Here is a 67,681-nt window from a genome sequence, read left to right as displayed (position 1 = left end):
ATGCAGAAAGGGCTCTCAAGAAAATTTTGTGGGTGGTTTTTTTACCATAGCAGTTTGAAAAAAGGTGAAAATTTTGGTTAGCCCTAAATATCTTACGAAACAAAAACGCTAAAGACTTGAATTAATTTTTATATAATAAATTGTAACGTGATATCAAAGAAATATAGTTTTTGAAAAAAATCCATTTAACGGTTTTTTTTATAAACCAAAAAAACTGACAAAAAAAAATGTGTCACCTCCAAAATTCTTACGACTGAAATATGATTTGATCTCTAAAACAATTTTGTACAACAAAGAATAATGTTTTTGACATCTGATACAATTTTGAAAAAAATCGAATTGACAGTTTTTTTTATAAAAAATAAAAATCTAAAAAAATCATTACTCAAAGTTGGTAAAAATTGAATATCGATTAAAATATCTTTTCAAAAACTTGAAATTTAGGCTTCAAACTTATTTTACCTTATAAGAAATATTGTTTCCAACATTCCGAAAAATGTTGAAAAAAATCATATTGACAGTTTTTTTACAAAAAATAAAAGCCTAAAAAAAAAGTTAATAAAAATTGTTAAAAATTGATTTTCGACTCAAATATCTTATTGAAACTTTGAGATATTTGCTTTAATTTACTTTCATTTTTCAAAAAATATTGTTGTCAACATTGAGTTAAATTTTGAAAAAAAAATCGAATTGACAGTTTTTGTACAAAAAAATAAAACCGAAAAAAATTTAACAAAAGTTGGTAAAAAATGATTTTTGACTCAAATATCTTTTCAAAAAATTGAAATATTTTCTTCAAACTAAATTTATCTTATAAGAAATATTATTTTCAACATTCGGTACAATTTTGAAAAAATCGAATTGACAGATTTTTTCACAAAAAAATAAAACTCTAAAAAAAACAATATTAAATCTTATTAAAAATTCACTTTCGAATAAAATATCTTTTCAAAAATAAAAAATATTGGCTTCAAACTTATTTTATTTCACAGAAAATGTTGATTTCGATATTCAGTAATTTTTATATAAAAATCCAACTGTCCGTTTTTTCATAAAAAATAAAATCTACAAAAAAAAGTACACAACTTTGGTAAAAATTGATACCAGCACATAGAAAAACTTTAAAGGAAGACAAATCGACAAATGGGGTTGGAAGATGAAACGAAGATGAAATGAATAAATTTATGAAAAACAGATGACGCTCTTACACTTACGAAATCAAACAACCAGAAATTAACATTTAGACGAGAACTAATTTCCAAAAAAAAACAGAATAATATAAAAACGGAATAAATGCTTACCTCAGTTTAGAAAATCCTTTGTGTAGTTAAAAAATATGAAACAGTAATAATCATTTGTAAGAAATTATTTCATCCATAAAAAGACTTACCTAGAATAAAAAAGAAAAGGTTTGTGTTAATAAAAATACAACAATAAATTTTTAAAACAAATTCAAGTCGAAAGTAGGTACAATAACTCACCAGTTTATTTTAATGCTTATTTCAAATTTTCATATAATGAGTACCAACAACTAGCCGACGTTAAAACGAGAGTTCTATCGGAACCCTGTACCTACGCATTGACCGAACCGACCCGACGCGGATTTGATATGAACATAATCAAATTATTAAAAATAAATACATTTTAAGTAAATTTTTTCGAAACAAACAACCGGCAATTACCAAAAACACAGAATTCAAATTTTTAAATTCAAATTTTCAAATTTCAAATTTTTAAATTAAACCGCCAATTTACACACAACCAACATTACCCACCCACCGACCAACGACGACGGAGCCACACAGTGTACACAAACAAATTATGCTTTTCTAATTCACATTTTACCGGCGAAAAAAAACCGCAAAACTTCGAATTTCGACTGCATTTTTCTGCATAAACTTAAACTTTATCACTCAATCAATATTTTTTCGATTTTTAATTTACGGCACAATGAAAATAAATATTTTAATTAATAATTCTTTCCGGACGAACACGAGCACAAGAATATTACAAACTACTACCTCCCATCGGCCATCGCTAAATAACTTGTTGAATCATGTTCGGCATTGCATCAGGAGAAGTGCACTGTATGGTGTGTGGATGCAATGAAAATTTAAGTATATAAGCTTTTTCATGTATGTATGTGCATATAGTTTTATGTGAGGTATTGGTACAAATACATGAAATGACATGAAAGTAACGGTCCGGAGATTTCTTTCTGGAATCGTTTGGTGCAAATATTATGTAGGTACATATTGATTTGGAATTGTTTAAATTTTGGTTTCTATAAAAGATAATAAAAAAGAATAAGGAACAAAAATTATATTAGATTAGGTATTTAGCAAAAGAAGTTAGTTTCATTTTTCTTAAGATTTTCAAAGCGAAATAAAATTACTTACCAATTTCTAATAAATTATCCAATATTCGTTACTTTACACACAATGAAAATCACTAAAAATATTAAATTATATTGATATTTTATTATAAATTACAATTAACACTGATTTTGAGTTATTTTCACCCGAAAACAAATTAAATTATTTAAAATAACTTTTCTTTTTGAACCGAGACGACGCGACCGACCGATTGCAAGCGCGAACAAATACTTTATGAAGAACAGGGATCAAACATAGAGAGATAAGAACAACTAAATCATAGAAATTCACCTGCATTGTAATCGTGGTAGTGCATTTCTCTTCTCTGTTGTGAATGTGGGCTGTGGGTGGGTAGTGGGTTATGTGAAAATTGAGAATAAATAAAGTTGGAATGGTTGGGCCCTGAATCTATCTCTTTCCTTTAATTTAGTCATTTAAGAAGGGTAGGAAGGAGAAAGAAGATATATGTACAAATTTACTTATATAGATTCAGATTCTTGAACTAAAGCTATCCTAACTTATATGTAGTTATAAGTTTAATGAGATGGATATACAAATTAAGCCCGTTCTTTAACTTATCGGAACTAATTATTTTTGAAAGTTTTAGTGCAACTTTCTGTCAAACAGACTGTTAGATATGTTAAAATAAACACTTTTGATGATCAAATGTTATTTAGACAATGTTAGGGTTTGTGCAAAATAAAAATTACTGAACTCTGTTCTTGAGTTCCTGAGAAAATTTAAAGAAAAATAACATTTCCAGCTTCTTGGAGAAATACAAAAACATGATTTCTATTACCATCGTAATGTCATGTAAGACTAAAATCAAAAATTCATATAGTTCCTATGTGTTAGACATCATGTACATTTTTTGAAATATTTTATTGAGTGCTCAAAAAACATTTCATACAGGGTAATTCATTTTGCGGTTTCAAAAGTAAACGTAAAAGACACACAAAATATAATTTTTGTCCATGATATTTCTTTTTATTATAAAGTTTGAACGTTGACATTGTGTGTGAAACACTTTATCATTTAAATGGCTGCGTTCAATCTCAGACAAATAAGGTCCAGGAAGGAATCCAAAGGTATCCAAGAATTTCTGGGGTATGTACATGTAGGTATCTAACAGAACAGCTGTTTTAACACATGGTTGAATTTGAAGAAACTTGAAAATTGATTTCAGCTTTTTGTATTGTGTAGTACCCGTGGCATGATGGTTAGTGCGTTGGACTGTCATGCAAGGGGTCTTGGGTTCAATGCCTGCCTGTGCCACCTTAATTAAAAAAAAATTAATTTGCGTAGGTACTGCCTCTTGCGAGGAATTGACAAATTCTTCAAGAGTAAATCTTGTCATGAAAAAGTGCTTTCTCAAATAAGCCGTTCGGATTCGGCCTAAAATTGTAGGTCCCTTCCATTCCTGACAACAGTACTCGCACACAGGAATGGTTGAGAGTTGTAAGTCACTAGGCCCTGGTTCACAACGGACTGTTAAGCCACCCAATTTATTTATTTAATTTTTGTATTTGTTTGTTAAATAAAAATATAAAAATGTTGGTTGAAGTTGTATTTGAGGATATATCGTGCAACAAAAGTTCTTGCGTTCATCCCACCATTAAGCGTAAACTTTATCTACTGTAAAGAAACCAACTCAAAACCTAAGCGCAAAGCAACTTCTGCTCATTCGGAAATGAGATCGAAATTCTTTCAAACTATATCTAGGTTTTGTCAATTCATAAAAGTCCCATTTCTGTTAGGTTAGTTTTCTGTTAAACATACGTAAGTCGTTAAACATTTCGCAAGTAAATTATTAATCGTATAGAACTCCAATTGAGCTAAGAGGAAATTTAACATAGATTTCAGATTAATGTTATCTCTTATTTATTAAATTGTTACGCACCTATCAATTCATCATCGTCCGAATCAGTCAAATTATCCATTAAATTTTCACTTCGAATCTTAAATGTCCTCTGCTTGTCACGTATTTATGATACTTCCATTGTGCTAATTGTGGAATTACAAAGAAATTGTCATATTAAACGTTATCCTTTAAGGTTCGGCCAAACCACTTTTTTCTTTCACATTTTGGATTTGTTTTGTTTTCTTTCCAATCGGCTTTTTTAATTTTGTAAATTTTTATCAATTAAATAAAATTTTAGTTCCTTGACATTTTTTGCGACTTTTTAAGATGCGTCCAGTGTCAATAAATGTTTGTAAACATTTCAGAAACATTTATAGAAAAAAGCATTTCAGAAATTTTTTCTTTTGGGTGGTAGCTCTCGAAACATTTCTGAAATGTTTGTAATATGGTTCTCTGTTTCTGTTTAATGTTTCAAACAATTTTCTTCTGTCTGAACGCTCCTTTAGAATTTTTGAACACCTTATTTTATCATATAAAACAGCTGAAGTTCTAAATAAATATTACTTGTAGTGAATTAAGTTGCGGACAACTTAAAGTTTCTGGGACTCGCTCGTAATAATTTAAAAAAAAAAAAGATGAAAGTATGTATTTTATGTTTTTCATCGTCAAGTAAATTGCGAAATTGGATTTTGTACTTAAAGGGGATTTCATTTGTATTTACACATCTGAATTATTTGTCTTCAAACTAAAAACCTTTTAACTATAGAATGTATCAATTTATCGATTGAAAATTCCCTCCATTTACTAAAGAGTATTTGGTTAATCAATTTTAAATCAAAACAAACAATAAAAACATATTAAGGTTCCAAAATGTTCTCGAAGATTTTATAGTTAAGAGTTAGAAATTTGAATTCATTTCTTTTTTAATGCATTGAGACTTGCGAATTGTTTCTTGCAATTGCAACTTAGTTTGGTTACGATACGACTTTACGACTTGAAAGTAGATATAAGAGAAAAATAATACCTAAATAACTTTTATTTTATTTTATAAAAATTAGTTCTTACCTCAAAGACTGTCTTCGCAAGAATATAGGACTAGGATTTATGTATGTTTTTAATTTAGTTTTAGAGTTTTGACAGATTCGCAAATACAAAAATGTTAACCTCGGTTATTCATGACAAACTTCTTTTGTTCCAAAACCCTAAACGAATACTTGATATATTGCAAATACCCAGAAGGCTTTAACGTTTGCGTGTTTTAAGAAGGACGAAGCTTAAAAACACAGAAGAAAAATATATCATATAGAGTGGATGGTTTTGATTTATGAAATCAAGTAAAATAACATATTTTGTATTAGAAAACCAAGTTCAAGAATGGTACCGTCAGAATGACGTAATTTCTGCAAATAATTTAATTATTATTTTTGCGTTTTAGTTATTAACTCCACGAAATGTTATTTTTACAATAAATGATCTGGGAACAACTTGTAGACCATACTATTATCTAAAGGTTTTTATTGAACTTAAAAAGTGCAACATGAATAAAATGTTGCAATTTATTGTTAAAATTATGGCCTTTCAGTGCCGTGATGAGGCTCCTTCTCCAATTGATTTTTTTGAATGCCGCACTTTCCGTAGTTCAGGATATATGTGTGTGCAGGAGAACTTTTCCTACTTGGCCAACACTGGACGAACAACAACAAATAAGTCAATTTTGCGACCTGCATTTTCAGCAAGCACATTTGCTCCTGAAAATAAAACCAAAATTTTTAAATTATTGTTAATTATACACACTTTCGTTGAAAAACTTGCATTATAGTATTGTTTGATTGTTAAGCTTTATTATGACAGCTGTCAAAATGCAGTAAATAAATAAAAGCATGTATAAGTCTCATTTACATGTTTATATGGTATTCGCTGTCTAAAAGTAAAACTTACATTAGCTAGGAAAGCATCTTTCGTTCTTTCTTACTTAAACAGATTTGCATGTTTTGACTTCTAACATTTACGTATGTAATGTTTGTTTATTATCCAATCTGGAAGAGGATCCATTTTAAAAATACATATTTATAGCCCAAAATAACAGCCAAAAAACGGACCCATTTTGATCAATTTACCAATTTTAGAAAAGTATAACCCAATTTGTGATAAAGAAACCAATTCCTGGAATTGTTTGTAGACACTAAATCGAAAACTCAAGTCAAAGCAAAACCTAAATATAACCCACAGAATTTGTCTTTAAATAAGTTTGTTAATATAATTTCATTCCAACAAATCAAATCGAAAACAATTTGCGCTCAAAGTACGACAATGTCTTAAAACTGAACGCACCCATTCACTCGTCAATAGCAAAACCGAACTCATGCATCCTACACTATACTACTTGAATAGAACGATGCAGGTGTGTGTACCTGAACATGTTCTTTCATGTAAAATGTCTTTGTTGTTACAGTTTCCGGATAACTATTGGTTGAAAAGAAGTGTTCTCGCGATCGGTTCGTAAAAAAAATAGTTTATTTTATGTTTTAAATAAAAAAATAATTGCAAATTTGTGAAAAAGTGAAAGTTTTAGACATAAACATTAAATATATCCAATAAAATAGTGAATTTATATGAAAAATAATGTGATTCGTGTGTTTTTAAATTTGCTCTACCCATTTTTTTTTTCATTTTCAATTTTATCGGGTCGAACGTTTCTGTTGTGTTGGGACGGAAATGCGGTAGTGATGGCATCGTCAGTAGTTTCGCGGTAACATTTGAAAAATTCAAATATTTAAAAAAACGGGTAAGTGACTCAAATTTAAATTTTAAAAATTTATTACCCGTTTTGTGGGCTGAAACAATAATTTTAAAATCTATAGGTAGTTTTGTTTTGCTAATCGAAGAAGTTCAAGTTTAGATCCCCTCATAAACTTGAAGAAGGAAGTTATACAAACTTATTTATATTATTTTAAACCATTTAACATTTCAAGGTCATCTTCTATAAGCAACCTTATGAATTTCACAGTAAAAAATTTTCTGAATCTTAGTTACTAGGGAACGACCCTAGCAAGATGTCTCCAATTTCGCAATACAAGTTGATTGAGGACACTTTCCACTTGTACGTGCCACCTGACTCGAGGTTTCCTTAACAGCGCTCTCCTGTAGGTGTTGACTTGAAGACTTTTGTGGGCTGGAGCATTGGTTTCCATGCGCTCTACGTGATCAAGCCATTTCAGTCGTTGGACTTTTACGCTTCTGGCTTAGTCTACGTCGCTGTACAGCTAGTACAGCTCGTCTTTGCATCTTGTCCTCCATTCATCTTCTATGCAGACGGGACCGTAGACCTAAAGTGCTTTCATCCCCTTTTGCATAGTCCATGCTTCTGCACCTTATGACAGAATTGGGATGAAGAGGGTCTTATATAGCGGCACTTAAGTCGCTCGAGAGAGGGCTTTACTAGATTAGATTACATCAGATTGATTGTTAAGGCACGAGTACGATAACTTTGGCGACAAGATATAATAACGGTTTTTGGTAGAGGGGCTTAATACAAGAATTTTGTACTATGGGAGGGGGGGTCTATCTCCCCCCGTTTAGGTGGTAGGGGCAATTAAAAAAATATGTACATTAAATGAAAAAAAATAATTAAAAAATAACGGTAATACTTAAAATTAAGTTTTATACCTTTTTTTAAAGCCATAGTAAAAAATGCTTGGTTTTAACTGTTCTATACAAATCCGTCATCAAACTTTGTCGCCAAAGTTATCGTACTCTCCCCATTGTTTATTATACAAAAATGGTTTACAAATTTCATTTCTGCCGTCTTCCAGATGTAACATTTCATTACAATTTTTAATATGAACCGAACGATTAAAAATGAAAGTTGCTAATAATATAGTATGTATGTATAAGTATTCTAAAATGGGTTATAATTCTTATTTAATTGAAAGTTAAGGTTGTGAGAAAAAGATACATTTGTATGTTTACTGTTATTCATTTAACACTAGATTTTAATAGCGTTAACTCAATTTTAATATGATTTAAAACACAAAATTTTGCCAATTATTTTATAAGCTAAAATTTCACATTTTTTTCAATTTTAAAGTGATTTGGAACACAAAAAAATCAATTTTTAAATAATTTGAAGCACAAAAATTGGATCATTAAACTGTAGTAACTGGATTTTTTAATAATTTAAATATCGAAACTATTGCGGAAGGTTAATGCGTGTTTGCAATAATTAATAAATTACCCCATCCTAGTCCTACGTTTAATATTTCGAAAAGTCTGCTTAGAAAAATGTAGCTCTCATCAAAATAGAGCCGACGGATTTCTTGTAGTATTGGGCAAATGGCAATGAAATGGTTTATGTCTTCATTTTCTCTTCTATTGCAAAGCCAACAGATTTGTGGTAAATCTGCTCGATGAGGCATAAAGTTTAAGTTAAGAACTTCAACACGTGTTCTAAATATGTAGCTTATAATTTCAGGCGAGTATTCATTACGAAAATACTTAATTCCTGAAGAAATTTGGTAATTAAGATTCTTATGAGTGCTCCTAGACAATGTTGAATTCGCTCTGGATAGATGTTGGTGATAAATCTTTTCGTCTATTTTCACAGTAACCTTATCAACATTTGACTCCAATAATGATAGATGAGCTGCATGAGAATGAGCTAGTTCATTCCAGTCATGATAGACTTGTGAAGACTTTTTCCATTTCTTCTCATGACCCTTATCAAGTAATCATAGTTGACTTTTAGATTTCTTATGTACAGAGGCATTATATCAGATTCCACATAGATAGCATAGTATAAAGCGTTGAGTTAGGTAGTCTGAATAATCGTTTGAAGAAATATATCTGCACCGATTCAAACGTTTCGAGATTTATATAGCCGAAAATCTAGGCATCATAGCACATACAAGTTTAATGAAAAACACGGTATTTTGAAACCAAGGTCGATATCTTGGTTTGCAGAGAACCTAGTCCACATCATACTCAAGGCTAGTTTAGCTTTATTACTTTTTTATTTGGAATATTTTGAAAAATTGAGATTGTGTGTAATCCAAACATTTTTCGTCAGGTTGTCTTCTCCTTTGACGTGCCTCAAAAATCCTCACCTTTTTCTTTCTTGTATTGATGACTTACCCCTATTTCTCGCAAAATGCATTCAGCCTGTTTATTTGTTATTGCAGAGTGTAAGGGCTTTCGGCTAGTAGTACTAAGTCATCAGCATATAACAGAACTTTAATTTGTATATCAGCAAACGATATCCCTCCTGGGAGTATATCGCAAATGTCGTCAACAAACAAAGCAAAATGTAATGGGCTTAAAATACAGCCCTGTGGAACACCTGCAGTTGTTTCAAACCATTCTGAGAAGTCAGTTCTATCCCATAGAGATGCACTAAATAAAGCAAGAAATTTAGAGTACATGGTCAAACATTTTCGGGAGAATTCTATCGTTGAAAGCGTGTACAGCAAAGCCTGTCTCTTAACTTTGTCAAATGCTGCTCTGAAATCTACGAAGCAAGCGTAAAGTGTTTTCTTTTTATCAATGGATTTTTTAGCAATGCTTGTCAAAGCAAATATTTGATCCATGGTTGAGAAGCCCGACCGAAAAACTGCTACTTAAAAGGTTTTTTCTTCGATCCATTTGTTAAGCCTTTCGTATAGAATCGAAGTAAGAATCTTCTTCAAAGTGCTTAAAATAGAAATTCCTTTATATATTTATAATTGCAAAAATAACTTCTTTGTTTAGGTTGTGTTGCTCATAAGAATCGCTGTATAAACTGGTGAGGTATAATAGAAGGCAATTTTTAAATTGAACTGTGCTTTTTTTTCAGAATTCTACTGGAATTCCATCTATGCCAGCAGCTTTATTGTTTTTCATCTTATGAAGTGAAGAATCGAGTTCAGACAAAGATATTGGACAATCCAGTTCATCAACTATAACGTTGGGTAAAGCATAAGAAAAAGTATGGTGATTAACCTCAGCCGACAAAATAGTCTTAAAATGTACTGCTAGTGTTTCAGCTCCAAGAGTGTTCACCATATTGAGATTACGACCACCATTCAATGTTTTTGAATTTTTGGATTCCGATAGCTTTTTGGCTAGATGTTACAAGTACTCTTTTCTTTTAGATGCACACAGAGCTTTGTATTCCTTATTGAAGGTAGATATTTTTGAAAAACAAGGCATCTGTAGATAATTTTCTTAGGCTCTTACAATCGTTATCGTACCATAAACTTCGTGGAATCAACTAATGGGTGTTATTGCTATGAGTAGATAGAGCTTTTTTTTCGTCTAATTGGTCAATTTTGGATGTTGATGGAGAAGACAAGGAACTGCAGTTGTAATTTAAACGAGATTTGTAAAGATCATCATTACTTTCTTTCCATTTGAGCTTGATAAATTTACTTGGAATTCTTGGGGGAGCTTCAACCGGAAACATAAATTCAACTTGTATTGGTAAATGAGCAGACAAATTTGCTACACTCACTTTGAAGTCTGCACATTATTTAAGCCAGTCTGACGAGACTGCACAAATATCAATACCTGACTGTTCTTTGCTAGATACTAATAAATGTGAATTCTCCCACGGTATCACTTTTGGTTGTTCCATTAAGCACGAATAGTCCAAGATTTTCAAAACACTCAATAAGGAGCCTCCCATTGCGGTTCAAATTATTATCTTTTGAGATTCTTTAGGGATTTACCATTTAATTGTTTTCTAAGCAAAGCAAAGAAACAGCGGTTAGCAAGAGTAATTCTTCGTTTGATCTTTTGTTGTTGTTTTCTGCGCTCAAAGCGGAGACTATACAGATGAATTCCATAACTACTTCAAAGGTACATCTGTCGATGGTGACATTTTGACCGAAACATCGGTGTTGTAGGTGTACTTTGTTTTGAATTTATTAACAGTTAAACCCATTAGCCAGCTCTGCCTGAATGCTCACAAAAGCCCCATTGACATCAAGCTGAATTCTTCTGATTATGTCAATGTCATCATGCTAAAAATTGGATAGGCTTTCTAAAGATAGTGCCTGTAGTGTAGACGTTGAAGCCCTGTACTATTCTTTGAAGGATGATGTTAAAGAAATCAAATGATAGCGCAGCTTGTCTTAAGCGTTTTTTTGACATCGAAAGGTTCGGTTAATTGTTTCCAACCTTTATTTTTTTTTTTATAATAAGCGCACACTCAAAGAGATATATTACCCTTATTATGTAGACAGAGTGTGACCACTAGGAAAGGGAGAGAGGGGTTGAAAGGAGATGTCGGTTCACATTGGTTTTGAATTCCTGAATATTGCAATAGCTGGGAAAGACAGAGTGTGGCAAGGCATTCCACATTCGCATAGTACGGCTAAAGAACAAATCTCTGTACTTGACAGTACGACCGAAGATGGGCTCGAGGGTATACTGATGAGCATTCCTCGATGCGCGAGTATTACGGTTAAACTGTTTAAGGGGAGGAATGCAGCTGGCTGGCTATTTCTCTAGAGTATAAACCATTAAAATAACGGTAAAACAGGGTGAGACAAGAAACATTTCGACGATGTTCAAGTGACGTAAATGATCTTATGATGGTAATATCACCAAATCTAAATGCTCTACGTTCAATACTATCCAAGAGGCTTAAGTTAGTTGCAGGAGCACGAGCACAGATATGGGAGTTATACTCAAGCTTTGGACGTATATAAGTCTTGTAAATAACAGCCAGATCAGAGGGGGAGAAAAATACTTCTTGCATCGCCTTAGAAAACCCAAACATCTTGCGGCGTTTTTGGCGACATCGCGTATGTGATCGTTCCACAAAAGGTGGTTGGTGATACACATATCAAGAATATCGAGGTGTTCAGTTTCCTCGATGCAAGTACCATTTATGTATAATGGCAGGGGGGGTATATTTCGCTTTAACGATACAAGACAGCATTGCGTTTTCGAAGCATTAAATTCCACGCGGTTTCTTATTCCCCATTGTACAATGGTGTTTAGGTCGGAATTTAATGAGCTTATCATATTTTGTCGTTGCAGTTCCACATCCGAAGAAGAGGGGTGTGAGTCTGAAAACGAATATGAAAAGCTAAGAGTACTATCGTCAGAGAAACAATGTATTGGATTAGATGCTGCAGACAGAAGATCATATATAAACATGAGAAAGAGTGTTGGAGATAGAACAGATCCCTAAGGCACACTAGCATTTATTTTGTGGTTTAAATCCATCGAATACAACTTGTATTGAACGATTCGAAAGGTAATTACTAATCCAATGAAGGAGGGATTCATGGAAACCGAATTCTTCTGAGATGAACCATGAGATCACCAGTGGAGCTATTGCTACCAAAGCCATACTGTCGGTCTTAAGAAGTTTCCGTTCTTCAAGATATTTCTTGAGCTGATAATTAATCAGCGTTTCCATGACCTTGGAAAGAAGGTACGAACACCTCTTCAGAACAATAGCGGGGATACCATCCGGACCAGCAGATTTATGTATGTTAAGATATTTTAGGACCCTCTCTACAGTACGAAGCGAACAAAGATTTGCCCCATAGAATCATTAACTCGAGTCATAACACTCATTGGCAGCGTTGAATTGGCGGCGAACTGCTTAGCAAAGAGATTTGCTTTCTCTAAAGAGCTAACAAATGGAGTGTCATCCACAACGAGCGTAGGAACCGAGGAAGAGGAAGAATTCCTCATATTTTTTACAAATGATCAAACATTTTTACTGCCTTTGGGACATTGCAGTATTTTTTGCCGTAATTTTTGGTCATGTTAAAATTTGGTCCGTCGAATATGGGCGTTGCAGGCCTTCCTGGCTTAATTTAACCATGAAAACTCCAATGTAAAAATGGCCTTAATCACAGAAAATGATTTTTCGGTAAAAATCCAGATGCTTTTGTTGGATATCATGATTTCAAGGACCCAAAAGCAAAGATACGGTGTTGTTGGTGATTGACTTTAGATCTTGTGTTAACAGAAATATTAAAGCCCGAAGACCTGTTCTAAAGATCGACAAACTGTTATAACAACAAATGAAACTAACCTGATCCCCACCATCAATAGCCTAGAGTTGTTCTCTCTTCTGTTAACGTGTATTGTGATAATGATCGCTCTACCGTAGGCTCTCCTTGCAGAGCAGTCCCTATAGCAATCAATCCTCTACTCAATCTCTATAACGTCTCAAGTTGATTTGGTTTTGGTTAAAATAAAACTTCTTTAAAATTCTATTTATCTAATGTGCTTCTACATACTGCCCTCCCAACCTCTACTACATATTTAGTTTAGTGGTCTGCCGTTAGGATTACGAAAATGTCGAAAATATTTTATGATACGTTTGCCTTTTGTTTCTATTTTTAACTCGTTCATTTTTGTCAAGGAAATTCAGAATTGATTGTTTTGATCATTGCAGGAGGTTGGAGTGTTAAGTACTCTTAATTTGTAAGGCTTTATCTGAAAACTAAGAAAGGGTAATCTTTGACATCGATACTGAATAACGTTCGATTTTTGAAAGCAGTGATTTGTCAAAATGTCTGACCATTTGGATTTTCAAAATTTTATTTTTTGAGCATTTTTCATTGAAACTGATTTTTGTTTTTGTTTTTTTTTTAGCTTATGTTGTATTAATTCACGTATTTTATTGTGGGTTTTCTTGAAAAATGTCAAGCCGAGCTTTCATCAGATTTTGTGTTAGGTAAAGGTTGTAATTTTAACACTTATAAGGAAAAAGGACATAAGCCAAGTTAACTGGCTACATTTATCTTTATGCCTTGAAAAAGAGAAACACATTTCAGTATTTATTTTATTTTTTTGTTCATTTTTATTTATTTTATTTGTTTTTCCGTTGAGATTATAGAGTATTTCGCAATAAAGATAAACTTTTGTTTTACTTATTTCTTAATTTTTATATATATATATTTGTATCTAAATGTTTTATTTTGTTTTGTTTTTTTTTTTTCTTAATATCTTTCGCCATTATAGTTTTTTTTGTTTTTAATTTTGTTTGTGTAACTTAATTAGTACTTTTTTCCATAAATCGGTTTAGGTGCATACATAAAAGGTATAAGGTTTAAAAAGTAGAAATATTAAGCTGCTAATTTTGATAGAAATGCCCTGATTTAGTTAACTTTTTTGTAAGCCAAGAAAATAAATTTTGGAAATGTTTGTTTTTATTTTTATAATTTACAACAAATAACCTACCTATAATAAAAAATGTACAATGTATTCATAAAAAAGCTTTTATATCTACTTTTTAAATATTTAACCTTTTATGTATGCTTCAATTTTGTTTTAATTTTTTTAATATAATTTTGTTTGTGTATCACCCTGTGTTGTAGTTTAAAATTTTATAACTTTAATTTTTTCACAATTTGTTTTTTTTTTCTTTTTTTTTTAATTTTATTTTTAAAACTTATAGACTAAAAGCCATTTATAATCTTAAATTCTTTTTTTTTTGTCTACTTTACAAGTATAATTTTTGTTTGTTTTTATTTTGTTATATTTATGTTTTATATTTAAGACTTTTTATGAAAACACGAAAATAGTTTTGTTTTTGTAATTTTATTTTGTTTGTTCTTTGGATTAGGAACAGTGAACAATTTTTTATTTTTTTTTGTTTGTGTTTGTTTTGTGTTATTAGTATAGTTTCTCAGGCCCGTCCGTCGCATCGCTTTTAGCGTTCAAGTCGTCTTCTTCTGGTTCTACTGATGCTTACTGCTGTTGAACTAGAAGTTGTTCGACTTGATCAGCTGTTCGTAGGAGAAAGGCCGCACTTTCTCGATATGCTGTTATCACTTGCCTGGCGGCTGTTATTTCATTGGCGCTTAGCTTATGCGTGACTAGAGGGGGTGGGGGACGTGCATTCGGACTAAGCGATGATGAAGTTGCTGCAGCAGTAGATGTTATCGATTGAGTGGGTTGTTGTACCGTTGATGGTTTCATTGATAAATCAGTTGGAGTAGCTAAAATAAGTTAAATAATAAAGAGGTTAGGATAGGTTTCTTGAGATGTTTTTTTAAAAAGTTTGAATGTCATACCATTAGCCGCAGGAAAATAGCTAGGGTAGGCTGGTGTTCTTGCATATGGGGATGTGGATGATGGTGAAGTAAAATCTGTGGGGCGATAAAGTGGTGATGAGGTCGGAACAGCTCCACCTCCAACACTTGTCACTGTTGTATTACCATTCGCCAAAGTGCTTCCTGCACCACCAACCATAGACTGTCCTCCCACCACTGATGTGGTACTCAGAGCCAAGGGTGAACTGCGGGCAGAAGAACTGGCACCTTGTGTTGATGTTGTTATCGGTGCCATTATGTCAGTTTCTGAAGTTATTGGATTCGGTGTCGAACGGAATCCACTTGTAAATGTTGTAGAAGTACTGGGTGCATCACTAGTTACAGCAGTGCTTGTGGAACTTGTAGTTGAGGTGAGTGGAATTGCCTGCGTTATTGGATCCAGTCCAATACGCATACGTTTGGCATTCATACTTTCATTTTCACAGGCAATTGCTAGAATTTGCTCAGCTTGAACAGATGTTAGATGAGCAGGAGTTGGACGGGTCTGAAAATAAGGAGATGTTTTTTTTTAGATCGATTCCAATCCATGGATTGTATATTATTTTTCTTGTTACTTACAGTATTGTCCCATCCCTCTCTGGCTTTCTTATTGCGACGGCAAGACTTCAAATAAGTTCTGATGCGTTTTCGGGAGCGTTCACTGAATTCCGGAAATTGTCTAGCACAAGAATCGATAATTGCTTGAATCTTCTCTTTTGGTTGTTTTGATATCGGAATGATTCTATCGAGATTTTCATCCACAAATAGACGAACAAACATCTGTTGGAAGGAAATATTTTTGTTACAATAAATTCTTTTTTTTTTGTGAGGAGGGGAAGGGGGTTAACTTACATTAAATGCCTTTAATCTTTCCGGATCATGAGCTTGTGTGTCTAATTTATCATCGGAATCATCCTCAGAGCCCTCGTCTTCGTCTTTTTGACCCGAAGAATTGGTCTCATCTTGAGTTTCCATTGGCGAAGATTCTTCCACTCGTGGAATTGGTGATATGGATGATTCCATTTTGTTAACATTTTGTGCCAACGCGTTTTGATATTGAGCCCAAAGACCACCAACAACTCCCAAATCAGGTCCTTCTGTTCCATTGCGTACAGCATTGGAATTTTGATAATTCCACGCCAGCAACATAAGCTTAAGTTTATCAGCATCTTTCATAAGACCTGCATATGGATCGTCAGGATTTACATCGGATGCTGTATCGGGTACTGGTGCTGTTTGTAACGGAGGCTCCTGAAAATGAAAATTTAAGTACAATTATTATATTTGTGTACAAATTTATAAAATTTTGTGGAAATAAACCAAAATTAAATTCAAATTTTGAATAAAACGCGGCTTTAGAAAAGTGAAGGTAAAATGTTAAGGAAAATTTAAAAAAAAGGATATCAATGCATTCTGCTTGGTTTCTAAGAATTTATATAAATGCATAATTTAATAAAATATGGAAATTAACCAAGATTTATTAAGGAAGTCATCGTTATGACTTTGGCAACTATTTTCCAAAAGAATGAGCATGTACGTATATGTGTCCGATGTGGGATATTTAAATTTACCTTCTTCCTATTCTAATCAAATTATTGAATCAAAATAAATCTGTCAATATGGTTCTCATTTTTTTTTAAATTATTGACAAACACGATATACATAGCTTGTCTAAATGTCTCTTAAGAAATGGTGCCTAACTCAAAAACATGAAGTCTTTGTTTTTCAATGTTTGATGACCGAAAAATTAAAGGTTATTCTAAAAGCCATTTTAATCTTTCAAAACATCTCAAGACCCCTTATTATAAACCTCAAAGCTTTCTAATCAAATGAAAAATATTTTTATACCAAAATATAGAAATATAGAAATGTGTTATGATAACCAAAAAATAACATAATTTGGTTGCTTTGAGGTTAATTGTCATCTACTTTTACATAATATATCAAAACTCTGAAAATCACACACAAATACTTTCTACGAGTAGGTATCTCAAGAAATTCAAATATGTCTTTCTGTCCAACTTAAATTTCATACACCTTAAGAAACTTTGCATCGAAATAATTAAGTATGAATAAAGCACACACTCTTCCAACAACCAAAAGTTATATGGTTGATGTTCGTTGCGAAGGATGGTAGTGATGGTGGGGGGGAGGGGGGCTTAAGAAGAACGAGGGTTCCTTTCTATACCTACATATATAAGTAAGTGATTTTTAGAAATATAGGATTCAGGTAAACGTGAGGTTACAAGGTATAGATAGATATACCTAAAAAAGCATTAGTAAGATATGTGTATCTATATCATAGGAGAAAAAGAGAAAGAGAGATTCTTCTTGATTCTAACCTCAAAATATCTTTGAATCGGCTAAGGAAGTTTTAGGATGTTCCTCCATGCAGACCCTCTAACCCCAAATTCTTCCTTTTATACACACATCTTTCCCATGGACCACCACCGCACCGAACCGAACTGAACCGCACCGCACATCACCGCACCGTCATGCCAATACCACCCATCACTACTTTGGATATCACATCCTTGTTTACTTCATTACACAAGGAGATACATGTACCGTTATGTGTAGCTTTATACATAAAAATAGTGTATACCTATAAGTATTCATATAAACCGAACCGAACCGTACCCCAAAATATACATGTATGTATGTAGGAATAAATCAATTGGCGGAGTAGGTAAGTGAATCGAATGAAGGTGAAGAGGTGGATAACAGGGTGTGAGAGGCATGAGTTCAACTTTCTTCCAAGACAAGTTTCTAAGATTCTCATACCCTTCGCACTCTCTCAACACACTACACACATCACATTTTCTCAGTTCCATTCCTATTCCTAGTGTCAGTCCCAGTCCCAGTCCCAGTCCCAGTCCCAGTCCCAGTCCCAGTGTCAGCCCCCAACTCTTCTAAATGCCAAACTAACAAAACTCTGGAACTGGAAGGTTGAAGGCAACTAAACTGCAGAGTAGAATAGAGAGAGGTGTAAGGGAGGACTTCATTTTCGGTACATAAATGAATTGGGTCTGAAGGGTGGACGACTCTGCTGACGACTATAAGGAACAAATAACAAGGCATATGTGTGATGTGTGTTGCTGTGTATATATTATAGGTATGAATGTTTATAATGGAATACATTGTACCGGGGTGTATACTATGCCTAGGAGCATTGGCGATGACACATTTCAAATGGTCGTCATCGTTGTTGCGGAGGGACGACAACGGCAACGACGACTACAACGATGTTCTTAGTTCTTAGTGCGGTCGAAGCAGGGGTGTCTATCTATATAGGGTATAGGTAAGAGAACAGGAAAGATAGTTTTATGGTATACCCAAAACCCCAAAAGCCAATATTTGACTATTCACTATAGCTTTTAGATTATACCTATACAACAAATGTCCTTTGGCTCATTTCAGAGCGGAAAAACAAAAACAAAACACAAAAAATATCCACCGCACACACAGCACAGAAATAAGTTTTTTGAAGAAGGCATCCAAGGCAAGGATAAAAGAACATTCATATACCCCCCCCCCACACTGTCTTTGTACACCTCATCACAAAAAAAAAAAACAAAAACCTTCCTCTTCTCGACACACCAGAGGAATAGAAAATAAGATGAATTCCATACAAATGGCATGATGGAAGAAAGCGTAATAAGGATAAGGGAAGGTGGAAGAAGTTGAGAACCTTGTCTGGTTGCTGCGTACATCGCTCCCCTCCTTGCGAATCCTTTCTACACCCTCAGATCATATAAAGTTCTAACTAATCATTTTCTTCTTCGTATAGAATAGCAAGGAGCGAATGGAATGGGATGATGGTGGAGGTTGTGTATAAGATGGCACAGAAAAAAGGTCTACGGTCGTTCTTTGAAAAATGTTCAAACCGTCTGCAAACAACTTTACCTCCCCCCCCCCCCCCATCAAATGGCTCAACCAAAGTGATAGTCTTCCTCTGGCACTGGTGTGTCGTCTTCTTGGCAGGAAAAACAAGAAGACAAAAAATAATGAAACGAGAACGGACGAACCCCAAAACTGGAAGACAAAAAAAAATTATAAATGGACTTTTACTGATGGCCGCCCGCCACCAACCATCACCACCCATCGAACAGTTTTTGCCTTTTAAGCATTCAAGCCCACACAAACACTTACACACACACACAAGTACATACATTCACCGCACCGAAAAGTCTTTGCTTTCTTTTTAAGTATCGTTGGTTATAGTTCGTGCAGGAAGTTGCGATAAAAGCCAAAGCAACAATTCAAGTAAAAAGTAAGATTTGACCATATATACATATATCCTAGGGTGCTTTGGGAGTGGAATTGGTAGTTGGTACACCATTCAACCGTTCCTCTGTTCCCAATCTGCCAATATGTCGTTCGTCAAACAAAGAAGAAGGTTCTCCTTCTCCTATACTTCTCTATCCCTCCCCCCCCCCCCCACCACAACCTGACTTGCCATCTTCTCTTAACTTGGTATGGTGTGATGAAGAAAATAGTTTTCTCGGGTTCGATTTTTGGACGTCGTCGTTTCCACATGGAATAGCTAAGAAACTTGCGGTCAAAGGGTGAAGTTTGATATAGGATAAAAGTGCCAAATGCATACGAGGATTTCCTTAGGTTTTCTTCTTTTCTTCGTTACTTTTTTTTGTATTTGTTTGTTTGTTTCTCGAAAAATATATATACATATGATATATACGTAGGTTCATACGTATCCTGAAATTCTAAGATAGACAGTTTAATCTACTTCAGCGTTTTAGTATTATGCTATACACATCAGAGAGTGTTGGCAAATTAATTAGTGAGAAATGCAGACCAACCATATAATAGAACATAGTGTTGGAAGTTTTCATTGAAAGAACTTCTTGATGCTGCTGGTTGATGGTTGGGCTCACAATCATCCATCGGCATCGTCACCATCACACAATCAACCCTCCTATATCGAATGGACAAATCGCCAGCCGTATAGTAGATATAGTCGCAGCAAATATAACTTTTGTTTGATTCTCTGCAGTTTTTGGGGTTAAAGTTCTCAGTTTTTGAGTTCTCAACTCCTAGTTGTTGCTATAGGTATACAAGTTCTAAAAGACCGACCAGTGACGATATTGGCTATGCTACGAAAGAACGAATATAGTAAACGTTAAAATCCCTTATATTTTCTTGTTGTTTCTTCTCTCGTTTTACAATTCAAAGGGATTTTCCAAAGTATTTTCTTCTTTTTTTTCGTTGAGTAAAAGTTATTTTCCACGATTCGCATTTACTTTCTTTCTTTTGATAGGATTTTGGTTGGTATTATATTCTTCTTGGGGTCTTGGGGTTTTTTAGAAAGACTTGGAGTTTTTGTGTAAGAAAAAAGAAAAGAGAATGAAATGACTTGGCTGTTAGTTCTTACTGTGATCCTACGTATACGAGTAGAGGGGAATTGGGTAAGAAGTTTGCCTTTCACGTGGTCAGGTTAAAAGTTTTTCTTGAAGTTCCTTTTTTCTTCTTATTGCTTTGTCTGACAACAACGATTCTTCGATCATTAATTTGTTTCTTCATTTGGTTAGATGTTTGATAGAGGATAATTGTAAACGTATATTCTACGAATACTCTTTTGGGATTACACAAAAAGATTGTGATTTATTAAAGGCTAACACATTTTTTGAGGGGTTAATAGAATATAATTAAGATGTTAAATGAGTGGATCTATTTCAAGGTAAAAAATCACTTAATTGTTTCCAACGAAATGACGACTTTTATGCGTATTTAAAAAATTGTAAGAAGATGGGAAAAGGGAAGAAGTTAATGCTTTGGAAATTGTATTTTCAATACAAAAAAGTTTGTAGGCAGTCACTCTGTTCCCAATAAAATAAAATCCAATAGAATTGGGGTACCACAAGGTTCTGATTGGTTTCCTTCATTATTTCTTGTTACAACAACGATTTATTTGAAAATTAATTTTGGTATTGTTCTCATAGAGATAACTCTGCAACACTATTTCCAATCATATCGAAAACCCCTATTTGGCGATTTAATATTGTTCCAACGTTTAGTTGAGGCACATTACTCTGGTGTTCCGCAAGGATTATATTAATATTTGATAAATTCTTTAATTAACATGTATGTAAATAGGTAAAGTTCTTCCCTCTCCAAATGCAAAATTTGGATTCGATGATTATTTCTACACTTTTAATAGAGTTTAGTAATAAGAGGTTTGATTTTGATATACCGACCTTATCTTTCATGTGACCCAAAGAAAAGACTAATGGCTGAATTACAAACGCGTTTCAGCTTCGGCTTCACCTGATGTTTACGAGTTCAGCCATAGGAATTCAATGCATGCTATCACAATGGAGCTTCGACCTCACGTTTCGTTTGACAATCTGAATATTTGGTTTTTCTAACATATTTGGTCTTTGTAGGGATGAAATAATAGAAATGTCATTAAAAGCAACCTCGAAGCAGGCCCACCTTAACGCTGAAGCTGAAGCGTGTTTGTGATTCAGTCATAAACGTGCTAAATCACAAGATCTTGGTGGATAATTGATAACAACTCTTTTTAGTTATTTCTTTAAATTCTAACAAATACTTTGAAGACATTTAAAAGGTGTTTGGCTCAACACAATTTTGTTCCAAATACAGTTTCTCAAGACTTCTGCTGCTTTTAATTCTACTATAGTACTTCATATTCTCATGAAATGTTGCAAATCCAAAAACTACGTCAATACCAAAAATAACCAATATTCCATTCATGTGTCCTTAGCTAACATTTTTGTTTTCCTGTTATGCAATATTTCTTTAACCAAAACCAATCTTCTCCGTAAAAAACAAAACCTTCTGTTAACAACTATTTTTGAAAGTTTGTATGGGTTTGACATAATTTAGCAAGTTCATATGACGCAGGAATATACCTAGCCACATGCATCTGAATTTTCTTCACGTGACATGACAATGGCAAACCCATGGAAAGAGGCTGATATAAAACCTGGCTAAGACAACAATCATCTAATTTGACTGATAAAAACCAATTTTTAGTGAAAGGATTGTTAAATAAATAAAAATAATAAAATATGTGACATATTTTCCTAAAAAAAAGAATTCTAACAGCCAAGAACAAAATCCTTGTCATTCTTAATTATCTCAGAGGGAAATTTCTCACGTATGGAAAAAAAAAATATTAATCAACAAATACATCAACTTTGGGGATAACAAAAACAAACTTCACCACATCACAGAATACTGCGTCATTTATTAGAATGTAATATCTCCTAAGCTCAGAGAGTTTATTATTAAAATGTCTATTTCTCATCAAAGGTGTCCTCCTCCTACTCTTTTTTCGTCATACATAGTTTTCTTTTTAGACATAGCACTGGTCTTTTTTGTAGTTATGTAGTGTATGCACTGTGCACCGTTAGTTGCACATACTTTTTCTCTTTTGTTTGTTCTCATTAAAAGGGTTGTTCAATGTCCAATGGGGTATGCATCAGCAGAAACATGCATATTGAACGCACATTGTGGCAGTGCCGGTGCCAGTGATGGGGTGGTGGTCGATTTCTCGTTACGGCTAAAAAATATGGAATGGTTTCAGTGGATATCCGTATCCGCGCCCCATCAATATGGAATATAACGGTATGGCATGGACTAGCATTTTATAAGGGACATCATCATCATTCTCGTTCGTCGTCGTCGTATTCGTCGTCATCGTCGTCGTCGTCGGCGTGTCGGTTATAGTCGAAGTCGGTATCATTGATGATGACGATGATAGGCTTCTTCGTTCTCCCTCTTATAGTATGAACATACGTACGACAAAAAGGGCGATGACGGTACAGAGACTAAAGTTTTTGTTGTCCTTTAGGCTTCTTTTGATAATGGGACTGAGTGCGTGGCAGTGGGGAGGATTGTGTGAAAGGGGGACTAGGGTGGTTTGCGTTTGGATGATGAAAAAAGGGTCGATGGTGCGTGCGTGTGGTATTTTCGAATTGGACTGTGAGTGGTTGTGTCCTTTATATATATATAAACCATTCCGATGAGTAAGAAGAACACAGCTAAATTGGGAACTCGTAGTCCTTTCTTTTATTTTCTACATAGGTTCGTATTTGATACAGGATTTGTGAAAAAGTAAGAGCAGGAGGGTGGTCTGCTAGCTCTGTGTGTGCTGTGCAAGTATACATCAAGTAGAAGTGGCATAGGGAGTTGTAGTCCTGTAGTCCTGTAGTCCTTTATCTATAAGGCTATAAGGAGGAAGGTTGTTAAAGTTAGGTATGTACAAAGTTAGCTATATGTCTGCTTTTTGTACATTTCTCTACTCGACGTTGGTATTCTCTTCTCTTTTCTTTCTTTTCTTCTTTTTTTAATGACGGGTGTCAGATGTGGCATGGGGAGGACATGTAGATCCTTTGAATCCACGATTCGATGTATAGAAAAAAAAACTTTCAATTGATATATAGGTCGTGGATGGATATATGCGCTTCGTGCAATCGCACCATCAGCATCAGCATCAGCAGTGCCGTTGCAGTTTCCCAAAAATAAGGCCTACCTCCTGCGAGAGAGTCTTGCATGCATTGCAAAAAAAAGCCCTCCGATTTTCAATGCTGGGACTTTTTTGTTTGTGTGTTGTACTATCTACTCCTTACTGCAGGCCGGCCGGCTAGCATGGCACTTGGAAACTGGAATGGGTCACTTCATAACCGAAAAACACAACAAGCGAATGAACAACTACTCTATACTGATGCAAGTGCAAGCGTTCGTTCGTTCGTTTCGTATATTTTTCTCCTCTTTTATTTTTTCTTTTGCTGTCCTTTTTCATCCTTTTTGCAAAGTTGCATCGAGGAGCCTCTTTGTATTTTTGCCATCCGCATCCAATACTGCGTTGCTGCGCTGCAACTGCTGCTGCTTCTGTTGTTATTGCACCCCCACACACGTTGCTGAACGTCTGGCACACTGGTACACTATACCTACATCAGAGTAAAGGATAATTTTATTTTCCTCTCGTGCAAATTGGGGGGCTGTTAGCTAGCTAGCAGGGGTTGAGTAACCTTCTTGCACACAAAAATCTCCCTCCACGCATCACCGACACACAAAAATAGTCAACCCCAATCGAAGGTGCAACCGAAAATCATCCATCTCTACCCCCCCGTCTCGTCCCGCCACACCGCACCGACCCCTTCGTACCCTCGTGGTCGACAACACACGAGAGTTTTTTTTTGGGGGGGCTGCACATTTGTTGGTCGGTAATCGTTGCGAAAAAAAGGGAAAAAAACAAACAAGGACAACAAGACTTTGCTTGGTATAGAAAAACGTTGCAAAAAAATAGAGTGCGAGTGAGCGCGAGAATGAATAAATGAAATTTCGGTCACGACAAATCCTGTTGGTTCGCTTATAGGATAGCAAAGTGCATTGCTAGTTGTTGTGCAGTGATGCGGGGGTGCTTGGTGTTGGTGAATGGTGAATGGTGAATGGTGAATGGTGATGTTGATGTTGTTGGTTGCTGCTGCTTCTGCTGCTGGTTGTTGGTTCCTTTTAGATGATGAAAGGATGAGAGGTGGGGGGTTTTTATAAGAGTGGCATGTCGCGTGTTGGGGCTGATGTCGATTTTTGGAATTTTTCCGCCATTTTTGTCTTTTTTTGTTATAGTATGTGTGTCTTTCCTGTGATGCTTGCAGTTTTATTATATTTTTTTTTCGTTGGTACTTATTTGCTTGCTGGCGGGTCTGGAGGACTATTTCTATGCATTGAAAAAGGGTACAAATGAGTTTGTCGGTTGACAAGGATTAACGCAGGGGATTAAGCACACAGTGTGGGTTATACGTGTGTACGAGTATAGTTTTTTTCGTCCCTTCTTCTGTTTCTGTTTCTTTTTGTTGTTGTTGTAGTTTTGTTTATTGCAGCAGTAGCAGCCACTATAAATGCCACTATTTTGTGCAGCCTAAGGGATGACACATAGAAAGACCCCCTCTTTACTCTGATTCACCCGCGCCCTAAGCGATTGATTGGTTGGAATTATCATATTGAATGCCAATTAAATATCGTACAAGTGGCAGTTGAGACAAGAAGAGATGACATGTTTTATACTGCAGTTTCATGACTTTGCAGTTACAGTAGCTATATCTATGTCTATGCAGAATCTATATAATATGACTGCAGATAGTGATGTGTAACACACCCAATTCCCAATTTCGCATTAGAGATGTGGATATGTGTGTATATTTCTGAGAGAAATAAAAAAATTCTACTTAACTTGTTAAGCTCGATTGGAAGGAGGAACACTTTTAATTTTTTTTTATTTGTTTTATAGTTTGTTTCATTTCTTTTTTCTATTAATTTTTGATATATATTTTGCAATGAATGGTATAGGAGGATAGGCATACGGAGAGATATGTATATGAATTTAATTTTTTGTTGTCTTTTTGTGAATAATTCCACTAGGGGATTTAAAACGTTCCCATAATACCTAGCTGATAGAAAAATCAACTATATAATAGGTACCTACATATATAAACAAATGTATATTTTGTGTGTTGTTTTGAATGATGTGTGTGTATTTATTTTTTGTCAAAATAAAATAAAATATTTTAGTTATAAGCTCTCTCTCAAAGTATTATACGCAAAGACAAAACAAAAAATAAAATTATATAATAAAATATATTTTCCGGTATATCTCTGAATTTTGAACAAATCAAATAAATTATTAAAAAACAACAAAAAAAAATAAATATAGTATGCATTCTCATAAAAATATGCAATAGATAATAAAATTTTAATAAAAAAAAATTCTACACAAATTATGTACATCATGAGAAATGGATATAACTATCATTGCGCGTCTATCTAGAAATTAATCAACATGATGATGTGTGACTTTTGCAAACAAAAATTGTTATAGTTTGATGTTTCTTTATAAATCAGTATTCATATTGTTGAGGGTCTTTCTCCTATAATAACATATGAATTTTATCAGAATAAGACCCCATCAGATACATGTAGAAGAACAAAAAAAATATCACTTTTTATAGTGAAACTTACTATTTTGTTTCGTTTGTTACTGATTGTTCCGGCTAACTTCTTCAGCTCTGCACATGCCTCTGCCAAGGCCCAACAAAACATCAAAGTCCACTGAAAACAATTAAGAAGGTTGAAACAATTATTGCGTGCAAAATGCTATTCCCCAAGCACCCGCTTTGACCTTTCCAAAAACCTAACGATCTCAAAATGTTTTTTTTTTATTATTTTTTTTTTGAAAAACCTCAAAACTTCCCTCTCTACTATAACCCTTAATGATGCTGTAAGAGCTTAAAAAAAAACTACCAGCCAATTTGAAAAGGTTCCATGGTAATTTTGGTGATGATGAATTCAGAATTTTTTAGACAAGATCCTTGTTTTTCTGCTAGCAACGCATGCACACAAATTGTAAGATAGATTTAATTTTTTCAGGTAGAAGTTTAAGAATTAAAAAAAAACCAAAACACACTTTTAAAACTCAAGAATCGTGTTGATTTTTTTTGTTGGGTGCCATTTTATACTTTGAATTTTTCTGTCTGTACCAACTGTCTTTTGAACTTTGGCAGTTGTGTTTATAACCAATAAAACTAAACTCTAAGACAACACGTATCCACCGATAACAATGACTCCAGAATTTTAAGGTGCTTAAGATCACTTTTCTAGTACCCTTGGCATAATGGTAAGTGGGCTGTCCTGCCAGAGGTCTTGGGTTCGATCTCTGCCTATGCCATTTAGACTTTTTCACGGGTTCTGCCTCTTGCGAGGAATTGACAAATTCTCCAAGAGTAATTCTTGTCATGCTTTCTCAAATAAACCGTTTGGATTCGGTTTAAAACTATAGGTCCCCTCCATCACTGACAATAATAGTCGTACATAGGAATGGTTGAGAGTTTTTAAGTCACTAGGACCTAGTTCTCAATGGACTGTTGCGCCACCCAATTTATTTTTGTATTTATTAAGAACACTTTTCTATTTCATTTTCCATTCACATTGAAAAAAACTTGTCAAGTCGAATGTGTTTTTGTCCTAATGCTTGTTTAGTTAAAATTAAAAACCTTAATACTTTGAAACTGGAAATAGTTTGTTTTCTCAAATTAAGTTCTTAACTTATCAGTGGTTTACAAAAATAGTCGAGAAGTGAAATATGTTTGGTTTTGATATAATATTCGTGTATGCTAGAAAATGTAGTTATTTTTGTGAGGAAACTGATGTATACTCGTAGTAATGGTCTCTAATGGTTTTGATTGAAAAGGACACAGAAGTCTTTTTGGAAATTGAAGAATCTGATATATGTGTGGTTTTTGAATTCAGTCATTCTTTTGTGTTTCTTAGCAGTGAGGATGAATTCCACGTTAAGATAAAATATGAACATTTTTCAATAGTACGTACCATCAAGAATAAAAAAAAAATGTTTTAAATCTTGATTCTTCAAGAATGGTCTTAAGAAATATTTTTAAAAACGTTCAAGACAAGTTCGATATTAAGTTAATTTGCATTTGATGCTAAGCTATTTGACAGCTGTCATTATTGACTCAATTGGGATTCTTTCAAAGAATTACAACATTTTGTCAAAAACAGGAAGATATTTTTCGTTCTTCATACAAAAGAGCGGTTTTCACCTCTGAAACTTTAAATGCTAAGGGTGCGATTTCGCGGTATGCGTTAATTTTGTTTACCACAACCAAAAAACAAACTATACAGAAAACAAAATCTTACATAATAACGTCCAAACTCACATCACACCGTTTTTTTCTTCTCCACCCTTTTGTGAATTGTATTGTTGTGGTGTTGTTGTTGTTTTTGTTATTTTTTGTGTGTGCACATATTGCATTGCCCGATATTTTCTCAGCAAACAAGAATATTTATAAAAAAAAAGAAAAAATGGACACATCCCCGGAAAACGTGTATACGCACATTCTGGTACTGGTATTTCCCAATCCAACGCATCTCGTACGTACAAATTTTAATTTTTTTTTCGTCATGCGGGGGTATAATATGCGAAAGTAAAACAAAAAAAAAAAACGGAATAATTTTTTTTTAATATTAAAGTGCAATTTCCAACTGCAAATTGGCAACGCCCTTTTAAAGCTTAAAACACATTTTATTGAACACACGCATCATGGTTGAGATAAACATATACTATGTGTAGGGAGTAGTTTATTTATATATATATATAAGAGTAGTTGTATATATGTATGTATATTTATATAATGAAACTTACGCCCAACCAATAAATATGTATGTAAGTATGTATTTAAATGCATCCCCCCCAATCGCATAATACCACCCACTTTGCAAATGAGGTCCTCTCTTTGCCAACCATATAGCCCAAAACAGTAAAGATGGGATGAGTCTTGAGTAAGTTGTGGGGGGAGGGAGAAGAGAAAGGGTTAAGAGAGGGAAGGGGGGGTTGGTAAGGACTAGGGAGGTTAAGTAAAGAGGTATAGAATGTTCACCATCTGCAGCCATCTTCCCACCTGCATATGCATGCACTGCACTGAACTGTACAGCACACCCATATATTTTACGTTTTACCCGAAAACCCAACGACCCATCTCACGCAAACTTGAAGCAGCAGCATCAAGCAACTCCTCTACCTATTTATCTCATTAAATAGTGTTTGGGGTTACTTAAGCATGCCTCAGACCCCTTTTCTTATTGCACACACATTTGTGATGTGTCTCCCCGATAACATAGTCGTCCTCGTCGTCGTCGTCGTCATCGTCATCGTATAGTCCACACACTCGTATACGTTTCATCTATACGCATCACAACCATCCCTTTAGCCTTCGTTCGTTCGTTCGTTCATTTTGAGAGCCTCATGCCATAAAGCCTTAATTGCACTCGCACTCACCTCTCTTCTTCTGCTCATACAGTTAGCAACATACCAAGCAATCACTGGTCATAGTGAGTATGAGAAGTAGAATCCCAATTGCAACGGCAGAATCAGAATCTGCAGCAGCAATATCAGCAGTACTAGTACCAGTACCAGATTGAAGCGTCAACATCACAGAATTCTGGACAGAAAAATACAAAAACCCGTCATCTCCGCATCCCTTTCTTTGGCTAAAAAAATTGCGTGCAAAGGGTTGGAGATGGGTTGATGTGCTGATATTGCAAGGGGGGGCGGACGAGAGGAAGGAGGAAGGTAGAACAAAATGAAAAACATCGAACAAAAAACACGAAGAGAGATAAAAACGCGAACGCAATATAAAGAACTCATCATCATGCGTGTGATTGCAAAAACAGCCTCCGGGGGCCTCCGGTTTTATTTTTTTCGGGTGAGAGAATGAGGTTCGCATCGCATCAGGCCTTGGATATAACGAATATAATGTGTGTCGGCAAAAGGATATCAAGTTTGAGGCTCATAGATGAGGTGTATAGCGCAGGGGAAAAGGATATACATATACTGCTGTTATGCTGTTGCGAAGGCTTTTCATAACGCATCACTGAGTGCACGCTGGTGATGGGTGCTGCTACTGCTTCTGCTGCTACTGCTACTACTGCTTTTTCTGCACAGTAGCATGCTTTCTATAGGCAACGTAAAAACAAAACACACAAAAAAAGAAAATAAAGCTCGCAAAATGCGTACCCGCAGCCCTCGCACATCCGTGCGATACGAATGTTATGTGTGTAGGTACATATATTGTATAGAGATTGTACGCGACGTGGCATTATGTGCGTCGCTTTCATTTTACATATATAAAAAGGAAAAAACATCAGGATACAGCACCACAAGCAGAAAGAGTAGAACGCGTAGGCGAATATAATATGTGGGGATTCCGTATAAGCCTGATGGGCCTACAACAACCGACAACTTCCTTCTGTACTGCCTACTCCATGCAACTGCCTCACCGCTTATCCGCGCTCCCGCCAGTGCGTTCATTCCGCCTCCTTGACGCAGTTCTATCATCAAAACTCTGAACGCAAAAATTGTGCGGTAGAAATGAAGGCAACACAAAAAATATACCATCAGGAGGGTTGTTTTATATATTTTTTTTGTCAACCTCAACGGGAGCCAAACCCAACCACTATTCAACCATCACCATCGAGCAAGCTCTATAGCTTCGTGCAGAACTATTTGCTTGTCTTTAAGCTTCTACCCTGTACCCCTACCCCCGACCTGTCGCAGTTTTGCCAGGGTGTGGAGCTGCCGCTCAATGCTCGTTGTCAGGAGCACTATGGGGACTCTATGGCTGGCTGATATGTGTGTGCTTGTGCATGGATGATGAGCTAGCAAGTGCGTGCCGTATTTCGAGGGGTGGAATTTACGCACATTTCACATAAATATCTCAACAGCCGATATGCCTTGCCTATCCCTACAACTGTTTTGCCTGTGATGTGCTGTGCTGTACTTTGCAGCCCCACGCCTCCCCACTCAGCTCATACTCCCGATATGAACCCGTTTGTTTTCCGCACCTGATTGACGTATAGTTATGTAACCTCCTTTGCATTATAATATTGGCGGTAGAGTCGGATAGTATACGCGGGGTTATACGCGGAGGGCGCGAGATCGAGTTCGGTTCGGGTGAGTTTTGTGTACATACTGTGTAGGTACAGAGTTTTGCATTTACAGGGCAATCGAACCCACTTTCGCCAGAAGAGACCAAACTATAGACGCACCTCTTGCGTGCCAAACAGGATTCGACCGAGCCACACCATCAGCATATACGTATGTACGGTACGTATAGGTATACCTACGCACATGCATAAGTAGTTTACTATGGAGGAAGGCCGTCCCCGGAACATTATCATCATAATCATAATATTCGCTATAGGTAAGCTATATGAGTATGTACAAAACGTTCACTGAACACTGGGTCACCACTCTAGGTAGGTAGGTAGGTAGATAAGGTATAGGTAGGTGAAAGAAAGATGTGGAGAGCCGCAGAAGCGATGTGTAATGCGTGTATAGCCTTCCCGATTTCCTCATTCCCTTGGTGATCAAAGGGCCTGCTTTATGCTAGTGCCTGCTTATTGCTTATCCTTGCCGCCTTTTAATTACGCAATTTTGCCTTTACCAACATTATAGATGAAGGATAGGGTATATAAAGAGAGCTATGTGAGTACATTGTATTGTAGGTACACATATTTAAATGGCGCCCGGTGTGGGGCACCTTTTTTCATAGTGTGTTCTACTTTGAGAGACCAAAAAGTTGCCGGAACGAGGTCTCGAGAAGACCCCCAATATGCCTTTATAAATAAAATCCAATCCTCTTTCTATATATTATTGCCCTTTATCGTTGTTGTGCAATATTGTTTTATGGCAGTTATAGAGGGCATTGTGTGATATTTAGCTAGGCGGATGTAGTCGTCCTCGTTAATATCGTCGTGGGGGCGATATCATCATCATCATCATGAACAACAATATCATCATCATCATCACCGCATCGAACTCAAGTCAGAAGAGAAGAAGAATGAAAGGCGATAGGCGAATCAGGGGCGAGAACTGGAGCCTATAACATGACGCACCCTATATTTTATTTTATTTTTGTGTGCGCTGTTTTTTGTGTATAAAATTGTTGTGTGTTTTTATTTCCAGCCCCCATCATATATACGAGAACGAGAACCAACAATAAAAGAGGACATTTTTCGACCATCATGCCTTTCCTTCCCGTCCCTGTACCTGTCCCTGGGCACTTTGCTTTGCTCTATACCTCTCTACACTCTGCCAAACACTTGCCCCAAATAGTATACATAGCCTAGCGCTAGACATAGCCAGGGTTATAACATGCAGGCAACAAAAAAATATATAAATTTCCAGAATTTTCTTTCTGTAGTTTAAATAATAAAAAAAAAGAGAAAAAATAGAAAAACATCAAACTAACGGTAAAATAACACACAGAGGGAACCAATCCCCCAAACCAAAAGCCAACTAAAGAATCCAAATTACCCCGAAAGGGTTAAAAGTATTATATTTTATTTTGTTGTGTTGTTTTTTGTTGCATCCTTCATGCGAACATGGTTGGGGTTGGTATTTGGAATTTTGTTGCCCCCGCGTGTCGAAGGGGGTAGGTATAGGTGATGGAGGGTTCTGGGAAATATACGGAGCAAAACAAAAAACTTTGTGCATTGAAAATGTGCCTACTTTTGGTGGCTAGCAGTGAATGGTGGTGAAGAATCAAACCTAACCAAACCACCATCAAACACACTAATATAGAGGGGGTGAATTTAGTTTGCGTGCTAGGGGTAGTTTTTCGTTTTTCAACTTCGAAAATGTGTGTGTATGTTTTTTTTTCTGCTTTGCTCTTCTATCACGACGACGACGACGATGATGATGATGATGGGTTTTGCAGGTAGGTACACACAACATGCTAATGCATGCGAATGATTTTGAGTTTTCGCGCTCAAAAAAAAAAGTGGTCAGCGTAGTCGAATCGTAGCAGCAGGAAAAAAAAGTATTAAAATAAATATAAAATAAATAAAGTGTACATGGTGATTGGAGATATAAAAATCAAAAGGATGGGGTTTTGTGGAAATTTTTAGTTTAAACATAATGATGGTGGGTATAACGTAGAGAGCGCGTTCCTATGGTCGGTCTTTCGATCGGTCGGTCGTTCGTTCGGTCGGTCAGTCTTTTATATGTAATGATGTATGTGCATAGTAGTGGTTTTGATTCGTCGATATAACTAGAAGAGGCTAGAGCTACACTATACGAGTCGAGAGTGGCAACCGAGGAGGCGATAGTATAGATATATTTTGTGAACGCACGTGTTCTAAGTGTATGACCCTCTCTCTAGTCGAAAAACGGAAGAGTGTCGTGGAAGTGTAGAATTTATTTTATTTTATTTTATACATTTTTTTTTGTTCGACGTTGTTGGTTATTTTTTCGTTAGCTATAGAATATAATAGAATGGGAAGTATGGTTTGATTCAAGGGAATTTGGCGTAATTTTTGGCAGGGCAGATATTTTGTTGATATATCTGGCTTAGGTATAGATATACCTTATATCTAGTCGAGAGCGACAAATATGCAGATACTGGTCGTTTTATTTTTTGTGCTGTTTTTTGGGAACCTTGGCAACTATTGGGAGGAGCACGCAATTACGCGTAGGCGTGGTGATTTTGATTGGATCTCAGCACATGACCCATGGACGTTTTATATTACTATTTTTTTGTTTTTTGGATAGAAGGACTTTGAACTGGTGAGTGCAACATTTTTAATATTTGCCTATGCAAAGCTAAACGCTCTTGTCATTTGAAAAATTGGTAATTTTTCACATTCTACCTAAACTCAAGACTGCGTATACTATACAGTGTCCGTCCACACAAATCCACTTAAAACACAAATTCAATAATAATTCTTCTAAAAGTCTATTCTGAAAGTACAAAATTAAACATAATTTTCCTTTAACATCGTTATACCATTTATTAAAAGAAGGCGTTTATTTACATATATATAACCTCACTCAGGCTCCAGCTTACTTACTTACTTTACTTAAGGTGGCGCTACAGTCCGGGGCGGACCTGGGCCTCAACCAACAAGCGTCTCCAGCCAGCTCGGTCCCTAGCTAGCTGTCTCCAGTTTCGCACGCCAAGTTGGTTGAGGTCCTCTCCCACCTGGGTGCGCCACCTGAGTCGCGGTCTTCCTCTACTGCGCCGTCCCTCGGGATTGGATTCGAAGACCTTCCGGGCTGGAGCGTTGATGTCCATCCGCTCTACATGACCTAGCCATCTAAGCCGTTGGACTTTGATTCTGCTAACTAGGTCAGTGTCGCTGTACAGCCCGTACAGCTCGTCGTTATATCTTCTCCTCCATTCTCCATCTATGCGTACGGGACCAAAAATCGCCCGAAGAATTTTTCTCTCGAAGCATCCTAAGACGCTCTCATCTTTCTTTGACAGGGTCCAGGCCTCAGCGCCATAAATGAGAACCGGGATGATGAGTGTCTTATAGATGGTGATTTTACATGCTCGAGAGAGGACTTTACTTCTCAATTGCCTTCTAAGTCCAAAGAAGCAGCGATTTGCAAGAGTTATTCTTCGTTTGATTTCAGCGCTGGTGTCGTTGTCTGCATTAATAGCGGTGCCTAGGTAGACAAAGTCCTTAACTACCTCAAAGTTATAGCTGTCCATGGTGACGTTTTGTCCAAGACGTCGTCGTTCAGTGTCCTTTTTTGATGACAGCATATACTTGGTCTTGCCCTCATTGACCACTAAACCCATCTTCTTCGCTTCCGTCGCAATGCTCAAAAACGCTCCACTGACATCACGCTTTGATCTTCCAATTATGTCAATATCATCTGCGTATCCGAGTAATTGGATGGATCTTTGGAAGATTGTGCCTCTAGTGTTGACGATTGAGTTTTGCACAATTCTTTCCAGAACGATGTTGAAGAAGTCGCATGACAGTGCATCGCCTTGTCTAAAACCTTTTTTGACATCAAATGCATCGGTAAGATCTTTTCCGACCTTGATAGAGCAGCGTGCATTCTCCATCGTCATTCTGCACAAACGGATAAGTTTGACAGGGATGCCAAAACTAGACATTGCTCGGTAGAGCTCTTCCCTATAGATGCTGTCATACGCGGCTTTAAAATCGAATCCTGGGTTTTTTCCAAGATCTGCCGTAGTGTGAATATTTGGTCGATAGTGGACTTTCCTGGTCTGAAGCCACACTGATAAGGACCAATCAGGTTGTTGACGAATGGCTTCAGACGTTCACATAATACGGCAGAGAGGATCTTATACGCAATGTTAAGGAGACTGATGCCTCTGTAGTTGGCGCAGTTTAGAGGGTCTCCTTTCTTATGTATCGGGCACACTATGCTGAGATTCCACTCATCGGGCATGCTTTCTTCCGACCAAATTTTGCAGATGAGTTGGTGCATGCTCCCTACCAAGTCATCGCCTGCTGCTTTGAATAGTTCGGCGGTGATGCCGTCAGCTCCAGCAGCTTTGTTTGACTTAAGTTTAGATATAGCTATCTTCACTTCGTCAAGGTCGGGTAGGCGGAATTGTTGATCTGCGTCGCCGAGGTTGAGTGGTTCTATCTCCCTTACAGCGGAGTTCGGTTCGTCATCGCCGTTATATAATTTGGAGAAGTGATCTTTCCATATTCTCAGCATCGACTGTGGTTCTACTACGATGTTCCCTTGATCGTCTTTACAGGCTTCGGTTCGTGGCTGGTACCCTTGGGAGGTTTTTTTTACCTTTTGGTAAAATTTACGAACCTCATTCCTGTTGTGACATCCCTCTATCTCCTCGATCGCGCGCTTCTCATGCTCTCTTTTTTTCCGTCTAAGAAGCCGGTGTTCCTCTCTCCTCTTCTGCTCGTAGAGCTCGCGAGCAGCTCTAGTCCTTTTGTGCAGCGCCGTTTTGTATGCCTCTTGTTTCGCTGCGTGCGCTTGCCGGCATTCGTCGTCAAACCAGGGGTTTCGCTGTGGTGGCCGTGTGAAACCTAGCACTTCAGAGGCGGCATCTCTGATGGCTGCAAGGCAATGTTGCCACTGGTTTTCAATGCTTAATGCAGGAAGCATAGGACTCCTTAGGAGGTTACTAGAGACTCGATCGGAAAAGGACATGGCAGTCTCTTGCGATTGTAGCCGTCTAACGTCGAATCTTCTCACAGTACTTTCTTGTTTTGGCTTGGATCGGGATATCCGTAGCCGTACCTTGGCTACAACGAGGTAGTGGTCCGAGTCAATGTTGGCCTCTCGGAATGTTCGGATATCCTGGATACTGGAGAAGTGTCGTGCGTCGATCGCAATGTGGTCAATCGATTGACGGTTGATTGATCAGGAGATTTCCATGTCCCATTGTGGATATTGAGATGCGTGAACTGCGTACTAGCTACCAGAACGTCTCGCCCCGCAGCGAAATCGACCAGCCTGAATCCGTTGTCGGAGGTGGTGTCGTGAAGGCTGTATCTCCCGATTATGCCACCAAAGATGTCTTCTCTTCCTAGCTTGGCATTAAAATCTCCTAAGACAATTTTAATGTCATAGCCAGGGCACTGCTCATATGTCTTGTCCAAGAGCTCGAAGAACATATCTTTGGTGTCTTCATCTTTCTCCTCTGTTGGGGCATGCGCGCATATTAGGCTTATGTTGGCGAATTTAGCCTTGATGCGGATTGTCGTGATGCGCTCGCTCACACTGTTGAAACTCAAGACTTTTTGCCTGAGCCTAGTTCCAACAACAAATCCACACCCAAATAGACGCTGTCTTTGTTCACGGTAGCAGTCGCCGTAGTAGATATCGCAGTCTTTTAGTTTGCGTTTACCCGGTCCATCCCATCGCACTTCTTGGATGGCTGTAATATCTGCCTTGCAGCAGTTTAGGGCTTCCGCTAATTGTTCGGCTGCACGTGGTCTGTTAAGGGACCTAACATTCCACGTACATATCCGAAGTTCGTTGTCCTTATTTCGTTTGCGTGGGTTGTCAACAGTGAATCCGTCCGTATCCGAGGCTTGTTGTTGCTTCGAAACTATGATGCTTTTACGTGGCCAGGAAGTCACCCCGACGGCACAACCCCCAACCTGGAGGGCCAGATCCTTAGTATAACTCCAAGGAAGGGGAGCCGGATGAACCGCTCCTTATAGGCCTGGGCTCCGAATATGTCGAAGAAGCCCTATAAGGTGTTCACTAAGTAGTTCGACCTTACTGGAACTGTAGACGCCACCGTTGATTCTATCTCGAGAATTCGTTCGCTGCCGCCTGGATAAGGAGAGGTGCCTTAGTGGAAACACCTCTCCCCCCCTCTCTCGTTTGCTGCCCCCAACAACTTTCAGGCTCCAGCATCTTTAACTATTCTGACGGACATTCTTTTGCCTAAACTTGTTTCCCAAAATTTACATATATCTTTCAGACGAACGGATGGCCACTTTTCTTTTTAGAAAAATAAGACGAAATCCTAAAGTTCTTAACAAAATTATTCGTTAACGGTTACGTAAAATTTTTAATAGGACGAAAAGAGAATTTATTTTCAAGATCACATTACCAAACGTTTTTGTTTGAAAGTCTGTTTTTTTAATTAATGAGGTTGAGGAAAGTGTCAATATTTGTCTGTCTTAGACACAAAAAAATACTTTTTATTTGACGTTTTCATAGTTCAAAACTTGCCAAAATCATACGAACTGAAATAAATACTATAGTGAAGAAAGAAAAAGCACCTAGATTCATTAATGATTAACCTTCAAATCAATTATTGGTTATAACTTCAAAAGGGAGCTGCAAATGTACGACTTTTCATGAAAAGCATTTCTTTTAGACGGTTTGTCGAGGCACAAGACTCGTGAACAATAATATGTTGATAGCACATTTTGGGATCGAAGGCAATTTGTAACCTTTCACTACCTTTTCATATTACGTTACACTTCTGTTAAAAAACATTTTTCCAAAAGTTCAAAGCGGTACAGGTGCTCAAAACTTTGATGTTATTTTTTGATCAAACTATTTCATACTTCTTGGCTGTGATAAGAATGTGTATTCAAATCTCTAAAACTTGACCTTTCATCCATAATAAGAGTCAATTATCATTCCTATCCGCATTCTCTTTTTTAAAAAAACTATCTAACTAAGAAAAACTCGAAAAGGTATAAATTATTGTCAAATAAATTGTTTCAGTTCTATCTTCTTAGCTTTGATAATATATAAAAAATTGAGTTTTCCAGGATCTTCAAGTTTTTCATTTGTATACATTTAACAAGAACATAAGAAACACCCAAAGGAGTAACTAAATATACATATATTGGACACGAAACAGAAAAACGTAAGATAAATGATCTTCCTTATTAGGTATATGAGTTTGAAGATATGTAGACTTCTAATAAGGACACGATACCCACTTATACCCAAAAACAAGAAGGATTGTCTGCATGGATAGCATAGGACTTGACTTTATAAAGACTCAATAAACCTTCCCCTTATTTTTTTGTTTTTAGTTATTGTTGTGGAAAATAAATGAAGCTATATCAGAAATGACTGACCCCTCCACCAACTCCTCGCTACGCAAAACATACGCATAAGTCCACCCCCTTATAGAGCTAAACCTAAACAGGAACGAACAACAATAAGAAGTACAAATTAAGAAACTAAAGGAGATCCATTCATTTCCAACCAATATAAAAATACATACATATGTAAATCGTTGCGTGTGTTAAGTTTTGTCACTGACACATACGCTCTATAAGACCCAGAGGTATCTAAATACACACTAGTACATATAAATATATAGAGAATGTTTATCCTCATCATCATCAAGGGTGAGATCCTTAATAAAGGATAAAGCCCAAGAATGTGCGTTAAAATACATACTGTCTTTCTTTTACAAAGATAAGACTTCAATCATCGTGAAAGGACTATATAGCTAGCTAAAGGAGGAGTAGATATAGGTACAAGGCAAGGACTTATGCTGGCCGTGTGGAGTGTGTATTGTACGTATAGGTCTGATGGGCCATCGATCATGGTTGAAGTAGCTCGCTCGCTCGTCTCCGTCGTCGTTTTATCCCTTTTGCCAAATGAAGTTTTATTAGTTTTTTTTTGTTGTTGTTTTGTTTTGTTATGGTCCTACGGGATGGGTGATGGCTGTTTATTCGCCTTTCCTTCCAATAACATTCCCCCTATCCAACCACCCCTCCCTCCAACCAACATGTGCCTAAGCCCCAAACCTTGTTTTGGTGGAAGGACATATGAAAAATGTGTACACGAACTGGCACATGTCCTTTGGGGTTTGGTATTATTTCTTTTTTTTCTTCCGTTTTTGTGTATCAGTCGGTAGGATTGCATGTGGAACGAGTACAACACACGCCCATTGAAATTCTAAGGCACAAAGGCGCCTAGCCACACACACAAAAAAAATGAAGCAAATAAATGAATTTAAACAAGTAGAGAGTACCTATACCTACCAAAAGGGTGTGAGATGGGGTTGTGAACGTGAAATGATGTGGAGGTGCTGCTCCCACATCATCGCACTAAATCGCATTTCCTACAACCATAAGCCCATCTCAGCACTGCCATGCATGCCGCCACCACCGCTACTACCGCCACCTTTAACTATACTATAGGTATCCCCAAACCAGCGCCCATGTATCGCAATCACCCCACGCTCACACAGTGTAGGTTCTGCACGCAATTTTAAGGCGTCATCTATGTGCGCTAACATACAGCGTCCTCTATGCACATCAAAGAGGGAATGAGTTGTATGTTTTTGTTTCTACCCCCCTTGTCGTTCATAGAGCAAGAGCAAGTTTGGTGCTAGCCTTCGCTTCCCTTCCCTTCCTTTGCTTTCCCTTCCCAAACCTTCCTGGCTGTAACCAGGTGAAGCGAAAAAAAACTCACAGCTCTAAAAATGTATTACCAACTCCCCACGAATGAGTGTGTTGAAAAAATAAAATGGAAAAAGGAACGTGGTCCTGTTTTGCCAGAGGGTCAGGAGAAGATTGCTAGGACGAAGGGAAAGGAAGGGAGTGATGGGTGTTGGGCTGCTTGTTGTAGCGTTTGACCAGAGTTTGTGTTCCATCAGGCCCTGTTTTTATATAAATGCCTGTGTTGGCGCTATGGCCGAGTTGTAGAATTTTATATGGTTCCAGGAATAGTTGGCGGTGTTCTTTCTATTGGGATTCTGTACCTAGCCTACCTACCTACATACAAACTTTCGTATATACCTACTGTGCGAATAAACCTCGTGGCCCTCTTCAATTTTAAGCTTGCTGCTGCTGCAACTGCAACTGCATCTCTAACTCGTTATGAGATAGAATGGAGCATTTGAATGGTGGCAAAGAGGAGATTTGGTTGTATTTATAAAAGTGCATCAGAGGTCTCCTTCTCTATTCTATCTTTCTCTCTCTCTCTGTCTTTCTATCACGCACACATTTTTTGATATCTGTCTTTCTCTGTTTGGTCCGAGTGCTTATTTTTATGACGAGGTAACAATAGGATGCACCTACCTACAGACCCAGGATTTTATATATTTTTTTGTTCAAAGTTGTAGTAGTAGAAATAGTATAGGTACTTTATGTACCTACATATAACTCCCACTATCATGGTGTGGTTATCCGGGAATGATTGGGTCTTTTGGGGGAAAGCTTTTTGAAAAAAAAAAAAAAATTGAATAGAAAAAAATAGCCGGTACTGAATAACACGATAGCTGAGCCGTTAATCACCGCGTCCGGCTAGGTCGCTCGCCCGCTCGGTCATCGTCGTCGTCGTCGGTCGGTTGTTCAGTTGGTCATTCGTTTGGGTTTTGGTATAGATAGGTATAAAAGAATGGATAAAGAGAGGATGAAGCTGTTATAGCCGGTCAAAGGGTGCGCTAATTGGTTTTTATCAAATTTCTAAAGAGACATTGGCGATTTGGTCGGTAGGGAGGGTTAGGGAATCGGAATATAACATATAGAGTGCGAGTGAATGAGGGTTTTTGATGTTGATGTAGATTTTTATATAGCCGATATGATGATGGTTAGCGCAAGTCGTTGTAGTTTTTTTTTTATATTTTTCTATTCTATCCCCCTCTATGTACAAGACTTCTCTTTCTCTCCTTTTAACTCTCTTGATTGAGTATAAGTTCAATGAATTACATTTTTCTTTTTCGTTAGGGCGCATATAATGATGGAATCAAATTAAATGGATTGAAAAAATTAAGGAAGTCAAAAGAAATTTTATTTACCCCGAAGGATTTTTATGGTAGTTACCTTATACCTACAAATAAAGTCTTGTATAACTACACAAACAGTTTTAGTAAATAACCAAATAGATCTTTTAAAAACTATTCAAAAAACTATAAGTAAGAGAGAAATACTATTTCGATTATGGTATAGAAACATCTACAAATCAGAAGTGAGGTTTTCTTAGTAGCATGATTTGCCCTTCATTTGTAGAATTTAGCTAGAAAATTGTATTGGGGAGCAAATTGTTAATTTGTTCAGAAATCTTCATACAAACTTCGATAAACTTATTCCTAAAATGTCTAAAATAACAATCCGTAAATTCAGAAATTAATGCGGCTTACAATTTGTTCACATTCAAAAATAACCGAATGCCTTACACAATTTCTAAATTTTGTCACAGTTATAGCTAGAATGAGTAGTACCCGTGGCATGATGGTTAGTGCGTTGGATTGTCATGCCAGAGGTCTTGGGTTCGAACCCTGACTATGCCATCTAAAGTCTTTTCACTGGTACTGCCTCTTGCGAGGAATTGACAAATTCTCCAAGAGTAAATCTTGTCATGAAAAAGTGCTTTCTCAAATTAGCCGTTCGGATTCGGCACATTAACTGTAGGTCCCCGACATCCCTGCAATTACTCGTACACATGATGGGTTGAGAGTTGTAAGTCACTAGGCCCTAGTTCGCAAAGGACTGTTGCGCCACCCAATTTAATTTACAGCTATGGAATGCATAGGTAGTAGAGACTTTGGTTTCGATACCTAACTGTGACATTTAACGTGTTTTTCATTGCAACTAGACAAATCTTATAAGAGTTCTTATTCTTCTCATCAAAGGGCTTTGTAAAATTCGCCTTTCGGATGCGGCTAAAAAACTTTGTGTCTCTGTCATTACTCGCACACAGGAATGGTTGAAAGTTATAAATCACAAGGCCTGGGTTCTCTACGGGCTAATAGAACATTCTAATAGTTTTCTGTGGAATAAGAGTTTTGGAGTCTAAACAAACAGAAATGACCTTGACAATTTTTGGAGCTCTTTTTCAAAAACATAAATTGAAACAGTAAAAGAGTTTTCCAGCGTTTTGTAGAACTTAAAAACGATATGTTCCAGACCTATTAATTATTTAATTCAAAATAAATAATTTATTACTTTGAATATGAATCATCAATGAAATTTAAAATTCTAAGAACTTGCAAATGCTTGAATCTATGAAATGGAGACACAAAATACATTTCAAAATTTCTTTCATTTACAAATCTTGCAAAACACTAAGTAAGATTATTGAAAACATCAAACATCCAAACAATAGGTTAGAAATAAATTAAAAACAAATATTTATAGTTTAAATCCAATGGTAGCTCTAGAAAAAAAATGCAATAAAATCTGTTTTAACTTCCTATAGGAAGTTTTTAAAATGGCTACGTTTTTTCAAATTGTAGATTTGGACATTTCTTGACTTTGAAAGGTCATTTGAATCCAAATCAAAGGATTTCAGAAAGATGTACATATGTACGTTCAGGATGCGTTTTTCTTCGGTAAAAATCTCAAGAACCAGGAGAGAAATCGACTTGAAATAAATTTTGTTTTAACATCAAAATATGCTAAAAAGTGTTTAAAAAATTGAGTGGGTACTTTTATTTATTTTATCAATTAAAAAGAAAATAAATAAATTAGTTCGCCCCAAAATCTCTTGAACCAATGACGTTGGTGATTTTAATTAAATTTTCAATAAATTAAAAAATCTAAACACATATTTGTCGCCTCATGAAGTTTGCAAACGAAAAATGTAATTACCTCAAAAATAATAGTTTTCATCAAAGAATAATATTTTTAACATCTGCTCAGAATTGAAGAATTAAATTTAAAAGTTGAAGTAACAGTTTTTTCTTAAAATACAAATCTTAAAAAGGGTTTTAAAAGTTTGTACAAATGGATGTTTAACTCGATTATCCTGGCAACGATTGAATATATTGTCTTCAAAATGTATTAACATTCAGTAACATTTTTAAAAATCCGATTGTCAGTTATTTTATAGAAAATAAAAAAATTCAAAAATACTTCACATAATTGGTAAAAAATGTTTTTTAGCTCGAATGTCTTGAAAATATAACTTATATTATATGCAAACATTCTTAACGTAATAAAATGTTCAATAATTATTTTTGTATAAGTAATAATTACTTTCTAATTTGTTTACATTTTTAAGTAATTTTTAAAAAAATCACATCGACAATTTTTTTGAAAAAAAAAACGAAATCCTAAATTGTCGGCTAAAGTATCTTGATAAATGTATTGACTCCAAATGTTTTTATCTTAAAATATTGTTATAAATATTTTGCATTAGAAACTGCTCAAAATCTTTAAGGTATTAAACCCATTAAGGATCTCTTAGCGCGTTCTACAAGCACCTTCACAGCTCAAGAAATTACTCACATCATAGGTTTTATTCTACACTTCTTTACGAAAAGATGAAATATTTACGAAAAAATTAGCAATTAAACTAAAAGCATAAAGAGAACCTCAACAAGAGTTGACATCAGAGAGTTACAATTGTACTTAGTTCCTAGAAATCAAGAACTCAGGAAATTCTAGCATTTCCATGAATAAGTATATACATATTTGCTTATGCATACCTTAATGGCAGTATGAAGTAAGGTATGGGTTCGGGTACCTACCTACTCGTATTATGCTAACATCAAACCAGACAAAGGGTCTTCTTTTGGGAAAGAAAAACACTCACGCAGAATATAAAAGGAAACACCAACAATTCCTGTTCATATATGTACATATGCGAATGATGGTAATATAGTACCGTAGCGAGCTTGCTACAGAATAAACCTTTCCTTTCTAAAATAAGGCTTGAACACATTCTTAGGAGCCCCAACAACAACAAAAAACCCGTCGACGCCACCGCCGCCGTTGTTACCACTAACACTACCGCCGCACAGTTATGCTTCGATGAACGTTGTTTGTTGGCAGTTCTTGGTATAGTGACGCTGTCTTTTATAACCGAACTCAACTCCAACTCACCGCACCGAACCCAACCCAACCCAACCTAACCTTACCCAAACTTCCTGTACCCTTTACCCATATTTTTCTCGCTATATAGAAGCCGCCACTTCGACTTTATTTTTGGGTTCGAAACCCAAGGATTTCTGTATAAGTTATATATTTTTTTTATGTTGTGCCTTAGTCCCGTTTCATTTCGGATCCCTTGTTTGAAACACATCAGAGAGCTGGAGAAGAAGAAGAAGACGAAGGTGGTAACGATAGGATGCGATGCAGTGAGTTAGGTTATCTCCTCGGGAACCACCACCTAAACCGATTTTTCGTTTTGAGATGGTAGCGTTTTTGCTACTGCTGCTTCTGATGTTGTCGGTAGTGGTTGACGATTCTCTAGAATATATATGTACAAAGGTATAGGGCAAGAGGGGGTATTTCCATCAGGCAACATCAGGCACACAATGGGGATGATGAATTACCAGCAGGGATCTATGCGGGCGTTGCGGATGAATTGATATGAGTAGGGGTAGATTTAAGGGATCTCTCGCTCCGGCATTGTTGGGTAATTTTTCGAGATGGTTCTCTACTCCACGACGACGACGATGATGATGATGGTGGTGGCGGCGAGTGACGACGACGACGGTGGGTGGATGAATAAAAAAAAAAAAAAAACTTGTGCCAGGATGAAGGAGGAGGGTTGTAGTGTTTGGGGTGTAGGTTGGTAGCAGCAACATCAGAAGATAAAAAGGAGCAACTTCTACTGCTGCTTTTGATGCTGATGATGATGAGTAGAATGACTGAGGACAACGTCGAAACTCAAGCAGACTGGGAAAGGATAATACACACAATACCCTGCCACTTTGAGATACCACTCTTAATGCTACGGAGAGCTGTGTTCAAGACCCTCTGAGCTTTTGCCAAACTCATTTCTACCTCCTATCCTTTCTCCCTTTCCTGTTTGTATCCCATTTCATGTTTAGGTTGAGTATATCTACACCTACTTACGCTTTTCTGGAAGACGACCCATAAAATTGGTGGCGACTGAATTCACAGTTGTCTGCCAAAATGGAAGGATTGTGCAGAGAGATGAAAATGATTTCGGGTAATAGCAAACCCTACCTAACCTAAGCCATCATCCAACACCACCACCTACCTACCTAACCATCAGTATTAGGAAGAGACCATGACTGGGTTCTATTTCAAGCCAACGAGGACGATGAGGACGACGACTATGGTGATGACTACGAGCTACGACGAACGACGACGACAACGAAGTAGATATTCCCGAAATGAGGGTTTGCCTCCCTGCGAAACGACACATAAGAATTTCCTTTCCACTCTGAAGGGTTCTTCGGAATCGGTTCTGTTTTTCGTTTTTTTTTTTTTAGTTCTTTTCTTTTTTGTTGTCTTCATTTTACTGTGCTTTCAGTTCCATCATACCCGTTCTACATATCTACCCTCTGTGATGCCCAAGAAGGGCTTTTATAGATTGGACGGACTTTTTCTCCTAGTCGTTTGCTTTTTTTTATTTCATTTTGGTGTACAAAAGCGGATAAAGTAAGGGTCGGTCGACTACGCCGCAGTTAGAAAACGGACCCGGGTTTTCTCTTCACGAGGATGACATGATGGCAGTGCCACGAGGGTCGGATGGGAGTGGTGATGATGGCAGGCGTGGGTTGTGATCGAAGAATGATGGAGAGGGGGGGGGGAGAGTTAGAATGTGTGTGGAACATTCCTGCTGATTTTAGCCTTCTACAATCTGCTGCCTTAGTTGCTTCTCCGATACCTACCCTTGATGATGAGTTGTATAAATGAATCTATGGAGAGAGGGTGGGGGAGGTGAATAGAAATGGGGTGCCTTAATTTTGCCTTGGATCCTGAGCCCTACCCTCTCGGTGCTTTCTTATTATTTTTTTTGTATCATCGCCCCCGTGAGGTCTGCTAGTAACATGGGTGTGGGAGGTAGTTGATGTGGTAACCATTCACCCATCCTCATTTTCACCATAGCTTCTCTGTGTACTGCGAGTTTCGCCGTCTTCTTCGGGCTACACAACATGCTGAGAGTGTAGAATAAAAATTCCTAATTTTTTTCTTTTTTCCTTCGTCCTTTTTGATGTTTAAGTATAGAGAGGTAAATATCAAAGAAGGAGGGGAGGATGGATGGAGAGCAAAAAAAAAAGTAAACGGAACGTAACTTGGTCTTTTTCTGAGGGATTATCCGCTGTCCGAACTTTTTCACAAGCAGCACTGTAGTACTGATGGTGGTGGTCTCTATACCCACTTGGATTGGGATGAGCATTATTTTTGGAGGAATGGTGAAGGAAGTCCCTTGCCAAAGGAGCACATGAACACAAAAAAAAGGGGGATGATTATGATTTTTCTTGATTTTTTTGTTGTTGTGTGCTTGCTACTTCTGTGCTATATTCTCAGAGCCTGTGAGTTATTTTTCTTCTTTTGGTCGATGACGACGACGACTACGACGACGACGATGAATACGGCGGAGGTGGTGGGTGAAAATTGGATAAATGAGGTGACTGTGCAAGGGAATAGTGCCGGCGACGTTGTCGACTACGACGACGTTTGGGCTGTCCTCATTCTTTTGTGTATAGTGATGGGGTGGAGGTACGTATGTATGTATATGCTGTCAAAGCGGGTATATGTTTAGGTTGGGTCGTCGTCGTCGTTGGGTATAGTATGGAAGAGTGTGCGATGTGATGTAGAATTGATGTTGATGATGATCATAAGGGTATAGCATCAGGCTTCAGAGGGAAGGGTGAAAATATAGAGGCTTGGGATGATATTTTTCTATCTGGATATGTGTATCTTATTCCTATATCTCTTAGCTACTTTTTTTTCTTTCAATTTCTTCTCCTCTATATGTCATCTATAACACCCCATCAGAGGACGATGCGATGTGTCCTTGTTCTTCTCGACATCTAGTCGTTATTTTTTGGTTAAAGATTTTTTTTCTATAAAGGGGACTCTACCTATAGCCATATAGCAAGTTTAGGTACCTACCTACCTATTCATAATATATCTACGACACCCCAAGACACCCTGAAATCGCTCGTGGTGGTCTCTGGTTCATATTGGGGGTGGTTGGTAGAAGGATATATGATTAATTTTGTTTTTTTTTTCTTTCTGCTCTTTACTTTCATTCTATTTTCTTTCCATTTTTTCGACATTTTTTCTTTATGTCTTAGCATTTCCTGAAAGTAATTGGCCAGCTGATTTGTTGTTCTTGAATGAGGGTTTATAGTATAGGGTATATGGGATAGTCTTATGCTATTTTTTTTTTTTTAGTTCAGCACTCCCTGAGACATTTTTTTATTGTTGGGTTTTACTATACTACTGGAGAGGACAAGTTTGGTTTTTGGAAAACTGGTGTCGCAGTATACTTCTCTTTTCTGTTGCTACCAAAGTGGGTACCACCCCTAAAGTGTCTTTTTTTCAAGTATTTCTTATTTTATGATCATCTCCTGCAGGGATAATTTATCACGAACAAACCAAGGGCAAAGCAAATTCACTTTAACAATTAAAGTATAGGTACCTTTAGAGTATAGATATAATATTAAGCATGGGTATTTATTGCGAGGTTACAGTGATTTTATGAAAACTGATGGCTAATGATTATTTCTTAAGAATAATCAAAGGTTTGAGTATAACTAAGAAAAAAAAACCGATCTCAAGGACGAATTGTATATTTTTTTTATTTTATTGTTTAGTGCAAATGGGTCAATTTTTGTCTTGACAACTTAAACCTTGTTAAGTCATTCTAGCCAAAGAAGCCCCATAGCACTTATCTATCTTTCATTTATTGTCACAAATTTGTATGAAAAAGAGAAATGGATTCAGACACTTTTTTTGAACTTATCAAATTTTCTTTAAAATATGAATCAAGTTAATAATTCGGTCAAATTGACACCTAGATTCTTATATCCTTACAAATTGTTTAAAATAGAGGAGTTTTTGAAAGAGAGCTTGAAGAAAAATCACGATTGAAACAAGGAACATTACATACAAAGGAAGAGTTAATATCTTTGGTATTTTAAATGTTTCCATATCTGACACCAAACTCTTAGATTTAATATTAAGAGTTCATTTATCATATTCTGTGAATTTGCATCAATATCTTCTTTTTTTGTTCATACCATTCTTGATAACTTCAGTGTTAAACAAAACTGCAGAAATGTAAGTACCATCGGGTTATAGCGAAAAGCTAACAATAAATTTACAAAAGGTATCAAATTATTTAATTTATATAATTGTCCAAAATAAAGAAGAAAGTGTCTTGCACTTAGCTTTCAAGATGACAACGCAAGTATTGTTAAAGCTAGAATTGATAGGAAACATTACCGAAATTGGCAACTTAGCCTGATCATAAATGTATGGTTTAGACTTGGGTGCTTTGATGCTTTAAAAAGTGACTTCAAACTATTTTTTTTTGGCAACTTTTTTGTAATTCAAGAAATTGTATAATCAGTCTTTTGTTTTTAGTAACATAGTTAAGCTGACACGTCCCGGCGGGTGGTGGAGCTACGAATTGATACTACGGTCAATATTCGAGCTAGAAATTGTGGAATTCGCTTGACAAGTTTTGAAACTATTGAAATAGTTTTTATATTAATAAAGGATTAGGTTAACAATTCAGAAAGAGTATTTCAAGCTCGTTTTAATAAACCGTTTCATTACTCGTTCGTGTTAAACAGAATCTACCTTTGGCAATATTTTATTTTTACTTAACTTAAGATCTAGAAAATGTTTGACAGTTTTGAACTGCGAATGTTTGTCGTTATTTTGTTTTGTTTTTTAATTTGACGAACAAAAGTTGTAGAAATTGATGCTTTGAAGAGATGTTATCAACAAGGATCGTAAGAAGAGGAAACATATGTAGACTTTATAAATAAATGTTAAGCTAAGCTAACCTTTAATGTTTTTCGTTCTACGGCTCTCTTAAAAAGGTTTAGAAATAAGAACATTGTATGGAAGTTTTATTATTTCGTAAAAAAACTAAAAATAATCAGAATCTTGTTTTTTACTTCTTATTTGCATTTTTTGAAGTTTTTAATAGTGAATTGTTTTGATCTTTTTCAAAGATTTTCCTTTCTGTTTCGAATGGAAACTAGGAGTGTGAGGTACTCAGATTTTCATAGTGATTTTTTTAAAAGACAATATAGGAGAATTAACTTAATTGTTGACCCTTATAATACTTTATTTTGTTTTTTTTTCCAAATTTTAAATTCATGTTTTTGAACATGAAGAAATTATTAGTTCAAGGAAAAAACTTAATATCCTCCAATATTTTGAATTATTCCACATTTTTTTCTTTGAAAAAAAATACATTGTCATACAAAAATATCTAGTCTAGTTTTCTATATCGGAAGTAGGATGTTTCAAAATCATTCTCAACTGATTTTGGAACGTAAATTTCGAATATTTAGAACATTAAGAATAATTTTGTTTTTTTAAAACAAAAAACATACTCGGGGGAATTTCAAAGACTGTAGGTTGATATTTTTTATTTTTCCCTGACTTAATCATTAAGAAATTCAATTTTGAAAATTGTGGAACGTATTCATAACTTCTTAAATATTTCATCTTATTTCAGTTAAATACATTTTGTTGGTAGTTGTGGTGGATTCTACAACAAATTGGTACTGAGAAATGATGTTTTGTTTGTTTAACATATAAATACTTTATTAGATTTAGAAAACAAGATATAGCCAAATTTTAAGTTTAAGATTCCACAATTTTTTAAATATGTAATAATATTGAAAACAGATTCCACAACTATTTAAATGATTATAAAGTCGAAAAGAGTGCAGCTTATATTTTATATTTGAATGCGTGCAAGTTTATCGAAGCAAATTCACAATAGATAGATTTTAAAGGTTCTAGAAAATTTTGAACTTGTACATGAATATATTATAAACGTATGTATGCCATTATCTTAGAAACTAAATATATGCAGAGGGTGCTACAGGTATCCAGATTTGATTGTATTATATTTTAAGAGTAACATTGGTTTGTTTTTATTTATTTTAAAAATCCTACCTTATGCAAAAGCACGGATGCTTTACGTTTAGCTGCCATTCGAGGAATTTTGAAAGTTTTTTTTTATTAATTTGTGTTTCACTAAAAAAAGTCACTCTCCCTCACTCTGTGTCACTCTTGGTGTTTTGTCACTCTATTTTATTCTTTGTCTAATTTCCACTAAATCTCACTTTTAAGTCACAATTCTGTTGTTTGACTTTATTTTTAAATCCGTTATTATGTTTCTGCAGGATATTTTCAAAAGCAAACAATTTTAACCGCCAAATCGTTTTTTTGAACTTGACCTTCGCACAGGAACAAGTTGGATGAGAATAAATATTTATTATCCTTCTTCACAATTGAAGCACTTTCTTATGTTTTGTGTTTTTTTTTTTAAATATTATTTATATGGTTAGGTTCCACAAATTTATTAGCACTAAACAACAATTTTTCTTGTTCTATTTTGCCCACAAAATTGAATGAAATTTAATTGAGTGGGACTTGTTTATTTTCCGTTATTCTCAAAAAGGACAATCCAATACCAATCGGGCTGAAAATCAACTGCTGACTGACCAAAACAGAAACATGCATCAATGTTTTCTAGAGCGGTTGTTGTATATTTTGTTAGATTGAAGGAAGAAGAAGAAGAAACTGAATGGAATATCCTTCTATACGAACTCCTAACTGTAATATCCCACCATCCATAAAGGACCTGCGCAGGATGTACGGCTTTTATAGAGAGTCGTTGTCGTCGTCGTTCGTTGTCGTCTATATTATTTTGTCTGGAGGGATGCACGTGTATAAGTGCGAGTGTACTCTCGTTGCTCTTCAATGTTAGGCGAACAAATATAGCATAATATTCCTCCATGTGCGTTTCCTAATGGTATGGTTTTTTTTGTTTTTTGTTTTTGGTTTTTCTTTTTTTGGTGTTTTGTGTTGTGTTTTCCTTTTTGTCGTTCTCGTCGTAGTCGTAGTCATAGTCGAAGTCGGCCTACGACACTACTGGGGGTTGTGAGTGATATTTTATCCCCCTTTAGTCGGGTGGGTTTATGGTAATGGTTTTGGGTATAAGGTGGCGGCAAGAGACTCGAAGCATTTTTGTAGATTTGTTTGTGTTTCGTTCGTTTCTTTTTTTTTGTGTGGAACGAACGATTAACAAAAGGGTGCATCGTAGAACGGTCCATCGCACAGGCAAAGTAAAGACAAAGTTCCAATTTTTACCTAAAGGGTCCTTCTTCTACTTACTCGAGTACACTGAGTGTGTGATGAGGATGCTAAGGGATGAGAAGCTTAAACCCATCCGCTTCCACTGCCACTGCCACCAATGACACAACGACGGCCGCTGAAGTCGTCGTCGACGCCGCCGCCGCCAACGACGACGATGACGTTAACGTAGGCAACAACAGCAGTACAAACGGCAAGAGCTATATAGTGATGACGATGTTCATGTTCCGTTGTATTCGGTTTGGGAAAATTTTTGGGGGGTTGCTTGGTGCAAGTATCTAGCACCACACCAAAGAACTGATGTGGCACTGCACTCCAGAATTCAGGGTTTGCGTTTGGGAAGAACAAAAAAAAGCAGATGCATTGTACACACAGGACTCTTTACCACTCTAGCTAGGTACAACCTGACAGGCGGCAGGATAGCAAAAAAAAATCATGTGTATTGATGAGCTGCTCTTCCCTGATTGAAACGGTGACAGAGCAGAGATGAAAATGATTTTTTCGGCAGTTGCAGTGCAGCAGCATCAGCAGCAGGAGCAGCAGAGATGACCCTGTAGAGGGTGAGTTCCTCAATTTGGTGTGTGTTGCTATTATTGTGCTACGCTATATAAAGGTGGCTCAAGAGATGGGGGTTTAAATGGTCGCCGCTTGCTTGCTTGCTCTCAATTATAACGAGGACTTTGTTCGGATGCAGAATGATGACGACGACTACGACTACGACTACGGCTACGAATACGATGATGATGATGATGATGATTGGGGTAGTAAGTAGTATACGGAGCCAGCGCATCGAAAAGAAGAAACTTGCATGAAGAGAAGGAGGATATTTCGTTTCATTTGAATTTCGATTCGATTTTTTGCATTTTTGTGTTTCTGCATAGAAAGAGGTTTGGAATTGGTAGGTTGGTAGGTAGGAAGGTAGTTATATATAGAATTTTGTGGAAAGGGTATGCGACAAGGAGATTTCCATTTTTATTTGAGTTTGCCATGCCAACAGCCAACCTAAGCCCCTAAACCTACCTTCCTATACTTATGCTACGTACCACGACCACCCTTGTCTTTTTCCTAGGTGGTTGGTTGGTTCGATTTTTTCTTTTATTTTAACTTTTCTTCTGTGTGAATAACAAAGGAGATTGAGGAATTGATGATGATTCAGTAGATTTTGTTTTTTTTTTTGTAAATTTCTTTTTTGGTTTTTCAAATGCAGAGATGGAATGAATTGTAATTAGAAATAGACTTGAGAGGGTATATTTTTCTCTCTTTTATATATTTCTAGATGAGATGGGGTGTTATTGATTTAGTATAAAGGGGCAACATTTTTCCTTTCTATCATTTTGAAGAAGAAAAAGACTATTACTGGGCTTAATCAAGTCCTTTTTGTAATTTTCTTTAATTTAGCAGTATACATAGGTATTTTTTTGTAAGCAAGGGAAGGCGGGATAGAGGGGTTAAATGCGTAGACAAATTTATCCAAACGATTGATAAATATTAAACAAGCCAATTGAGGTTTGGAAGATAAGGCTTAGAAGGACGGGATGCTTTTTAAAACTTAAAATATTTGGGTCTTTTGTTAGAGTTACCTCGAGATTTACATGTGTATGAGTGGTTCATTGTTAAAACTTCTGAAAAAACACTGAACTTGAACCACTTAAAATTTGAAAATTCTTAATTCTGATATGTGATGAGTATATTTTGTAGTAAATCTCATAAGTCCGTATAAATTGTAATAAAAAAATGATTATTTCCTCATTTGACTAAAATAACCACATTTTAAATTACATATCTGCTATGTGGTTCCTTGATCGCAGACAATATTAAGAAAGCCATGATTTTTCTTTAGCCCCTCCGCAAAATGTCTGCTAGAAATTCTTAACTCTTACGATATATGTACCTATACACAGAAGGGAACATATCGATGAGTTTGATATTAGCTCTAAGTGGTCTATCGTTTATCTTGTACATTGTTTTGATATTCTATACGTGTGCCTCGTTATTGTACCTTTTCTTGTAAATATCATTCACGCACAGAATAAATAATCAGTTGAATCACAGCGAAATATACATTCCTTTTTATTTTATTCACTTTTGGAACAATCAGCAATGTTAAAGTAATAAGAAGTATTGGTTGCTTAAATAAGGACTAAATTCTTTGATGTATTTTGTTGTTTCTCACATAAAACTTCTACTTGTAAGCACCCTTAAAACGAATTAATTTCAAAAACTTCAATAGTTGTGACCTTTTAGTTTTTATTTACTTTCCATAGGAAGTTATTGTAATGGGTAAGATTTGTCAAATTAAAAATTTTGACATTTTTCTACGTTTCAAGGTAATTAAAGTCGAAATACATTTTTTTGGAAAGATGTCTGTGCGTGTGTGAACCAGAAGAGATATCGACTTCAAATAAATTTTGTTCTACAGACAATAATGCAGAAAGATGCAGAAATGGATCTCAAGAAAAATGCGTGGGTGGTTTTTTTACCATAGCAGTTTAAAAAAAAGTTAAAATTTTGGTTAACCCTAAATATCTCAAGAACCAAATACGCTAGAGACTCGTATTAAATTTAATATTATATTATATTGTAACGTGATACTAGTTTATTTAAAAAAAAAATCAAATTAACGGTTTTTTAAAATCACTAAATCAGAAAAATTTAAGAAAACAAAATTGGTCACCTCGAAAATTTTACGAACAAAAATTATCACATCTTCAAATCAATTTTGAGCAACGGAAAGAAAACGTTTTTAACATCTGGTAACATCTTGAGAAAAATAAAATTGAAAGTTTTGTTTTATAAAAAGGAAACACCTAAAAAAAAACATTACTCAAAGTTAGTAAAAATTGAACTTCGACTCAAATATTTTTTCCAAACCCTGAGATTATGGCTTCAAACTTATTTTATCTTATAAGAAAAATTGTTTGCAACATTCGCAAAAATTGTAAGAAAAATCGAAATGACATTTTTTTTTACAAAAAATAAAAACTTAAGAGAAAATTTAATTAAATTGGTACAAATTAATTTTCGACTCAATTATCTTTTCAAAACTTTGAGATATTGACCTTAAACTACTTTTATATTTTAAAAAATATTGTTGTCAACATTCAGTCAAATTTTGAGAAAAATGTAATTGACAGTTTTTGTAAAGATTTACTTTCGACTTAAATAGTTTTTTTCAAAAATTAAAAATATTGTCTTCAAACTTTTTTTTAATTTCACATAAAATATTGTTTTCGATATTCAATACCTTTTTTTAATCCAACAGCCCTTTTTTTCATCAAAAAAATAAATTCTACAAGAAATAGTACATAAATATGGTAAAAATTGATGTTCGGTTCTTGATATCTTTCAAATTAATTAATTTCATTCCAATTTGTAAAAATTTAAGGAATACTTCTAAAATTGGTAAAATTTGTTTTCAACTAAAAATCTATTTATCGAAACTAGATTTTCAAACTAAACTATTTTTTGATATAAAAAATATTTTTGTTAATTTCAAAATTTTTCAGAATAATTCAACTGACATTTTTTTTAACCCAACAAGACAAATAGGCAGTCGGGATGGGAACTTATCAGTGTGGAACGCATTCCAGCCTTTTTTTTATGGTTACGATTAAGATTAGAGGCAAAGTATTTTGCAAAAATATTTTAAGAAATCTGTTACTTCTTGTCACTGTCGGTACCGATACTGTAGTATTGGTGCCAAATAGATCGTTGTAAAGGCAAGTCAAAAATTTAACAATATAATAAAGTTAATAAAGGGATGATTTTGGGTGCTTAGCTTAAATGGAAAGAAAACACCAAGTAGTAGAAGTACATAAGAACGTGCTGCTTGATAAAAAAATAAACTCTGAGTGTGGCTAGACCACATCCAAAAATTCAAGAAATTCAGGAAACAGAAACATTGTAGCTTTCAAATTAAAATGCTTACATAAATGGTTAGAAAAAACTTAGTGTATTACACAATCAGACTGCAGTCATAATAACTCTGAAATGAAGACCCTCTTAAATGTATGCCACAATGTTCGGAAAATTAGAAGAACCAAACCTCAGGAGCTGATTGTCGATAATGATGAAGCTGGAGCTATAGGAAAATATTGAAACAATAAACGTATCCTAACGTTAGTTTAAAATTAAGAAATACAAATAATTTATCTATTTTTCATGGATTGATCCTGCTTAACCGGTAAATTTAGTGTGGTAAGAGTCCCACACTACTCTGTACCGATTCTTCCTGCGTGTCTTTTCAAAATTTCTATCGTATAGAAAAATAAGTATTATACGAAATAACTTGGCTAACCTTGTCAATTCCCCTCTATTAAGAATATATTTGATTCTGTGATGTTTTATTCAAAAAAATTGACAAAAGCTTAAGCCGTTTACATGAGACAATTGGTTTTTCGATATTTAAAAATATCTACATTAATACCGTTTTTTCAAACCTAGATATGTTAAGAAGTCATCTTTCTATAGTTCTCTGAGTAGTTTCGAGTTTTGTGAACCATACGTTATAACCGGAAGGACAGCCACGTCGAATACATTTTGGCTTGATGTTTCATTAATTTTTTTGTCAAATACGTTCTTAAGGTTCCATACCTGCTTAAAACTATTTGCAATTGTTCTTTGTATTTCATTCTCCATTCTATTTTTGAATGATATGATTTGTACCAAGTAAACGTATTCTTGGAAGTATTCAAATGTATCTCTTCCTGTCAGTCATGAGTTTAGTTTTAGTTTGACTCATTTCCAACCCTGCTGTTTTACAACCTTCTGATAATTTTGTAATTATTTCTTGGAGTTCATTTGGAGTTTCTGCAAAAAGAACTATATCGTCTGCAAAACGGAGATTAGAAAGTTTTTCGCCATCTATGTTCAAGCCAAGGTTTTCAATGTCTATACCTCTTCCAACATGGCACAGAAAGTGCTGGTGAAAGAGAATCTCCTTGTCCTCTGCCTATTACAAAACGTTGGACCTTTAACTTCAGTTGTTTTTTTTGATGCAATCTTCATGTATAAGATTTTCAAGATTCTAATAATTTTGTATGGGATACGTTGCTGCTTTAAGGCTTGCCATATTTTAACATGTTCTACAGAATCGAATGCCTTGTAAAAATCAACAAATGCTATATATAGGTCTTTGTTATGCTCCACACTTTTCTCAATCAGTTAGTTGATTGATTGAAGATAGTCTGTTGTAAAATATCCCGATCGAAAAACTACTTGTTCTTTTCTTTTTATAATTATTATTTTTTTCTATAATTATATCTATAATTATTATTATCATCTTTTTTACCCTCTTTGTGAATGAGGATTATGTTTGATTCTGTCCATTAATAGAGTATTTCTTCATGTATCAAAGTTTGATTAAATATAAATGTTAAAACATTTAAGATCGAGCTTTTTCCGCTTTCGTGCCGTCACTTCCAAATCTTTTTCCCGACTTCAGTTAGTTAATCGATTCTTCTACTTCCGATTTCAAAAACATTCAAAAGCTATTATAATGATCAAAATCTGGCATTTCTGAAGTGGTTTGGTCAAAAGTAAACTTTGATTGGTAAAGGTCCTTGAAGAAATTTGTGGCGGAAATATTTATTTCGTTTTTATCCCTTATTTTTTGTTTTTTTGTCATCTAAAGAAATCATCCATTCTTTCACTTGAGAAAAGTGTTCCTTGTTTTTTTGATTGATTTGTTACCTTCCAAGTAAATTTTCAACATTTTCTCATCATACATTTTAATGTCATCTTTAAATATGTTTAATGACGAAGCTTTTCTCTTTCTTCAATTAAACTTTTTGTTGTACTTGAAATTTTATCTGGCTTTTTGGAAAAAAGGCTTAATTATGTTTTCATTTGCTGCGACTAGTCGAGCTTTTTCGAAAGAATCGTATTGGTAATGAACTGATCTTTAAGATTTTATGAATTCCAAACTATACATATGTTTAATTTTCTCAAGGTAGCTCGTTTTGTCTTCATTTGATATTATTTTTGGTATATCCTTTTTAGGTTGGGCTTGTGGTATTCTTTTGTCTTGTGGCTGATTTTTATTTTAGCACGTACCATTCGATCGTCGCTTTCAAAATTCAACCGGTTTACAATAGAGACGCCATGAACTGTTTTTCTTTTGTTGGTGACTATGAAATCAATCTCATTTCTTACTAAACGGTTTAGAGATATCAGTTCCATTTATTTTTTGTCTTTTTCTTAAACAGACTGTTGCAGACGTTAAAATATTTTGCCAGCACCATGTTATCATCTTTTCACGCTGGTTTCTGGATCCAAATCCGTACTCTCCCACTGTACCTTCTCCACCATCTTTTCTGCAGCCCACTTTAGCGTTAAAATCTTTAATTATGTAGAGAATATTTGATCTTGATTTTGATATACTAGTAATTTTGTTGAGATCTTCATAGAAAGAATCAATTTTTTCTTCGTTTGATGCTTATCACGACCCTTGTTTTGTTGATCTCTAACTTGAATGATGCAATTCTTTCATTGTGCAGAGTTACCAATTTAAAGTATTTCTTCAGTTTTTTTATTTATAAGCATTTCAACTGCATAAAGGACTTTGGTCTGCCCAGTAAAGTATTATAATATACATAATTAAATTAGATAGTACTTTAAAAGTTCTCCATTATTAAAAAATAGTTTTTGGTATTATGCTAACATCATTTCAAAATAAAAAATTACACAGAGACAAATAGGGTATAAATGTTGTGGAACTTGTCAAAAACTTAAATGTTTTGATAAATTTAGATATTTACGGGACTAAAGAAGCACATATAAGTTTTGTTATGTGTTTTCGTCTTGAAAAACTATTTATACCAATTTGGTAACCTATAATAAATGTTATGTGATTTTACAAAATTTTAAATTTAAACTTTTATTATCAGAAACTAAAAAAAAACTATATGTCTTAAGACACTTTTAAAAAAAAAAGCAGTTATTTTTTTGATTTTTGGTTTTACCTTCAAGATCCTAATAGCTTATTGTTATTTCCTAAGAACAAATTAATTTCCCAGAGAAAAAGAAAACTATGGGTAACCCTTGCTTCAACACATTTCAAACTCTTAGTTCTGTACCACTGTGTTTTTTTTGTGTTTCGAGTCTCAGGATAGTAATTTAAAAAGAATGAGCTCGTTTATGTCCAAGTAGAGGATGTCTATCCTTTCTAATGCCTGTGCACAGGGACCACGACAAACTGTCAAAGACGGTGTCGTTTTTTCCTGTTTTTTTTTTTTTTATTTTTTAAGTCAGATGGCTAAAGACATCACATAAGATAACGAAGTAGGCAGAGGAGACGAAAGGGGAGAGGTGAGTGGGAGATTAAGAAAAAGTCGTGGTGTTCGTTGTAGATCCTTTTAATTTTTCTCGCCCAATTTCTTTGTATGTAGGATTTTTGTCTACTCACTTACTTACACAGATTCCTTAAGAAGGATATATAAAACCCCCCATAGTATAAGTGGAGAGTGCGGGTGTTCATTTTTTGTCGTTATATCGACTGAGCAGGAACAGAGGCAGAGGGAAGGGTGGTTTTGTTACTTAATTCATCTACGGTTGGGTTTTCGTCCTTGTCTGTGAGTTAATTTTTTTCTTCTGCCGTTTCCTCGGTATCCTGTGTGCTTTTTCATTTCTCTCATTTCAATTTTATATATATATAACTTTTTTTTGTTCTACGGCTGATTTGGGGGTGGTGATGGTTGGTGATGGCGTATAGAGGGACTATTCTCTAGTGTTGATGATGAAGACCAGTATTGTTGGGATAGTGGGGTTGGGGACGGTACTGAGGGGGAATGAAAATTGAAGGCAGTCCAGAACTGGCCATGCTCTGACTAAAAGGATCCTAAAGCTATCCATCTCCGTGGTAATAAATTTTCCTTCTTTTCGTTTGCTGATGGTGTATAGGACGGATTTCTTCTTTTTTTTCTTTTTTTTGTGTTCGTTTTGTTTGCTTCTTCCACCTCTTTTGCTATCTCAGGATTCTCTGATGGGATATGGAAGCGCTCACTAAGAAGCAAAGGCAATGTTAGTTTGATGGAAGGAGGGATGGATCAAGAAATTAAGTCTTGGCATGGGGTGACGATGAATGAGAGATTTTTTTTTCCTATTTTTATATTCTTTTGCCTTGTGCCCGTCCCTTATTTCATCTTTTTTTCTGTTTCTGACTTTTTCGGTTTTATTTCTTGTTTTTTTTTTTGTATTTTGTTCGTTCATCTGTTTGCTTCAACCCCAAAGCACAGTGAAGCACACAGCAATATACCATAGAATCTAGAGACTTCTGAGAGGATATAGGAAAGGCAGTAGGTAGGTAAAGGTAGGTAATACTAGCAGTCAAAGTATAAAGATCCCTCTCCCCCTCCCATTATCACGATCCATATATCCTTCGCCCGCCTTCCAAACAAAAAGTGGTTGGAGCTAGGATGAGGACAAGAACATAGACATAGCATTAGAGTACAAGGAGTAATCAAACCCTTAGAGCCACCCCCTAATTCATTTAAGACAAGGGTACACAACATTTTCTTAAGTTTAGATGCCAGAAACATCATTCCATCGTCTCTCTCCGCCCTATAACCAACATTATCCTAGAGAAAACACAAACCCAAAACCACCCACGTTGGGCGCCATCGCCATCGCCATCGTCTTGGGCTTTAGTTCCGGGAAAATCGAAATTCTCTAGTACATAGTGATGAAGAAAGGTAGCTGATGTGGATAGAGAATGGGGCTTTAGTAAGGGGTGAGTATGAGGAATAGTAAAGAGTGAGAGGCCGAGGTAAAGGACATTGAGTGTATATCTGTGCTGCTGTTCGTGTACCGATAGTTTTAGGGTACGTATATCGGTTTTCTCCCTCAAAGCATCACTCCTATCAGAAACATCGGCCAAGACGAACGAAAGGTATACTACACACATGTGTACATATTTATGTTATGTATATGTATGTATATGAATGTAGTATGTATGAACGTGGCGATGACGACGAAGATGTTATGGTGGCGGTGGCGGCTTGGAGAGGTATGGGAAAATGATCCACATAGAAACACATCCTCCATATAGGAAAATGTAATTTGAGGGTTCCCCCGGTATAGTCTCTCTTCTGTACCCTGTTTAGGACTTAATGCACCTGCAAAGCAGCAAAGCAGCACAGAGTTTAGTGTTTGCCTTAGACGTAGAAATAGGAAGGGATCAAACAAAGCACTGTTTTGGGTTGGGGGTAGTGGGTGCAAGACATATTTTCGTACTATGATTATAATTCAAAAGGGGTGGTTGTCGACGACGACGACTAATATGGAGACGACTACGAAGACGAAAACGAAGACGACTAGGACGAGGACGAGGAAGAACGGTAACGGCATACATGGAAAATTTCTGCATATATCATGGATACCAAATCTTAGACGGCCGCTTCCACAGATGCTGTTCCTTTTTGGCTTCTCCTTGAATAGATGATGGGTACACTCTCATACCATATTCTGCCCTTCATCCCTTATCCCCCCTCTCACCCCACTAGTTCACCTTATACACACTTCTCTTGTGTCTTCGGTTGAAGTGAAATTTTTCGATTCGATGGAATGAGAATATAGGAACAGAAGTTACAGGAGTTTGGAGAAAGGAGGAAGAAAATGCTTTGGCATAACACCAACAGTTTCTAAGATGGCATCTTGAGTATAGAAGAAGAAGTAGGAGTTGAAGAACTACCAGCGCAACAGCAGGCAAGCATATCAAATATACCGGCTGCAGAGAAAACTGGAAGATGAAATATCCCTAAAAGCAGTGCACACATAGCTATACCTATAGACCTATGTACCTACATATCCCTCGATTTCTTGCAAAAGAGGATATGATAGTGAAATTTGTCGGAATGGGTTTTCTTCGGTAGGTCGGTGATATAGAGGTCGATGTTAGTCGGTCGGTCGGAAGATAGGTACGGTATGGTACTCAACAAATATTCCAAAATCCTTGGGTGGGTTTATGGCTTGACTGTTATCTTCAGAGCCAAAGACGAAATCCAAGAATATTGTTCTCCTTCCCCAGTGTTCACTTTGATGAGGATGATGATGATGATGGAGACGAAGAAGAAGGAGGAAAAGAAGGGACCTCTGTTCCAGAAGAATACAAACGAAGCACTAACCCACCGAAGCGCACCGACAACGCTGACTACGACGTCGACGACGACGAGAAAAAGGAGAGTAGATACCAACCGAAACCTATTCCATTATATAGCTCCTAGGCTATGGGTTATAATGAAACTTGGACAAGGACTCTATGATGGTCGTGTCGGTCGTTGTCGGTGGGTCCAAGAAAAAGGAACAAAACCCAAGCTCTAAAGATATAGAATAAAAGTCTTGCAGTAACGGCGCGGCATGGTACTCAGTGGAAAGGGGTGGTGTAGTGTCAGTTTATTTTTTTTTACTTGTTCCCTTTGCTATCCTCTATAGTAACCCTCTTTATCTCTATGGTTTCCTTGGAATGAGAAGAATGCCTTTCTATATCCTGGGCTAGATGTCTGTTGGTGTATATCCACAGTTATTCCTTTTTTTCTGTTCTGAGAAATTTTATATTTAGCTCTTGTTTGCGCCATCATTTTTTTTTATTCTTTCTTTTAGGAAGGCTTCATCCATCCATCCATTTATTTTACCCTTGTTGGCGCTGGATAGTGGTATTGGTGGTCTTCTTTTTTTTGGGGGGGAGGTCAGTTTTTCTCGTTTCGTTTTCTTGGGGGTCCTCTTCTTCTCGCTTCTACTGCTTTTTATATTTGCTGCCTCAATGGAGAGGCTTTTGGTTTTTTTTTTTTGTTCTCGTAGAAGTATTTTTTCCATCTTTGCTTTTTGGAGTTGAAGGACGAATCAAGTAGAAGATGGATATTCGTATTGGCGGCCAAACGACCGACAGCACTGGGCGGTTTTAATAGGATAGAGTAGGGCTAAGATTGTGCGGGATTTTCCTTGCAGTACTAAATCATGAATCGTTGGCGTAGTTGTTCATCATTCCTTGGAAAATGTCATTTCTTAGATTTTTTTTTGTTTTGTTAGGAAGCAGAATAAGGACATGCCTACGTATTGATAGCAGTTCTGTAATTTTTTCTGAACTTTCTATAGCTCGTTATTTTCACGTAATGGTTGAAATTATATCTGATTGTACTTATTTTTTGAGTTTTTGAGTGACTTCAAATAACATTTGTAACAAACGGTTTCTTTTTTAGAAAATATTATATTTTTAAAATAAATTTGAACTGTCCCGATACAAAGGCTTAAACATATAAAAATCCAAGTTAGTTGTAAGTCTTAAGTTGTATTAAAACGATTGCCCTTAACTGGTAGTACTGTGGATAAAGTTTACTCATAAATTCCTTGTATCAATTAGTTACAAAACATCTAGGTTTTTAAATGGCGCCCGGTTGAAATCCAATGCATTGAAGTTAATCCTTTATTTAAATACTTTGAGAGCATCAAAATTGATTGAGAAATAGGCACCCGAGATAAAATTAACCCGTTTTCAATATTAATATGAGTTTAAGTATCGCCTTTTGTAACCGAGTCAGATTTTAAGATATTGAGAGCTTCTATATTCGAACTGTTGTATATTCTTCTAACAATTGAGAATCATTTAATTTGTTTTAGTATTTGAAAATCATATAAAATTAATAATGAGAAAAAAGGATTCAGGAATTATAACTGATACATTTACTCTATTATGGAAAAAGTACCGTTTTCTTTCAAATAACACTGAATCTTTGAAAACACACTTAAGGGGATATTACTACCCTTATTATGCAGACACAGTGTGAGAACTAGGAAAGGGAAAGATAGCTTGAAAGGAGGTGTCGGTTTACATTGGTTTTAAATTCCTGAATATTGCAATGACTGGGAAGGACAGAGAGTAGTAAGGAATTCCACATTCGCGTAGTACTGCTAAAGAACGAATCTCTTTACTTGACGGTACGACCGAAGTTGGGCTCAAGGGTATACTGATGAGCATTCCTTGAAGCACGAGTATTACGGTTGAACTGTTTAAGGCACGAATGCAGCTGGCTTTTTCACAAGAGCATAAACCGTTAAAATAAGGGTAAAAGAGGGTGAGATAGGAAACTTTACGACGATCTTCAAGCGACGTTAATGAGCCTACGGTGGTATTATCACCAATCAATCTAAATGCTCTACGTTCAATACTGTCCAAGAGGTTTCAGCAAGTTGCAGGAGCACAAGCCCAGATATGGGAGTTAGCCAAATCAGAGGGGGAGAAAAACTTCTTGCATCGCCTTAGAAAACCCAAACATCTTGCGGCATTTTTATCGACATCGCGTATGTGATCATTCCACAAAAGGTGGTTGGTGATAAACATACCAAGAATATCGAGATGTTCAGTCTCCTTGATGCAAAAGCCATCTATTGATAATGGCAAGGGTGGTATATCTCGCTTTAACGATACAAGACAGCATTAGGTTTTCGAAGCATTAAATTCCACGTGGTTTTTTATTCCCCATTGTACAATTCTGTTTAGATCAGAATTTAATGAAATTATCATATTTTGTGGTTGCAGTTCCACATTTGGAATTGAACTCTTCGTAAAGGTTCTATATTGTGTGTTTTTCTTAACTGGAATCAATGCTTAACAGTCCGTTGAGAAAAAGGGCCTAGTGACTTACAACTCTGAGCCGTTCCTGTGTGTAAATAGAATGGACCTTTAGTTTTATGCCGAGTCAAAAGGTTTAATTTGAGAAAGTACTTTACATGACAAGAATTAATCTTGGGGTATTTGTCAATTCCTCGCAAGAGGCAGTACCAACTTCAAATGGCACAGTCAGGATTTGGACCAAAGACCTCTGTCATGACAGTCCCACGCATTAACCATCACGCCACGGATAAATACCATCTAATATTCATGTTGTGGGATTAAAACTGATTTAAAAGAAAATTGAATATGTTTGTTCTCTAAGTAATCGGAAATCTTTGATTATTTTTAAATGGAGGAAAACTAGCATGTTTCGAATTCTTTTTTGATAAATCATTTTAATGTTGAAAATTGAACATTTTACTAATCATTATACCATATTTGATATTTTTTCAACAACCTCAAAAAAAAGGTTTTAAGGGTTTCGTCATTCAAGTTGTTTTATAAAGATAGATTTTTTTTCCTCACTTGAAGCTAACACCCTGACGAATAGGTCAAGAAATGTGTGTAACATTGTTTTTCTTTTGGTTTCGGTGCAATTTTTTATTGCATATTATGTGACATTAAGTATTTTTTAATTTTTTAATTTTTATATTGTTCTATTATTTGATTCCCTCGAATTTGGAAATCAAGTTAGTAGGCATTTGAGATGGTCCCATTTGTGTATATTGTCATTTTGGTATATAGGGTACCTTTGTAGGTGGTTGATATGGATTTTGGATTTATATGGTAGATGCACTCCTATTTATAAAATCTTAATACATAAGGTAATGTATGATGGGGCAAATAGGTTCTAGAATGGTGGTACCTCTATCAGAGAGTATGTACATTGTGCACTGTATACACATAGAAGAGAAGACCAAATTTTCTTGTACTAGGTCGTGTGCAGAGGGAATGGTATAATTGTACTTATAGAAACAAAACTTACAACAACCCTCCCAAAGCTCTCGTCTTGCTTCTTCTTCTTCTTGTTCTTATTCAAGTTTGGTGATATTATAGGCCTTTGGAAATTTCATCTCATCATCATCATCGACATCATTACCTTCATGGACTGAGTTTTTGGTATGAGAAAGCTGGTAAGAAGGTTGATTAATATGGGGGTGGTGGGTAAATGTGCGATGATGTGGTAATGTAGCATGAGGCAATTTTCAAATATATGTATACATATTATTTAGTTGCACTATATATGTACAAACGCCTGCCTTAAACATGTATATGTACTTTGCAGTGTACATGATTAGATATAGGTATATCTATGTTCCTATATAATATCAACAAAAGCAAACTATATTACCCTCTTGTAAATGTCTTATCTGCGGCAAATAGAATCTAAACACACAATATGTATAGAGATAGCCATATACTTAAGCAGGTGCATATCCTGCGTTGCCTATACACCCACCTCCACATCCAAATACACTATTCATACATATGTACGCACAATCGTTCATATATATGCGATACGAACAAAACACAGTCTTAAAGACAGTTAACTTTAATCCTGGGTATTTGCATGCAGAATAAGTAGGTTTTCTATACGCATTGCATAAAACTCATACCAATTTTAGAAAATATTTCGGGGGCAGTTGGACCATTAATAGGTTAGATATATGTATTGTACATTAAGGCATAGAAATTGTGTGTGATGATGTTTGAGCATGCGAAGGCCTATAATAAGTACTGCATGGGGAAATCACAGTTTTGTGAAGCGGAGGACCCCAAGTCCCTCTGGTAAAATGTTATCAATGCACACTTTTGATTCACAAATTACCCCTTTATAGGAGTTAGGAGTAGGTTAGGTATTGGATGTGGTGTGAATACGTGAAACATAGATATAGGTTTGAATTTTACAAACACCTCGCTCGTCCCCGAACTAAACCCTCCTTTTAGGTATAGCCTTGCATACGTAAGTTAAAATTATAATTATTTCTGAGAATTTTAATGATTTGATTTTTTTTTTTTGTTTTAAAGGAATTTCAGTATTTGTTAATTATAAATTCAAGATTCAAAAGATTTAAAAAATTAAGTAGCGGTGACAATTCAAAGCAGTTTTTGGTGGCCAAGTTAATCATTGTTGCAAGGACAAAGAACACTGTCGCTCGGAGACTTTAACTTGGAATGTTATTGATGACGAACAATATTCTTAGCTAATGTTAAGTCACGAATACTAAGACGGATTTTTGGATAAAAAAAAACAATAAAAATTGTCGATCCAGAAGAGATGGTATAACATTTGGCTGAATAGGCCTCGGCAAGTGCTGCTGATCAATGCGAACAAAGTTCTATTAAGCTGAATTAAAGAATATGAATGAGGGTCAAAAATGTTTGGCCCATGCATACAGAAAAAAAAGAGGCTGAGACCACACTGATAATTTCAGATTATACAAATTGAATTTTTCCAAGACTATTATCCTACATTCACAACAAAATTTAGTATAGAATGAAACCATTTTGAAGTCAATCAAAACCTTCACGAGATATCAAGAACTGAATAACAATTTTGACAAATTGTGCGTAGTATTTTTATGAATGATTTTTTATCCAAATTTTTCTGAATGTTGAACACAATGTTTTTTGTAAGATGATATCAGTTTGAAGCCAATTTCTTAAATTTTGCCAAGACATTTCAGTAGGTCTTTATTTTTTGTATTGGGTTCGATCCCTGCCTTTGCCACCTAAAGTTTTATTCACGGGTACTGCCTCTTTCGAGGAATTGACAAATTCTCCAAGAGTAATTCTTGTCATGAAAAAGTGTTTTCTTAAAAGGCCTATGATTGCAATTACTCGAACACAGGAATGGTTAAGAGTTGTAAGTCACTAGGCCCTGGTTCTCTGCGGGCTGCTGCACCACCTAATTTATTTTTTTTTTAAAAGTGTTACTCAATTTTTGTCAAAATTTTACCAGAAATTATTTTGAAGATAAAATCTTTTTTTTTGTAAAATATTTGAGATAACAAATAATGTTTATTAACTTCGTATTGAAAATTTTGACATTTCTCGACATTTCAAGGTCCCAAAGTCGAAATAAAAGATTTTTAAAAAGATTCTTGAATTAAATTTTGTATTACATATTTTAACGTAATACCAAAGAAGTTTATTTTTTGAAAAAAAATTAACGGGTTTTTTGTAATTCAAAAAAACTGAAAAACACTTTGTCACCTCGAAAATTTAACGAAACCAAAATGATTTTATCTGCAATACAATTTTGTGCGACAAAAAATTACGTTTTTAACATCTGGTGAGATTTTGAGAAAATCGAATTGACAGTTTTTTTATAACAAATAAAAACATTACTTAAAGTTGGTAAAAATTGAATTTCGACTCAAATATATTTTCCAAACCCTGATATTATAGCTTCAAACTTATTATATCTTATAGGAAATATTGTTTTTAATATTCGGTTAAATTTTGAGTTAATTCGAATTGACAGTTTTTTACAAAAAAAGAAGAACCTAAACAAAAAAATTATTTAAAGGTTGGTAGAAATTGATTTTCGACTCAAATATCTTTTCAAAAACATAAGATTATAGCTTCAAACTTATTTTATCTTATATAAAATATTGTTTTTAACATTCAGTAAAAATTTGAGAAAATTTGAATTTACAGTTTTTTTTACAAAAAATAAAAACTTAAGAGAAAATTTAACAAAAGTTGTTAAAAATTGATTTTCGACTCAAATATCTTTTCAAAAATTAAAGATTATGGCTTCCAATAAATTTAAGCTTATAAGTAATATTGGTGTCAACATTCAGTCAAATTTCGAGAAAAATCGATTTGACAGTTAGTTTACAAAAAATAAAATCTTAAACAAAATAATTAATTAAAAGTTGGTAAAAATTGATTTTCGACTCAAATATCTTTTCAAAACTTTGAGATATTGGCTTTAAACTTCTTTTATCTC

The 67,681-nt window shown here is 35.6% G+C and overlaps 1 protein-coding gene across 2 annotated transcripts; it reads right to left on the bottom strand.

The window, feature by feature from the left end:
- Positions 1 to 13,967: 13,967 nt before the first annotated feature.
- Positions 13,968 to 50,478, bottom strand: LOC129940982 (nucleolar protein 4-like). Of its 2 annotated transcripts, XM_056049515.1 has the most exons (6): positions 49,917 to 50,478; positions 26,280 to 26,369; positions 16,128 to 16,526; positions 15,855 to 16,055; positions 15,258 to 15,780; positions 13,968 to 15,182 (listed from the first exon to the last, which is right to left on the bottom strand). In XM_056049515.1, exons 1-6 carry the CDS (start codon positions 49,953 to 49,955, stop codon positions 14,932 to 14,934), a joined length of 1,503 nt encoding a protein of 500 aa, XP_055905490.1. In that variant the 5' UTR covers positions 49,956 to 50,478; the 3' UTR covers positions 13,968 to 14,931. The 2 variants fall into 2 exon arrangements, with proteins under 2 accessions (XP_055905490.1, XP_055905491.1); XM_056049516.1 differs by lacking the exon at positions 26,280 to 26,369 and having other exon boundaries at positions 13,969 to 15,182.
- Positions 50,479 to 67,681: the final 17,203 nt, after the last annotated feature.

Source organism: Eupeodes corollae, chromosome 1, assembly GCF_945859685.1.
Source record: "Eupeodes corollae chromosome 1, idEupCoro1.1, whole genome shotgun sequence".
Lineage (NCBI taxonomy): Eukaryota > Metazoa > Arthropoda > Insecta > Diptera > Syrphidae > Eupeodes > Eupeodes corollae.
This window is presented reverse-complemented; position numbering and strand designations above follow the sequence as displayed.

What these genes read in the sequence shown, in the direction of transcription:
- LOC129940982 (XM_056049515.1), bottom strand. Translation starts at nt 49,955, where the DNA reads ATGGCAGCTAAACGTAAAGCATCCGTGCTTTTGCATAAG. An exon ending in AAAGATTAAAGGCATTTAAT is followed by an intron (nt 16,056 to 16,127) that starts GTAAGTTAACCC and finishes TCCTTCCAACAG; the next exon opens with ATGTTTGTTCGTCTATTTGT. An exon ending in CTATTTTCCTGCGGCTAATG is followed by an intron (nt 15,183 to 15,257) that starts GTATGACATTCA and finishes AACTTATTTTAG; the next exon opens with CTACTCCAACTGATTTATCA.